Source organism: Lutra lutra, chromosome 3 (genome assembly GCF_902655055.1).
Source record: "Lutra lutra chromosome 3, mLutLut1.2, whole genome shotgun sequence".
NCBI lineage: Eukaryota > Metazoa > Chordata > Mammalia > Carnivora > Mustelidae > Lutra > Lutra lutra.
The window spans coordinates 48,641,749-48,713,837 of NC_062280.1; the positions used below are offsets into that span (position 1 = coordinate 48,641,749).

The 72,089-nt window shown below is 37.8% G+C and overlaps 1 protein-coding gene across 3 annotated transcripts; it reads right to left on the reverse strand.

Annotated features, from left to right (window-relative positions):
* Positions 1 to 18,584: 18,584 nt before the first annotated feature.
* Positions 18,585 to 60,335, reverse strand: MMADHC (metabolism of cobalamin associated D). 3 transcript variants are annotated; one of them, XM_047721684.1, is made up of 8 exons: positions 60,242 to 60,335; positions 59,653 to 59,712; positions 54,186 to 54,330; positions 27,655 to 27,872; positions 24,379 to 24,484; positions 23,693 to 23,823; positions 19,855 to 19,941; positions 18,585 to 19,099 (listed from the first exon to the last, which is right to left on the reverse strand). In XM_047721684.1, exons 2-8 carry the CDS (start codon positions 59,659 to 59,661, stop codon positions 18,905 to 18,907), a joined length of 891 nt encoding a protein of 296 aa, XP_047577640.1. In that variant the 5' UTR covers positions 59,662 to 59,712; positions 60,242 to 60,335; the 3' UTR covers positions 18,585 to 18,904. The 3 variants fall into 3 exon arrangements, with proteins under 3 accessions (XP_047577640.1, XP_047577641.1, XP_047577642.1); XM_047721685.1 differs by having other exon boundaries at positions 60,176 to 60,312; XM_047721686.1 differs by having other exon boundaries at positions 59,653 to 59,833; positions 60,176 to 60,312.
* Positions 60,336 to 72,089: the final 11,754 nt, after the last annotated feature.

A 72,089-nucleotide genomic window follows, 5' to 3' on the forward strand; every position in this document is an offset into this window, starting at 1 on the left:
TCCTACTTATATGCAGAATCAGAAATACTGAACTTACAGAAACAGAACAGACTGGTAGTTGCCAGTGAGAGGAATGGGTGAAGGTAATGAAAATGTATGAATTCCAGTTATAAGACATGAGAATGAATTGATATATTATACAGCATGATTATTATAGCCAACAATGTATTATTTATATGAAAGTTTCTCAGAGAGTAGAACTTAGAAGTTCTTGTCACAAGAAAAAATAACTGTGAGGTGACAGGTGTTAACTAAAGTTATTGTGATAATCATTTTGCAGTATATTCATATGTTAAATCATGGTGTATGCCTTAAATTTATATGACATGTCAATTATATTTTACTAAAACTGGAGAAAAGAAAAATCACTGTTTGATAGCAATGTTGTCCTTCACTTAGGGTAACCAGATTTTGCAAATAAAAATAGAGTACACTCAGATAAATTTGAATTTCAGATAAAAAGTAACTTTTCTTATTGTAAGTATGTACCATCTAATATTTGGGATTTAGGCAGTGTATTTCAGTAAATGTTCTAAATGTGTTGCAGTTGTAAAACATGTTAAACCAATCTGAAACTAACTGGGGCTCTTTCTACAGAAGGTTTTCAGATTAAAATGGACACAAAGACCAAGTTTCAGTTTGACCCCATCAAATCTGAATTACTTTTCTGAATCATCATTAAATTAGCATCAGTTTTACAACATCTGTTAGTGAACATTTATGTGACAGGCACTGTGCTGAAGCATTCTTCCAGCAAAAGAACTGGACCTCTGGCAGGCACTTGTTATGGAGTTTGTGACAAGAATGGCTTTTTACTCTTCAAAACTACTGAAAATTCAACTAGGAAAACAGTCTAGGCTATCAGTACAAACCAGTATTTCAAAAGTTTAAGGCCTATTTTTGTATCATTAAATTGCCACTCATCTTTAATAACAGGAATGTTGCTCTTTATACTAGAATATGTAAGAAGTTGTAATTTAAATACAATAGTACACAAAACAAAATTAAAGCAGTTAGAGCCTCTTTTTTTTTTTTTTATAGGATAGTAAGGTCAAAACAGACTATAACATTGCAATTTTATCTCTTTTGCCTGTTTTCCTTTTAAGGATGCGAATCTAATAACCATGGCATGACAAGTAAATACACTGATGTAAAATTGCAAGTGTAACCAAAATGAAACATTTTATGAAATAATTAGATATGATGAAACAACTGTTAAGTGGATTAATAATTAAAGAGTAAAAATCTATGAGGATGACTGAGTGTTAGAAACTCTAAAAGAGAATGATTTAAGTATCCAAGGATTAAAAAGTTCTTGGAAAACTCTTTAAGCTCTTGGCAAAATTGATCATGTTATAAAAAATGTAAAATATGTCTAATGGTAAGAAAAATGAATTGTTTTGCAAACTTGTTGATTTATTTAATCTAAGAATTGATGGATAGTTGAACTTACACCTAAATATTTAAAAAGAAAAAACAATTTTGGTTTCACCATTTTTTCAGAGTTAACTATAAATCTTAATTCCTTTTTAAAAAAATATATTGCTTAAGGGTCTTTTTATGGTACCAGTTATCTTTGGGTAGGCTCTCACACTATTTTAAGAGTAGATTAGGTTGTATATATATATATTTTTAAAGATTTTATTTATTTATTTGACAGACAGATCACAACTAGGCAGAGAGGCAGGCAGAGAGAAAGGAAGGGAAGCAGGCTCCCCGCTGAGCAGAGAGCCCGACGTGAGGCTCGATCCCAGGACCCTGGGATCACGACCCGAGCCGAAGGCAGCGGCTTTAACCCACTGAGCCACCCAGGCACCCCGAGGTTGTGTATTTTAAAACTTTCTATTGAAGTAGTAATATGCATACAAAAAAGTGTACATAAATGTGCCACTCGTTTGCACAGCTAAATTACCTATGCAGTCAATACCCAAATTCAGAAAAGAGTATTACCAACACTGGGGTGTCACTCCAGTCCTTCTTTCCAGTCACTACCATCCCCTCTCAAGGGTAAGCATCATCCTGACTTCAAGAAGCTGTTTTATTTTTGTACTTTATATGCATGTAAATATATAGCATGTACTCTTTAGTATCTGGCTTCTTTCACACAACATTGTTTGTTAGTGTCATCATTTTGATGTGAATAGTCATAAAGCATTCATTTTTATTACTATAAAGTATACTGTTGCATGACTATTCCCCAATTGATATATCCATTATCGTGTTGATGGGTATTTGAGCAATGTCCAAAATTGTGGTGGTATAGACTTTTATAGGAGTATTTGTCTTTTGTTGAACAGATGTGTGCATTTCTGTTGATCTATATCTTAGAGTGGAATTACTAGGTCTTAGGTGTATGGTAAGCTTTAGAACGGCCAAACTGTTTTCTGAAGTGTTTGTATCATGCTCGCTTCGGCACCACATACACTAAAATTGAAGTATTTGTTTCATTTTCCAACAATCTGTGCTTGCTGTACATCTGTCAACACTCGGTATCTTCATCTTAGCCATTCTGGGGATATGCACTGGTGTGGTACTGGGAGTTTAGTTTTCATTTTTTAAAAAAAGATTTATTTATTTATTTGACAGAGATCACAAGTTGGCAGAGAGGCAGGCAGAGAGGGAGGGGGGAAGCATGCTCTCTGCTGAGCAGAGAGCCCGATGCGGGGCTCAGTCCCAGGACCCTGAAATCACCTGAGCCAAAGGAAGAGGCTTTAACCCACTGAGCCACCCAGGTGCCCCTAGTTTGCATTTCTGATGATTAATATAGTAGAGCACCTTTTCATGCTTACTGGCCATTTGGATATCTTTCTTTGTAAGTGTTTATTTATTTTTTTCCTCACAGATTTTAGAACTTCTTTATGTATATTGGATATGAGTCCTTTGTTGGATAGGTATGTCTATATATAATCTATATGGCTGGATTTTTGTATATGCATATCTTCAACCATTGTTTGCCTTCATGGTGTCTTTTGATTAATTAAAATTCTTAATTTTAATATAACAAAATTAATCAACTTTTACCCTGTATAGTTTGTGTCTTGTTAAAAAAAAAAAAATTCCTGCCTACTTACAAGGTCACAAGGACCATTATTTTCCTCTCCTTTTTAAAAGCTTTAATTTTTCACATTAATGAATGTTTTTTTTAAGTTTGAGTATAGTTGACACATGATGTTTCATCAGTTTTAGGTATACAACAGTGATTGAACAACTCTATATGTTATGCTCACTGCAAGTGTAGCTATCATATATCCCCATGCACTGCTATTACAATACCATTGACTATATTCCCTGTGCTGTACATTTAGATTTACAACCCATTTGGCAGTGATTTTTTTGCATATGGTATGAGGTAAAAGCAAAAGTATATTCTCTTCCTATATGAATATCCAGCTGACTCAGACACATATTGAAAAGATCATCCTTTTCCACTGCACTGCAGTGTCCTGTTGATCATAAATTGAATGACTACTTATGTATAGGTCTGTTTCTTAGATTTTTCCTGTTCATCAGTCAGTTTGTCTATTCTTGGGTTGTTACTACTCTGTCTTAATTACTACATTTTATAGTAGCAACATAGTTTTAAGTGGTTTTAACTTCCAGTAACATGATTGGAAGTCATATGTTCAAAGCCTGAATTTTAATCTTCTGGATAATTAAGTTATGGCTTACATATATTGTATTGACACAAAGTGAGGAGGGTAAAGAAAACTTATGAAAACATTTAAAATACCCTGGCTAGTAACAAGAAGATGAGAATGAAGATTATTACTGCATGTTCAGTACTGTGTCTAAATTTAGTAGGGAGTTGTATCCCTACTTTCCAGGTATGAGAGGAACAATTTAAGACAACAAAAAATACCAAAAAAAAATTATGTACAATCATATAATCAAGCACAAGATGACATGGTGTAAACCAAGTGATATACAGATGAAGGAAAAGAAAGGACCAGTGAAGGATGGAGTAGTTAGGAAAGGCTTCATAGAGGAAGTGTGGCTTGAATAAATCCTTGAATTGATTTGGACCTGATTAGGTCACACTTTAATTAAGTTATTTTAATTCCAGTATAATTAACATACAGTGTTATATTAGTTTCAGGGTACAATATAGTGACTCAAATATACTATACATTACTCAGTGCTCATCATAATAAGTATATACTTTATCATCTATTTCACCCATCTCCCCCACCACCTCCCCTCTGGTAACCATCAGTTTGTTCGCTATAGTTAAGAGTCTGTTTCTTGCTTTGTCTCTCTTCCACCCCACCCCCCTACTTTTGCTCATTTGTTTCTTAAATTCCACATATGAGTGAGATCATATGGTATTTGTCTTTCTCTGAGTGGCTTATTTCACTTAGCATTATACTCTCCAACTGCATCCATGTTGTTGCAAATGGCAAGACTTCATTTTTTATAGATGAATAACATTACTGTGTGTGTATGTGTTCTTTGTTCATCTATTAGTAAACACCTAGGGCTGCTTCCACAATTTGGCTATTGTAAATAATGCTGCAATAAACATACCATTGCATGTATCCCTTTCAATTAGTGTTTTGTATTTTTTGAGTAAATATCCATAGTGTAATTACTGGATCACATAGTTCCATTTTTTACTTTTTGAGGTAATTCCATACTGTTTTCCACAGTGGCTGTACCAGTTTGCACTCCTGCCAATAGTGCATGAGGGTTCCTTTGTCTCCACATCCTCTCCAACACTTGTTTCTTGTGATTTTTATTCTAGCCAATCTGACCGGTATGAGTTGATATCTCATTGTAGTTTTCATTTGCATTTCCCTGATAAGTAATGAGCATCTTTTCTTTAGTCTGTTGGTTATCTGTATGTATTCTTTGGAGAAATGTCTGTTTATGTCTTCTACCCATTTTTTTAATTGGATTATTTGGTTTGGTGGTATTAAGTTTTATAATTTCTTTATATATTTTGGATACTAACTCTTTGGATATGTCATTTGCAAATATTTTCTCCTATTCTGTACGTTGCCTTCTAGTTTTCTTTTAAAGATTTTATTTGACAGAGAGAGAGAGAGATATCACAAGTAGGCAGAGAAGCAGGCAGAGAGAGAGGGGGAAGCAGGCTCCCTGCTGATCTGAGAGCCCAATGTGGGGCTTGATCCCAGGACCCTCAGATCATGACCTGAGCTGAAGGCAAAGTCTTAACCCAGTAAGCCACCCAGGCACCCTGGTTGCCTTCTAGTTCTGTTGATTTTTGTTTTTCATTGTGCAGAAGCTTTTTATTTTGATGTAGTCCCATAGTTTATTTTTGCTTGTTTCCCTGGCCTCAGGAGACCTATCTAGAAAAAAGGCTTATGTCTGATGTTAGAGAAATAACTGCCTGTGCTCTCTTCTAGGATATTTATAGTTTCAAGTCTTACATTTAGGCCCTTAGTCCATTTTGAATTTATCTTTGTGTATAGTGTAAGCCATTGGTCCAGGGCCAGTCTCATTCTTTGGATGTCACCATCTAGTTCTCCCAATACCATTTGTTGAAAAGGCTGTCTTTTTCTCTTATTGTGTATCCTTTCCCCCTTTGCCCAAGATTAATTGACTACATAATTGTGGGTTTTCTGGGCTTATTATATTTCATTGGTCTATGTGCCTGTGTTCATGCCAGTACCATGCTGTTTTGATTACTATGTCTGTGTAGTATAACTTGAAAGCTAGAATTGTGATTTCTTTTTCAAGATTGTTTTGGTTCTTTGGGGTCTTCTGTGTTTCCATACAAATTTTAGGATTTTTTTCCAGTTCTGTGAAAGTGTTGTTGGTATTTTGATAGGTCACCTTAAATCTGTAGACTGCTTTGGATATGTTTTTTTGTTTTTTCCTGAGAGAGAGAGAGAGAGAGAGAGAGAGAGAAGGCAAATGGTGGGGAGGGGCAAAGGGAGAGGGAGAGAATATTAAGTAGGTTCGATGCCCAGAACAGAGCCTGATGCAGGGCTTGATCTCATGACTCTGAGATTATGACCTGAGCTGAAATCAGTCAGATGCTTAACCGACTAAGCCAACTAGGTGCCCCTGGATAGTATGGCGATCTTTTTTTTTTTTTTTTTAATTTTTTTTTTCAGTGATCCAAAATTCATTGTTTATGCACCACACCCAGTGGACATCTTAACATTTGTTTTTCCAATCCATGAAAATGGAATATCTTTCCACATGTTTGTGTCCTCTTCAGTATCTTTCATCAATGTTTTATACTTTTCAGAATATAAGTCTTTCACCTCCCTCCCTGGTGAGGTTTATTCCTAAGTAGTAACTTTAGTACAATTATAAATGGGATTGCTTTAATTTCTCTTTGTTTCTTCATGACTAGCATATACAATCCCACAGATTTCTGTATGTTAATTTTTTATCCTGCAACCTTACTGAACTTATCAGTTCTAGTAGTTTTTTGGTGGAGTCTTTAGGGTTTTCTATATACAGCATCATGTTGTCTGCAAATAGTTTGTTTTATTTCTTCCTTACCAATATGGATATCCTTTATTCCTTCTTCTTGTCTGATTGCTGTGTCTACTAGGAATTCCAGTACTAATTAAATAATAGTGGTGGGAGTAGACACCTCTGTCTTGTTCCTGACCCTTGGGGAAACGCTGTTTTCCACCAATTAGTATGTTAGTTACAGGTTTTCACATATGGCCTTTATTATGTTGAGGTATGTTACCTCTAGTCCTATCTAATTGAGGGTTTTTATAATGAATAGATGTACTTTGTCAAATATTTTTTTTTTTAAAGATTTTATTTATTTGACACAGAAAGACACAGAGAAAGAGGGAACACAAGCAGGGGGAGTGGGAGAGGGAGAAACAGGCTTCCTGCTGAACAGGGAGCCCAATGTGGGCCTCGATCCCAGGACCCTGGGATCATGACCTGAGTCGAAGGCAGACGCTTAACGACTGAGCCACCCAGGTGCCCTGTCAAATATTTTTTTTTTGCATCTGTTGAAATGATACAACTTTATCTCTTTTGTTGATGTGATATATCATAATTGATTGACTTGTGACTATTGAATCACCCCTCTATCCCAGGGATAAATCCCACTTGATTGAGGTGAATTATTTTTCTTTAAATGTATCATTAGATTGAGATTGATAGTTTTGTTGAGGAATTTGTGTGTATGCTCATCAGAAATACTGGCCTGTATAGTTGGTATGTGTGTGTATGTGTGTGCACGTGTCTTTATCTGGTTTTGGTATCTGGGTAATGCTGGGTTCATAGAATGAATTAGGCTTTCCTTCCTCTTCTCCTTTTGGAATAGTTTGAAAATAGGTATTCTTCTTTAAAGATGTTTGGAAGAATTCCTCTATGAAGCCTTCTTGCCTTGGACTTCTGTTTCCTGGGAGTTTTTTGACTGATTCAATTTCATTGCAGGTAATTGGTTTAAATTTTCTATTTCTCCTTGGTTCAATTTTGGGGGTTTTATATTTCTAGGAATGTATTTATTTATTCTAGGTTGTCCAACTTGTTGGCATATAATTTTTCAGAATATTTTTACAGTCTTCTGTATTTCTGTCCTATCATTTGATATATCTCTTCCATTTCTGATTTTGAGTCTTTCCCTATCCCCAATACCCATTTATTTAAGAGTCTGGCTAAAAGTATATCAATTTTGTTGATCTTTCAAAGAACCAGCTCCTGGTTTCATTAATCTGCTCTATTGTTTTTATTAGTTTCAATTTTATCTCTGCTGTAATTTTTGTAATTTTCTTCCTTCTACTAGTTTTGGGTTTTGTTTCTTTTCTGGTTCCTTTAGAAGTAAAGGTAGGTTGTTTATTTGGGATTTTTCTAGTTTCTTTAGGTAGGCCCAAAGTGCTATAAACTTCCTTTTAGAATAGCTTTTGATGAATTCCACAGATTTTGGAACATTGTGTTTTCATTTGTCTCCATGTATTTTGTGATTTCCTCCTTGATTTCTTAGTTGACCCATTCCCATTCATTGTTTAGCAGCATGTTATCTAACCTCCATGTATTTGTGTTCCTTCCAGACTTTCTCTTGTGGTGGATTTGTAGTTTCATAGCATGTGGACTGAAAAGATACATGGTATGACCTCAATCTTTTTTTAATTTATTGAGACTTATTTTGTGGCCTAATGTTATATATTCTAGACAGTGTTCCATGTGCACTTGAAAAGAATGTGTATTCTGCTCTTTTAGAACAGAATGTTTTGAACATATCTGGTTCCATGTGTCCTTCATAGTCCGTTTCCTTATTGATTTTCTTTTTGGATGATCTATCTATTGATGTCAGTAGGGTGTTAAAAGTCCCCTACTATCATTGTATTACTATTGATCACTTCATGTTTGTTATTAGCTGCTGTATTTGGGAGCACCCATTTTGTGTGTATAGTTTTTAAAAAATATTTACAATTGTTTTATCTTGTTGGATTGTACTATTTATGATTATATAGAGTCCTTTGTCTCTTGTTACAGTTTTTAAGTTTGTTTTGTTTTATAGAAACATTGTTACTCCAGTTTTTTTCCTTTTCATTTGCAATGATAAATGTTTCCTCATCCCTTCACTTTCAATCTGCATGTTTCTTTAGGTCTGAAATGAGTTTCTTGTAGGCAGCATATAGACAGATGAATCTTGCCTTTTTATTGATTCCATCACCCTGCCTTTTAATTGGAGCATTTAGTCCATTTTCATTCAAAGTGATTATTGATGTGTGTATTTACTTTTATTTGTTTTATGGTTGTTTTGTAGTTTTTCTGTTCCTTTGTTCTCTTGCTCTTTTCTCTCATGATTAGCTGGCTTTAGTGAAATACTTGAATTCCTTCTTTTTAAAAAATATCTATTACTGTTTTTGATTTGTGGTTTCCATTCAGTTTATATATAAAATCTCCTGCATATAGCAGTCTATATTAAGCTGATACTTGCTTAATTTTGAACTCATTGTTTACTCCTCTCCCCTCTGTTTCAGATATTTGGTATTATATTTTGTATCTTTTTAAAAAAAGACTTTTATTTATTTCAAAGAGGAAGGATGTGCACACAAAGGTGGGGAAGGAGGAGCAGAGGAAGAAGGAGCAGACTCCCTAATAAGCAGGGACTGATGTGGGACTTGATCCCAGGACCCTGAGATCATGACCTGAGCTAAAGGCAGACGCTTAACCAACTAAGCCATCCAGGTGCCCCATTCATCCTTTTGATGAAGGAGCAGGAGGCTGGCTGAGGACAAAGCAAAAGCTGGCACCTTGCACCCCCTCTCCAACCGCTCCCCTCGGTAATGTGTGTGACATTCCTCAGGCACCCCTGACTGCCATAAACGAGAAACAGTTAACTTGCAGAGATCATAGTCCTGCAAGACAGAGTCTCCCTTGGTTTACAAATGTCCTAGAGAGCTACAAACAAAGAAGTTACCTTATCAATAGCACAATTTCCAGAGGCAAATAACTCAGTTCCTCAAGCCCTAAATAAAGTTAAATTTCTTCTAAACCCAAATCTCATTAACAAAGACGCTTGATAGCAGAAATGTGAATGGCTTGCTGATGTTACAACTGACAGAAGTCTAAAAAAGTTTTATACTTGAAGCCAGAGAACTGCTGTTTGAAGTGTAGTATCTATAATTGAATTTTTAAGATAGGCTTCGGTACAATTTCAATGAAATTCAAAACATGCAGAGTTCAATAGAATGAAAGTCGAAATTTCTTTAATCTATGAAATGTGGCAGGAATAGTAGTTAACCTGAAAGTTCTTTCAGTTTCAATTCTGCAACTCTTTTTGATATTTTTAATCACAAACTTTTTGACAATGATCACAAGGAGTCAAAGAGAAACATATGTGTGTGTATATATATACACACATATATGTACATGTATACATATATGTATATAGACATATATGTATTTTTATATATCTATGTATACATACATATATACATATGAAGATACAGATTTGATTCCACACACACTGGAATCAAACCAAATTCCAGTGCTGGGTCTTAACACTAGCTCTATAACCAAAGCATGCACCTCTGTTTCCCATTTTGTCTCCTATAAAATGAGGGATGTATGTCAAATGATCTGAATGGTCTCTTTCACAGTTAATGTCCATACAGTAATTCCTAAGCTCTTGTCAAAATACAAATTTCACAACAAAACCTATTTCTTAGTGATAGGTCAAAATTAATTTCAATGGCTCAACCTTATTTTAAAAAGGTAGAAAATTTATGTTTAAGATGGATAATTTTAGGGCGCCTGGGTGGCTCAGTGGGTTAAGCCACTGCCTTCGGCTGAGGTCATGATCTCAGGGTCCTGGGATCGAGTCCCACATCAGGCTCTCTGCTCAGCAGGGAGTCTGCTTCCCTCTCTCTCTCTGCTTGCCTCTCTGTCTACTTGTGATCTCTGTCAAATAAATAAATAAAATCTTTAAAAAAAAAGATGGATAATTTTATGTAGGATTTCTTTATCGAGTCCTGAGTAAGTATGAGAAAAGTGATACCTATATTTTCTTACTATTGTACATAATCAACTACTTTCCACTATTATCAGTAAGAGTCCCTTGGATCATATTTTCTGAACCTGAATCTTGCCGTAACACTTCATAGAAAATATTTTAATTGGCAATTACTGCTTCTCATGTTGCTTCTGATTCTGTTAATGAAAAAAGGGAGCCCTGCCACCATGTACCCTAGCTCCCATACAATAACACATAGCCATAGCCATTTTTGGGACTAAGTATCCTTTTCAACCAGTAGGTGGCACTTCAGAATTGTTAAAGCCAACATTGAAATTTCAAGGGAACAAGGCTCAAATGGTAGGGCAAGGTAGCAAATGCCTGAATAAGCAACAGGAATGGTAGAAACAATGAGAGTACTGCAAGACCATGGACCAAATAATTTTTTGGTGGGAGCTGTCCTTTGTATTGTAGGATGTTTAACAGCACCCCTGGCCTCTACCTTCTGGATGCCTAAAGCACCACCCTATTTTCCTCAGCCCCATGCTGTGCGGGAAGTATGGCCAGACATTGCTAAATTTGCTGTGGGGCAAAACTGTCCCAATTCAGAACGACTGAGAAGGGAAAAAAAATAGGCAAACAGATTTATAATTATACACAATAGGACTGATCTCTCTAACACTGCTGAGTGAAAAGTCAGACATAAAAATGAACATACTATATATGGTTTCATATAGCATAAAACATCAAAACAAACAAACCATATTCATCACAGCAGGAAATCAGGATAATGGCTACCCTCAGGAGGGACAGTGAGGGGCGAAGTACCAGTAATGTTGTCTTGAGATGGGTGCTGCTTACATAGAAGAGAATTTATTGAGCACTTATGATATGGGGCATATATGTGGAAAAGTGCACCTATTAACTTTGTAGTTTTCATAATGAATGAAAACTCTGTATCCATTACTCTCTGAATTATTAAGCAACACTTACTGTATGTTAACTAAGCAAAGTTTTATTTTTTTATTTTATTTTTTTTAAAGATTTTATTTATTTATTTGACAGAGAGAGATCACAAGTAGACGGAGAGGCAGGCAGAGAGAGAGAGAGAGAGAGAGGGAAGCAGGCTCCCTGCTGAGCAGAGAGCCCGATGCGGGACTCGAGCCCAGGACCCTGAGATCATGACCTGAGCCGAAGGCAGCCGCTTAACCCACTGAGCCACCCAGGCGCCCCCTAAGCAAAGTTTTAAATCAAGCTGTGAGCTAATCATCTCCATGTGTCCCTTTTAAAAAGTCATTTACCTGAAAAATAAAGGAAAAACCCACTTAATTATTAATTCATTTCTAAGTGGTTACTTGCTCTTCTGAGATTCCTACTGGCGAAAGCCTCACAAATCTAAGATGATTCTTTTTAAGCTTAAAATGCTATAAAAACAAGGTCTGTCACAAATGAGGCATTTCTGTCAAGTGCCATAGTTTTTGTCTCTTACTAAAATGGAGAAATATGACTTAGCAGCTGAGGCACTGTTTTGTCAAAATAATCTATATTTATATGCCTCAATCCAGGAGTTAAGGATCCTTTTCTGAGATCCCTATTCTTTTACATATATAGTATTAATCCTTATTTTCCTGCACAAACATTACTTCAAAGCAAAACATGCTCCAACACTTAGCAAGTAATAAAATTGAAAGCTACACTGAATCTAGAATTCAATTGCATTTTTTTTAAAAATTTTATAAACATATATTTTTATCCCCAGGGGTACAGGTCTGCGAATCGCCAAGTTTACACACGTCACAGCACTCACCATAGCACATACCCTCCCCAATATCCATAACCCCCCCTCCCAGCCCCCCTCCCCCCATCAACCCTCAGTTTGTGAGATTAAGAGTCACTTATGGTTTCTCTCCCTCCCAATCCCATCTTGTTTCATTTATTCTTCTCATACCCCCTCAACCCCCCATGTTGCATCTCCTCTCCCTCATATCAGGGAGATCATATGATAGTTGTCTTTCTCCGATTGACTTATTTCGCTAAGCATGATACCCTCTAGTTCCATCCACGTCGTCGCAAATGGCAAGATTTCATTTCTTTTGATGGCTGCATAGTATTCCATTGTGTATATATACCACATCTTCTTTATCCATTCGTCTGTTGATGGACATCTAGGTACTTTCCATAGTTTGGCTATTGTAGACATTGTTGCTATAAACATTCGGGTGCACGTGCCCCTTCGGATCACTACGTTTGTAGCTTTAGGGTAAATACCCAGCAGTGCAATTGCTGGGTCATAGGGTAGTTCTATTTTCAACATTTTGAGGAACCTCCATGCTGTTTTCCAGAGTGGTTGCACCAGCTTGCATTCCCACCAACAGTGTAGGAGGGTTCCCCTTTCTCCGCATCCTCGCCAGCATCTGTCATTTCCTGACTTGTTCATTTTTGCCATTCTGACTGGTGTGAGGTGATATCTCATGGTGGTTTTGATTTGTATTTCCCTGATGCCGAGTGATATGGAGCACTTTTTGATGTGTCTGTTGGCCATCTGGATGTCTTCTTTGCAGAAATGTCTGTTCATGTCCTCTGCCCATTTCTTGATTGGATTATTTGTTCTTTGGGTGTTGAGTTTGCTAACTTCTTTATAGATTTTGGACACTAGCCCTTTATCTGATATGTCATTTGCAAATATCTTCTCCCATTCTGTCAGTTGTCTTTTGGTTTTGTTCACTGTTTCCTTTGCTGTGCAAAAGCTTTTGATCTTGATAAAATCCCAATAGTTCATTTTTGCCCTTGCTTCCCTTGCCTTTGGTGATGTTCCTAGGAAGATGTTGCTGCGGCTGAGGTTGAAGAGGTTGCTGCCCGTGTTCTCCTCAAGGATTTTGATGGATTCCTTTCTCACACTGAGATCCTTCATCCATTTTGAGTCTATTTTCGTGTGTGGTGTAAGGAAATGATCCAATTTCATTTTTCTGCATGTGGCTGTCCAATTTTCCCAACACCATTTATTGAAGAGGCTGTCTTTTTTCCATTGGACCTTCTTTCCTGCTTTGTCAAAGATGAGTTGACCATAGAGTTGAGGGTCTATTTCTGGGCTCTCTATTCTGTTCCATTGATCTATGTGTCTGTTTTTGTGCCAGTACCATGCTGTCTTGATGATGACAGCTTTGCAATAGAGCTTGAAGTCCGGAATTGTGATGCCACCAACTTTGGCTTTCTTTTTCAATATTCCTTTGGCTATTCGAGGTCTTTTCTGGTTCCATATACATTTTAGGATTCTTTGTTCCATTTCTTTGAAAAAAATGGATGGTACTTTGATAGGAATTGCATTAAATGTGTAGATTGCTTTAGGTAGCATAGACATTTTCACAATATTTATTCTTCCAATCCAGGAGCATGGAACATTTTTCCATTTCTTTGTGTCTTCCTCAATTTCTTTCATGAGTACTTTATATTTTCTGTGTATAGATTCTTAGTCTCTTTGGTTAGGTTTATTCCTAGGTATCTTATAGTTTTGGGTGCAATTGTAAATGGGATGGACTCCTTAATTTCTCTTTCTTCTGTCTTGTTGTTGGTGTAGAGAAATGCAACTGATTTCTGCACATTGATTTTATATCCTGGCACTTTACTGAATTCCTGTACAAGTTCTAGCAGTTTTGGAGTGGAGTCTTTTGGGTTTTCCACATATAGTATCATATCATCTGCAAAGAGTGATAGTTTGACTTCTTCTTTGCCGATTTGGATTCCTTTAATTTCCTTTTGTTGTCTGATTGCTGAGGCTAGGACTTCTAGTACTATGTTGAATAGCAGTGGTGATAACGGACATCCTGTCGTGTTCCTGACCTTAGCGGAAAAGCTTTCAGTTTTTCTCCATTAAGAATGATATTTGCCGTGGGTTTTTCATAGATGGCTTTGATAATATTGAGGTATGTGCCGTCTATCCCTATACTTTGAAGAGTTTTGATCAGGAAGGGATGCTGTACTTTGTCAAATGCTATTTCACCATCTATGGAGAGTATCATATGGTTCTTGTTCTTTCTTTTATTAATGTGTTGTATCACATTGATTGATTTGCGGATGTTGAACCAACCTTGCAGCCCTGGAATAAATCCCACTTGGTCGTGGTGAATAATCCTTTTAATGTACTGTTGAATCCTACTGGCTAGTATTTTGGCGAGAATTTTTGCATCTGTGTTCATCAAGGATATTGGTCTGTACTTCTTTTGATGGGATCCTTGTCTGGTTTTGGGTTCAAGGTGATGCTGGCCTCATAAAATGAGTTCGGAAGTTTTCCTTCTATTTCTATTTTTTGGAACAGTTTCAGGAGAATAGGAATTAATTCTTCTTTAAATGTTTGGTAGAATTCCCTCGGGAAGCCGTCTGGCCCTGGGCGTTTCTTTGTTTGGAGATTTTTGATGACTGTTTCAATCTGCTTACTGGTTATCGGTCTGTTCAGGCTTTCTATTTCTTCCTGGTTCAGTTGTGGTAGTTTATATGTCTCTAAGAATGCATCCATTTCTTCCAGATTGTCAAATTTGTTGGCGTAGAGTTGCTCATAGTATGTTCTTATAATTGTCTGTATGTCTTTGGTGTTCGTTGTGATCTCTCCTCTTCCATTCATGATTTTATTTATTTGGGTCCTCTCTCTTTTCTTTTTGATAAGTCTGGCCAGGGGTTTATCAATCTTATTCTTTCAAAGAACCATCTCCTAGTTTCGTTGATTTGTTCTATTGTTTTTTTGGTTTCTATTTCATTGATTTCTGCTCTGATCTTTATGATTTCTCTTCACCTGCTGGGTTTAGGCTTTCTTTCTTGTTCTTTCTCCAGCTCCTTTAGGTGTAGGGTTAGGTTGTGTACCTGAGACCTTTCTTGTTTCTTGAGAAAGGCTTGTACCGCTATATATTTTCCTCTCAGGACTGCCTTTGTTGTGTCCCACAGATTCTGAACCGTTGTGTTTTCATTATCATTTGTTTCCATGAATTTTTTCAATTCTTCTTTAATTTCCTGGTTGACCCATTCATGCTTTAGAAGGATGCTGTTTAGTCTCCATGTATTTGGGTTCTTTCCAAATTTCCTCTTGTTATTGAGTTCTAGCTTCAGAGCATTGTAGTCTGAAAATATGCAGGGAATGATCCCAATCTTTTGATACCGGTTGAGACTTGATTTAGGACCAAGAATGTGATCTATTCTGGAGAATGTTCCATGTGCACTAGAGAAGAATGTGTATTCTTTTGCTTTGGGATGAAATGTTCTGAATATATCTGTGATGTCCATCTGGTCCAGTGTGTCATTTAAGGCCTTTATTTCCTTGTTGATCTTTTGCTTGGATGATCTGTCCATTTCAGTGAGGGGAGTGTTAAAATCCCCTACTATTATTGTATTATTGTCGATGTGTTTCTTTGATTTTGTTATTAATTGGTTTATATAGTTGGCTGCTTCCACGTTAGGGGCATAGATATTTAAAATTGTTAGATCTTCTTGTTGGACAGTTCCTTTGAGTATGATATAGTGTCCTTCCTCATCTATTATAGTCTTTGGCTTAAAATCTAATTCATCTAAGGATTGCCACTCCTGCTATCTTCTCATGTCCATTAGCATGGTAAATTCTTTTCCACCCCCTCACTTTAAACCTGGAGGTGTCTTCGGGTTTAAGATGAGTTTCTTGTAGGCAACATATAGATGGGTTTTGTTTTTTTATCCATTCTGATACCCGGTGTCTTTTGATTGGGGCATTTAGCCCATTAACATTCAGGGTAAGTATTGAGAGATATGAATTTAGTGCCACTGTATTGCCTGTAAGGTGACTGTCATTGTATATTGTCTCTGTTTCTTTCTGATCTACCACTTTTAGGGTCTCTCTTTGCTTAGAGGACCCCTTTCAATATTTCCTGTAGAGCTGGTTTGGTATTTGCAAATTCTTTCAGTTTTTGTTTGTCCTGGAAGCTTTTAATCTCTCCTTCTATTTTCAATGATAGCCTAGCTGGATATAGTATTCTTGGCTGCATGTTTTTCTCATTTAGTACTCTGAATATATCATGCCAGCTCTTTCTGGCCTGCCCAGGTCTCTGTGGATAAGTCTGCTGCCAATCTAATATTTTTACCATTGTACGTTACAGACTTCTTTTCCCGGGCTGCTTTCAGGATCTTTTCTTTGTCACTAAGACTTGTAAATTTTACTGTTAGGTGACGGGGTGTGGACCTATTCTTACTGATCTTGAGGGGGGTTCTCTGAACCTCCTGGATTTTGATGCTTGTTCCCTTTGCCATATTGGGGAAATTCTCTCCAATAATTCTCTCCAACATACCTTCTGCTCTCCTCTCTGTTTCCTCTTCTTCTGGAATCCCAATTATTCTAATGTTGTTTCATCTTATGGTGTCACTTATCTCTCGAATTCTCCCCTCGTGGTCCAGTAGCTGTTTGTCCCTCTTTTGCTCAGCTTCTTTATTCTCTGTCATTTGGTCTTCTATATCGCTAATTCTTTCTTCTGCTTCATTTATCCTAGCAGTGAGAGCCTCCTTTTTTGATTGCACCTCATTAATAGCTTTTTTATTTCAACTTGGTTAGATTTTAGTTCTTTTATTTCTCCAGAAAGGGCTTTTATATCTCCCGAGAGGGTTGCTTTAATATCTTCCATGCCTTTTTCAAGCCCGGCTAGAACCTTGAGAATCATCATTCTGAACTCTATATCTGACATATTACCAATGTCTGTATTGATTAGGTCCCTAGCCTTTGGTACTGCCTCTTGTTCTTTTTTTTGTGGTGAATTTTTCCGCCTTGTCATTTTGTCCAGATAAGAGTATATGAAGGAGCAAGTAAATACTAAAAGGGTGGCAACAACCCCCGGAAAATATGCTTTAGCCAAATCAGAAGAGATCCCAAATCGTGAGGGGGGAGAAAGGGGATAAAATGGGGTTCAGAAAGAAAAAAAAAACTATTAAAAAAAGAAAGCCGATAAAAAATATAAAAAGGAAAAAAAAATATATATGTGTGTGTGTGTATATATATATATAAATATATAAATATATATATATATATATATATTAGATAAACTATTTAAAAAACGTTAAAAAAGAAAACGGTAAAAGTTAAAAAAATTTTAGCAGAAGAGGAGAAAAGGAAAAAAAAAATTGAAAAAGAAAAAAAAAATTAAATTAACTGCAAGGCTAAAAAATCATGGGGAGAAAGCCATGAGTTCCGTACTTTGCTTTCTTCTCCTCTGGAATTCTGCCGCTCTCCTTGGTATTGAAACTGCACTCCTTTGTAGGTGAACTTGGTCCTGGCTGGGTTTCCCGTTGATGATCTGGGGGAGGGGCCTGTTGTAGTGGTTCTCAAGCGTCTTTGCCCCAGGTGGAGTTGCACCGCCCTTACCCGGGGCCGGGCTGTGTAATCCGCTCGGATTTGCTGGGTTTGCTTTCGGGAGCTTTTGTTTCCTGAGCGCTTTCCGTAGAGTTCCAGAAGATGGGAACGAAGATGGTGGCCTCCCGGTCTCCGGCCCGGAGGAGCCGAGAGCCTGGGGCCCCACTCCTCAGTGCGCCCTCAGAGAAGAGCGCCCAATGACTCCCGTCACCCTGGCCTCGGGCCGCGCTCCGAGCTGACCGAGCCTGCGACCGGTTCAAGGCAACGCCGAGCTGAGAATCACTCCTCGGCTCTGTCTCTGTAGCCGGCTTCCCCATTCTAATACCAGTAAGCTCTGCGACACTCAGACACCCCTGATCCTTCTGCGACCCTGCGGGACCTGAGGCCACGCTGACCCCGCCCGGGCTTCACCCCAGTTAAGCCTCTGGAGCGATGTCCCTCAGCAGAACAGACTTTTAAAGTCCTGATTTTGTGCTCCGTTGCTCCGCCGCTCGCCAGGAGCCGGCCCCTCCCCCCGCGGTCTATCTTCCCGTCGCTTTGGATTCACTTCTCCGCCAGTCCTACCTTTCAGATAGTGGTTGATTTTCTGTTTCTAGAATTGCTGTTCTTCTTCTCTTCAATCTCCCATTGGATTTGTAGGTGTTTGCAATTTTTAGATAAGCTATTTAGCTGATCTCCCGCTACCCGAAGTAGTCTCAGCCTGCTACTTCTCCGCCATCTTGACTCCTCTAGAATTCGATTGCATTTTTAAAAAATGCTAAAATAAGAAACTACATTAATCTTTTAAAAGAACTCTATTTTAAACATACTGCAATGAAAAAACACAGATCCAAATAGGTGATTTATTTTTAGAGAAAAATAAAACAGGTTTTTACAATAAAGGGAAGAATAACAATATGAGATCATGTCCTGATTACATGTCAATTACCACATTCCATACAATGTGGATGTGATCAACATGTATTCAGTGATAGTATGAATAAACAGTTGAGATTTAAAAATCACATAGCACTTGCCAATGCTGTAAATCAGTGTCTAAATAAATACCCAGAAATAAGTAAATTTTAAAAACTGAAGCTTTTGACAGTGTTTATAAATCAACCCAAATGGTACATACAAATAGTACAGATGATAAATTGACATTACTGTTAGTTTCCACCTAATTTCTTTATAATATGGCTGTCTGGTGTTGCATTAGTGAAGATACTTCCTACAACCACATGGGTACCCCAGAGCCTATGACGAATCACTTTGCAGCAGCCAAGATCATCCACAGAGAATCCTAAATGTCGATAGCGTTCATCTGTTTCAAAAAGAGTATTGTTTGTATATGGTCCAAAAAACTGGAGGAGATAAAAGTGATATTCATTAGCAAGAAAGACAATGATGTAACAGTTTTTATATAAACATGAATACACACCTATTTTGATACTTCAAATATTTAAAAAAATCAGGACCTAAAAAGGGCAGTTTTTAGGTACTGCATGTGATAAGCACTTCCTCTTCATCCAATACCTGTGGTTCTGGAAATGTGAAACTAATAATCTAGCAGATTACACGCTATCCTGAACCAAACACTACAATATTTCTAGATTTTAAGATATAAAAAATTTCTATTTTAAGATATTCCTATTATAAGATATAAAAAATTTCATTATTATTTATCACTGAAAGCTATGCCCAGAATTTAAAATGCAACCACAACAGTGGTTCTTATTTTCTTCAAAGTATAGTGTCAGAGACATACTTCCTGGAAGTTAACATTTATAAATATTTAACACCCATATTTTCTTAATTCTAAAAAAGTCTTCTTTCTTAAACTATGATTGCTAATTTGTAACTACCAAATTCATTAATGTAAAAGTATTTACTAGTGAGAATGAAAACTAATAAAGACAGAAAAACTTAATTGTCAGTGACTGGTCCCTCAAAGGTTGTGAATGGAACTGACTCAAACTGGTACTACTTTGGATAAAGTTGTGAAGTTTAAAAACGGTCTTAAATAATAACTTTGTTAGAAATAGATCATTTAACAATTTTATAATAAAAAAACATTCCTACTTCAAATTAATCTGGTTTTCAAAATGTAATTACTCACTGCCAAACCAGATGATGGGTCAATAAAGTCTGCCCAATAGCCTTCTGCTCGAAGAGCATAGCAAATTTCCTTAGCACCATTAATGAACTGCAGAGAAAAAGAAAAAAATGTTCTGAAGATAGCATCCTTACATACTGTTGAATATAAAACATTTTAAAATATCTTTTGCTTCAGAGAACTCAGTAAGATTAACAAGGAAATACAACTAATGATAAATTAGATATAAAAAATCGTAAGATTTATGCCAGTCCAAAATATAGTTCATTTAACACTTTCATTTCCTTCAGAAAGTCTAAATTGTGTATTTTTTCTACTAAATTATTTCTTATTTTAGGAACAATTTCTAATAAATTCTGTGCTATTAACTCCCAAATTTGCCACGAATTGGAAAATAGTTACTATTTTTATATTATAAAAATAAGGTAAGAAAACAAAATACAATGAAAAGATATGAACCATTCATTTGAATTTTGTTTAAAAATGTTATTTGTGGGGCGCCTGGGCAGCTCAGATGGTTAAACAACTGCCTTTGGCTCAGGTCATGATCCCGGGGTCCCGGAATCAAGTCCCGCATCAGTCTCCCAGCTCCACGGGGAGTCTGCTTCTCCCTCTGACCTTCTCCCCTCTCATGCTCTCTCTCTAATAAATAAATAAAATCTTTAAAAAAATGTTACTTGTGTTACAAAAACACATCTATTCGTGATACATCATTTTCACTATATACCCTATTTTTTGTACAGTAATTATTACAAACCATGCATCTGTATCACCTATTCAAAATCTTGATCTCACCATTCTACTTTGTAATTCCTATGATGTCTTAACTACCTTTCTCAGAAGTCTAAGCAGTGAAAAAGACAGTAACAAATATTAGGACCAGATTATTGTGTTTTAAAAAAAAAAAAAAGGCAACAACCCATAAATGTTTAAAAACAAGGGCACAGATCCACTTCTGGTCATATAGAATAACAGCTATCCAGCTTGTCATCTGCTGAAAGCTGTAAAGCTGACTAAAATATATGAGACAATGGTTTTAAATCCTGAACAATAGTGAGCCAAAACTGTAATCTTGGAGAGAAGGGCAACAAATTAGGTGATGCCCATATTTGTTCCCGCTGTCTGGAACACTGTCATAGGGCAAAGGAGAAGATTCCAAGCAAAGTGATGGTGTCACTAAGCTAAGGAGGTAGAAAGGGAAGAGTTCTACTAAAGCATCTGAAATTTGTAGGTTAGGGTACTAGAAGAGAGAGGCATAAATGGGATTCCCAAGTAGAATGCAAAGTAATTCACCTGGTACAGTAACCAAGGGTGGAGCTGTGCACTCCCCCAAGGCAAGATTCCTTGAGGAAATGCCCTCACAGAAGAGTGCTAACTGGCATCTGAGAGGTCAGCAGTGTCACCAGAGGTTGGTGACAGCTAGGTAACATGAATTTCTGGCTCACACAAAGCGCTAAGACCTCACTGAGCATGCTGGGCATTTAGCTGAGATCCCCCAAAGTTTATGCCTGAGGAAGATGGGCCATATCCTAAATTAAGAGTTTAGCAACTTGCAGCCTGAAGGTCAAATCCAGCTGGGTGCCAGTAAGTGCAATATGGTTTCAATGGAATATATCCATGTCTGTTCATTTATATATTGTCTATGGTTGCTTTAACAAAATGAGGGTTGAGTAGTTAAGACTTAAGACCCTATAACCTATAAAGCCTAAAAATTTATTATGTGGCTCTTTAGCAGGATCAGCAAACTTTTTCTGCATAGAGGAAACAATTTAAGCTAACTTACTTTCTCCCAACACTTCCTTGTAAAATAATGAAAAACATTAATATTGTATTCTTTAGGTTATCTTCATACTTAATATTTATACTTATTGTTGAATCTCATTAATCTTAATTCTTAAATAAGAAACCAACTAAATATGGTCTAGAAAAGTCATTAGAAAATACATGAATTTAATGAACAGAAACAAAACTACACTAAACTACAAGAACAAAACAATACAAATATTGGTAAAGGTATTTAAGATTTCTGCTCATCAACGGCAAACACTGATATGTGGTGGAAAAAACTACAATAGATTTAAACTACAGAACATAAAACATCTATTGGCAGTAAACTACAGGTGGTTCTAAAATAACCACTAACATACTAAAATAGATCTTCATCGCTTTAGTCATTATAAAATTAAAAACAATAGGACATTTCAAAACCCTGAAATTGGTTATAAAAAACTGACAATTATACTGGGGTCAGTATCAAATGAGGTTCAGAATGTTTAACTCATTGGAAATTAGGACCAATAATGCAATGCACATTTGGGAGTGCTCTAGTGACTAAATGATAGCAATGGTAAGTATATATGTATTAGTAAATACTGCTTAGTAGGTAAAGAGAAACTGTTTGAGTTACTGCCTGAATTTCAACTCTCTAAATTCAGATCTCTTTAAAATCAGACAGTTCTTAGGCCTCTCTGTAACTTCTTTATTAACTAGCATGCACCTTGCTCATGATCATGATTTAACATCCAATTATTGGCAAAGCTATATGTGGGATATTTGAATATGAAGTCAGAAGTCATTATCCTAAGAGATTCTGTTCAGTATATAAATTATAATTTACAAATGAAGAGAACCATATATCCAATCCTAAAGAAAATATTTAAAAATTGCTAATATTACTTTACATGGAAATTAGCTAACTATATTTGAAAAAAATTCCCTTAACTAAAGTACCCAAGTGAGCTAATCTTGACCTGTCACAAAGGCAAAGGAATATTTTCGTATCTTACAGAAACTCATAACCCAATATCAAACTCTTTTTTTTTTAAAGATTTTATTTATTTATTTGACAGAGAGAGATCACAAGTAGACGGAGAGGCAGGCAGAGAGAGAGAGAAGCAGGCTCCCTGCTGAGCAGAGAGCCCGATGCGGGACTCGATCCCAGGACCCTGAGATCATGACCTGAGCCGAAGGCAGCCGCTTAACCCACTGAGCCACCCAGGCGCCCCTAATATCAAACTCTTAAGACAATTTTGTGTTTTTGTATTTTTTTAAAATTGAAGAGTTTAATTTACCACTTCACATTACTCAGGTTGGTGAAACAGAAAAGAAATGCTAATAATATCCAGGGTAAGTAAGTTATGGTGACAACATATATACTAGGGCCATCTAGGCAGCATCCATCAAAACATAAAATGAATATACACCCTGCATTCACCAATTCCCTATTTAGGAATCTACAGATGTAAGTGTGCGCATAAAAATATATGCACACATATATTCACTGCCTGTAACAGCAAAAGTTTTTCAATTTACAAATTACTAAGGGAATTTTTAACATAAAAAATTTATGGTTTGCTCATGAAATATAATACTATACAGATTTTACATAGTATAAAATCTGTAATGCTATGGAAAGGTGTCAAAACATTTTTTAGTAAAAAGCAAAGGACAGGAAAAAAGTGGGTATATAATACATTGTTACTGTACTGTACACTGTTACGGTTTATTCCTTGAAGACTGGAGTAGTTTTCACTTTTTACTTGACTTGCTTTAAGGAGAGAGTGATGGGTATGAAAAATTAATTTTACTTTTGTCATTTTTACTGTATTTTCCAAAATTCAAAAAAAATCTGATGGAAGTACTAGAAAGAATCTAAGTTTTTCGAAGATACTAAAAACAAAAAATGATGGCATTTTTATTCTAAGATGTAAAAGTCCTTTAGTATGGACATACATTAGCAGAGAATTAATAAATGCTAAAAAGATACCCATCATTTAAAAATGCTGGTTCACTGGTATTTAAACATCACAAAATTTAAATTGCCAGCAATGGAAAGAATTACCTTTTCTAAAAGCATTTCTCTTTCATTTTCTACCTCTTCGCTCCACACAGTCATATCATTCTTAGTTTTCTGTGTTATAGTCAGAATCATTAGTTTGTTGGTAGCTCCTTCTGGAAACAGTGACTCAAAATCTATAAAAAAGAAAAAAATTCCAGGGAGAAAATAAGTTTTTTTTTTTTTTTTTCTTTTAAAGAAGCAGTACATAAAAGTACTTCTTAGAAAAGTGATGGGTAAGTTTCATTATTATGGTACATGTTAGTTTGATAAACGCATACTATTTTTGAAAAAAATTTGAAGAGAACTTTTGGTTAACTTCTGCTCTTGTTGAACTGAAATACTGCTGTCAACAATTCTGAAGAGCAAATAAGGTTACTTGTTATTGGTCTTGTAATCTTCAAAATAAGTATTAAAAATTTCTCAGTATTATGTATTAGTTCATGAAATTATAGCTATAGTAATCACCCAGAAGTAGAAGGATTTCAGGGAAAAAGTTACTGAGAAGTCTACAGCTATGAGGGGATATCTGAAAGACCTTACCTTGGTCATGTAATCTTTTCCGGCCAGACATATTACAATATTAAAGTTACAAAGTACTGCAATGCCTATGGAGTCCATTATTTAACATTTAAGAAAATTAGTGACATTATATAATACAGATTAGTGTAAATGTATGAAGCACACTGTACCTCTTCGCAGCAATTCTGGACACGTCTGGATTGCACACTCTACTTTGGCGTTTTCAAAGTAAGTTTCTGCACTGCTGATTTCTTGTTCAACAGGTGCATTACTACCCTAAGAGGAATAGAACATAAATAAAAGCTGGAGTTCAAATAAAATATCTGATCTGTTACAAGCCTGTATTCCCTGAAAAGTTTAAAAAAAAATTAACTGGAGGTGGGGTAATAAAGATTTAAAAACTTCAAAATGAACATATAAATATACTATATACATATGTATATAGATATATATAAACATACATATAAATATACTAATATTCTAAGACTTGATATGAGAAGTTGGCTAAGCAACTAAAATGCCTAAACTTATATATTATATATTAATATTATATATATTAAATATATACCTTTTCCTACAGGACAAGTTTAGAGGCTTCTAGTCAACTGAAACTTATACTATATATTAGATACTATGACAAGAGCAGCCCCTCAATGGTAAAAAAATCTGGCCTTTACCCTTAGGTTTAAAAGAGCGAGTAGAAGAAAACATGAAAAGCATGAACAAATAAATGTAATCCAACATGAAAAGTGCTTCAGAGTTACAAAGAAAGTCTTCTGGTAGTATAGATGGGGAAACATCGTATTTAAACTACATGTGAATTAATGTGTACGTTTGGTGTGTAATGAATAGGTAGAAAGGAGGTTAGAAACTCAGGAGGAAAAAACAGTCCAGCAAGAGACAGAAACAGTGCAAGCACATGCAATGGTCAAAGAATATGGTACAATTAAAATAAACAACAAAAAAAAAACCCGAACCAAAAGGTATACTGTAATTTGAGTGCAGAGGGAGCAGAGAGTAACAGAAGGTGAAGTGGTAAAAGTAAGGGATCAAAATTGTGGAAGGTCATTTATGCCACATTAAAGAATTTTGACTTTAGTCTATAAACAATGAATAGCAAGATCAGACATAAAAAAAATAATGCCATTATTATTGTGCAGGCAATAGACCAATTAACAGCCAATATTTACTGATCACAGTGTATTTAGGTGTTTTATGTATATTTTTACATTTAATACTCATAGCAACGTTGTGGGCTAGGTATTATTATCCCATTTTACATATAAAGAAACAGAGGCTCAGAGATATTAAGTAGCTTTCTCAAGGTCACAAAATTAAGTAAAAGGCAGAAGTAACCTTTGAAGCAAGATTTATCCTAGCCTCATAGTCCACCTCACTATAATGGCTCTAAGAATTGAGGAGAACTACAGAGGTCTTGAACTCTGGCTTTATTAGTGGGAAGTGAAAGGACACAAATAATTTAAAATTTACTTCAGAGGGGGAAGCAATGCAATTTTGTCACTCTGTATGGTGATATGATGGAGAGAGAAGCCAAGTTTGGCAGTATAATTTTTGTCTTGGGACAGTGGGAGAATGACTAAGTCACTTATGCTATTGATAACATGGGAGTAAGGACAGATTGTGAGGCATGGGAGGCTGGGGAACCTAAGTATGAGACCTATAAAATCAAGGGACTTTTAAGACATTCAGATAATGATGTCTGGTGAGCAGATAGAAATATAGAATCAGAAATGTCAGAAAAAGTTAGGAAGCCAAGGAATTAAGTGACCAATGAGTAATTAAATAAGATGGACAGAAACACATAGGAAATCACATAAATGGCAGACAGAGGAGCCAAGATGACAGAGAAGTAATTATCGGAGATAAAATGTCAGGGGAGGACAGCTGTCTCCAAATGTTAGGTTACTGGATATAAATCATTATAACTATGAGGAGCTGTTGCTATAAATATTATGGCTTTGATAAAAAAATCAGCCTGAAACTGCAGAAATTGAGAAAATGATACAAATTAGGGGTTTGATAGAAACTCTGAATTGCATGTAACTTTCCATTTTGGTGAGCAACACCAGTTTATTTTTACCCCCCCCATTTTTACTTATTAATTCTTTTATTCATTCATTTGAGAGAGAGAGTGTGCTAAGGAGAGGGAGAAGCAGACTCCTGCTGAGAAGGGAGCCAGCTGCAGGGCTCAATCCTAGGACCTGAGCCAAAGGCAGATGTTTAACCTACTGAGCCACCCAGGTACATTCCCCACCCCCCTCTTTAAAGTAAGCTCTATATAGCCCAATGTGGGACCTGAGCTCACAGACCCTGGATCAAGAGCAGCATGCTTTACTGACTGAGCCAGCAAGGCATCCCTACAATACCAGCTTAAGAACTCATTTAAAAAAACAAAACAAAAACAAAAACACTCACCTTTTTTTTTTTTTTAAGATTTTATTTATTTGACAGAGATCACAAGTAGGCAGAGAAGCAGGCAGAGAGAGAGGGGGAAGCAGGCTCCCCAACGAGCAGAGAGCCCAATGCGGGGCTCAATCCCAGGACCCTAAAATCATGACCTGAGGCAAAGGCAGAGGCTTTAACCCACTGAGCCACCCAGGCGCCCCAAGACACAGTTTTTCTAAAAAAAAAAATTCTTTTTTAATCTTTTTTAGTTTACTGTGTCTGAAGAATTTCAGAGATATCAAAATTTTCTTAAGTTGTAAATGCCTAGAGGAGTGTAAAACTATAAAAGCAAACGATCTAAATTTTTAGTAATACAGGTATTAAATTATATTTGAAATAAGCAGTTATTAAACAATGTATTTATGAAGAATTATTTACCTACAAGAGATTATAATCTAAAGTAAAAAAAAAAAAAAGGGGGGGGTGGGTAACCTGGGTGGTTCGGTTGGTTAAGTATCTGCCTTTGGCTCAGGTCATGATTTCAGGGTACTCAGATGGACCGAGTCAGGCTCTCCAGCTGGTGGGGAGTCTGCTTCTCCCTCTTCCTCTGTGTGCTTGCTCTCTTTCTAATAAATAAACTCTTTAAAAAAAAAAAAAAAAAAAAAGAGGCACCTGGGTGGCTCAGTTGGTTAAGCATCTGCCCTCTGCTCAGGTCATATTCCTGGGGTCCTGGATCAGGAAACCCACATCAGGGCTCCTTGCTCAAGGGGGAGCCTGTGTCTCCCTCTCCTTTTGCCACCCCCCCCACCCCAGCTCCTCTTCCTGGGTTCTCTAATAAATGAACAAAATCTTTTAAAAAAAATTATATAGCAAACATGTATAGAACAATGCCAAGTTTTTAAAAGTTCTACATGTTGTTTCTGAATATGCTGGAATTAAGTTTTTAAAAAACTTTTTCGATTCAAGTAATATGCCCACAATTATCAGAAATTAATACAGTATTAATGATCAGAAAAATAGAATAAATGATATTGATTTACCTGAAATTCATTCACATACTGTGCCATCACAAACTCGTGTCTTTCACTTGATAAAGGCTCTGCTAGAATATCAGGTAAAGTTTTATGAACCTGGCTTTTCTTCTGTGACATGGTCCCATTGAGATGACAATCAAAACCTATGTTCCCAGGAAGCTGGAATCTCTGATCCTGAGGTCCAAATGGTCCCATAGTTTCATCAGGCCAAACAGTTCGAGAGCCTGAAGAGGAACAACAAAATGAATCCATTTTCTCCAATAGTCAAGTGCATTGGTGGACTGAAAGAATATTTTTCTAATTAGGTATTTTTTATAAAACCAAGAGATCCTTGAAATTTCCTTTTTTTTGAATGTAAATTAGTTTTATGTCATTAAAAAAATCAAAGTAACCAGTTTTTAGCTCAAAGGCAAGTCTGTTATAAGGAGAAGGATATAATAAAGTATAGTAATCCAAACTACGTAATGCCTGATAGTCATTAAAAAGAATACAGTAAATTTTGGAACGAGTCTGGGAAGACAGCAGAGTAGGAGAATCCTAAGTTCACCTCGTTAACACAGAAACCCCTACGTAACCACAAAGGTGAACGAACACAGGAAATCTTTGGGTTAATCAAAGAGAAGAGGCCAATCAGAAAGGCTAGAAGGGGCAGATATAGTTTGAAACCAAAGTTCCCAGCAAGACTAACCACAAACAGGAGGGACAAGTACAGAGAAGGGAAAGGAAAAGATCCCATACCAGGTACCCCAGATATGAGGGAGCCCCACTGAGAAGACAAGTCCCCCTAATATCTGGCTTTGAAAATCAGTGGGGTTTAATTTCAAAGATTTTTACAGTTAGTGGGTTTAGGGCTCGGGGAGCCAGAGGGTAATAGGAAACTGAATTCCCCCCTTAAAGAGAGAGCGAAACGAATAATCCCACCCAGATATAGCTTAGAGGCAGAAGTCTGAAAAGTGCCTGGGGTAAAACATCAGGAAGGTTTTTTTCCTTTTTTTTGGTAACTTATTTCAGTCTGTACTGAGAAGAATCTGTGTTGGAGAAGCAAGGATCTGTAGGAAATTTCTCCAAGAACAAAAGGGCTGGCAGGTGCAATTTATCTCCCTCCCACCTCAGCCTAGGTACCCAGACGTTTGTGGAACCAATGTGAACGCTATCCACATAACTTGCTAACACTGTGTATGCACTCCCACATTCTCCTGTTGAATCACTCCATTCAAGTAGCCACACTGGGCAGGAGTCCCTGCAAAGCAGCTCCAGACAGGTCTCATCCTACAAGTGGCCCTGATAGTGAACACTATCATTCCAAAATAACTCTTGCCCTGGGGAGTGGGGAAGATAACCATGTACACCTGTCTGACTGCAGCACCAGCAGACGGACAGACATCTGATCTCTTGGCCCACTAATCAACAAAGCCTCTCAAATGAAAGACAGAGATAGTGCCCTGCACTTCTGTACAACTGCAGCCCCTGTTAATGGGCTGAAGGCAAGCATCTGGACTGATTACTGATACTGTCCAACTATAAGCCCTTCTCTGCCCCAAACAGGCCCTTAACAGCACAGGGACCAGCCCCTGCCCACAATAAGAAAATAGACATTTGGAGCTGACTAAAGGTAAATCTGGCTGAGCCACAACAGTATGGTGCACAAAACTCATATAAAAACCCACAGGCACCTGGTTCTGGAGAAGAGGGGACAGTGTGCTACAGGGCACCACAGGACCTCTTCTTCACCCATAAAGCCACGACTTTCAAGAGATACATATTACTTTCTAAATAGGAAAAAAACTGAAAAAATGAGAAAGAGCAATGTCCCAAATGAAAGAACAGGTTAATACTAACCAAAAGAGTTAAATGAAATACAGATAAGCAGTATGTGTGATGAAAAAAGAGTAGGGGATCTTTGTGAGAACCTCAACAAAGAGATAAAAATATTAAAAAACTAGTCAGAGATGTACTCCATGATTAAAATAAAAAATATACTACAGGGAATGAATGGTACATTTGTGGAGGTAGACTAATGGATCAGTGCCTGGGAAGACAGGGTAATGGAAAGCAACCAAACTGAATAGGAGACAAACAAAACTCAGCAACATCACAAGTGTAATAAGTCATAGGGATCCCAGAAGGAGAAAACAGGACAGAAAATTTATTTGAAGAAATAACAGCTGAAAAGTTTCCAAACCTGAGGCAGTAAATACATTATCTAGATCCAGGAGACAGAGAGCCACCAACAAATTCAACCCAAAGAGGTCCACACTAAGACATAATATTTAAAATGGAAAAAGGATAGAAAATTTTTAAAGCAGTAGGAGAAGAGAGAGCGGACACACAGAAGGGAAATCCCATAAGGTTATCACTTGATTTCTAAGCAGAATCACTGCAGGCCAGAAGTGGGTGGTATGATATATTCAAAGTGCTGAAAAGAAAAAACCTGCAACCAAGAATACTCTATCCAGCATGGCTTTCATTCAGAACAGAAGGAACCATAAAAATTTCCCAAACAAGTGAAGAGTTCATCATCATTAAACCAGCCTTACAAGTAACACTGACGGGAATCTTTGAATGGAAAGAAAAGGCCATAACAAAGAAATTAGGAAAAAATCTTATAAATACAAACAATAAAAATAATATATTAATCATTTACAAAATCAGTATGGAGTTTAATACACAAAAGCAGTAATATCAATTTTGTCTATAATAATCAATAGAATCAGAAAATAAAAGGATGTAAAGTGTGACATATACATAAAATGTGGGGACAGGTATAAATTTAGTGCTTTTAGAATGGAGTCAAACATAAGCAACCATCAATTTCATATACATTGCTATACACATAAAATATTATATATGAGTGGTTTTGGTGGACTCAGCAAGATGGCGGAGAAGTAGAAGACCCTCTTTCAACCAGTCCCCTGAATCGAGCTAAATATCTACCAGAATACTCTGAACACACATGAAATCAGCCTAAAATGTAATACACTTCTGGATCTCTATGAAGGCAGAAGACATCAATGGAGAGGTAAAGCAGAGTGGGAGCACTCGGGACTCATATCAGAGGATACACAGAAGGGGAAGAGAGCCACAAGAAACAACTCACTGGAAAAGTAATACCCCAGTACGAAAGTGCCCTATGTTTGGGGACCAGCATTAACTTGGAGTCTGGTTAAAAGCACACAAAAAGAACAAAGGGTCTTAAGGGACAATTGCTGGAATCAGGTGGCCACAGGCACAGACTAAACCCAAGGTCACAGGGTGGTTATAGCTGGCACCCACCGGTACCTGAGAGAGCCCGGAGGAGGGACCTGCTGGTGGTCCCTGGACCCGCAGCATTCTGCGACCTGAGCTGCAGCCGGGTCTGAGTGCATCCGGCGTGGGAGTGGACTCCAGACAGCAGTCCGGGCAACGGCAGCCACTGGGATCCAGCTCGCCTGGACCAGTATCGTTTGCGGTTTTAGTGGCACTGGGGTGCAGAGGCAAGCAGGTGCCTTGGGCGACCACTGAGACAGTGGCTGGGAGTGCGCACCACCTGTGGGAGGTTGTGGTGTTCAGTGGAGTTTGCAGAGGGGGAGTCTGTGTGTTCTGGACCACCCAGACGGGAGCGGACTAAGGCTTCTGAGGTGGAGGTCTGGGTATACTTGCATTAACCCTCCAAAAAGCCGCCAAAGAACAAAAGCCTCCAGAGAACAAAAGCCTGAAAAAATGGTTTCCACAGAACCCAGCCCCTTGTTAGGAGGCACGGCGACTCAGCCCAAGCAAGAATGACTGAAAAACAACGCCCCTCCCCCAGAAGACAAGCCAAAAGAACAAGAGGACAATAACCACAGGGTCCCCATAAAACTGTAACACCCAAACATCAGGGGAAAACAATATATTAAGCCCCATGTATTGCCCCCAAACCTGTATATTCCATAGATATAACTTTTTTGTTTGTTTTAAATTTGTTCTCATGATTCTTTTAACCTACTTACTACTACAACTAGATGTTTAATATGACACATTACATAATAACTTTTTAACCTGAACTCTTCTCATACGTACACCTGTGTTTTTCTTTCCTTTTTAAAAATTAATATATATAGATATAAGCTTCAAGGTAATCCCTTTTCCCTATTCAATACTATCCCTATATATAAAACCAGTTTTAATTTCCCTGTATCTCTGGAAAGTTGAGTCCTTTAACAAAGATAACAAGATTTACCCAGGAAGAACCAAACTAATCTTCCTCACTCACATCGAGGGTTTATAATCACCTATTCTTCTGTGAGTGTTTCTGTGTTACTTGTTTTTGTACTATATAAATCTTATTCTTGGGAGTTCATTTTGGCTGGGTTTTATTTCCCCCCCACCCCGGGTCTTTAACTTTTGACAGTCTTTTTGTTTGTTCTTTTTTGCTTATGTACCTTATAAATCTTACTTTTGGGGCTCATTTTGCCTGGCTTTTTTCTTTTTTTTCCTCTTTTTCTTTCTCTTTGGTGGTGACTTCCAATTGCTCCAAAACTTTGCAAGGTGCACCTTGACTGGACTGTGGTTGATATATTCAGCTATACATTCCCTCAACCACCCCTCACCAAAATGATTAGGAGGAGGAACACCCAACAGAGGCAAAGTTCAGAGAATGTGTCCTCTGCCACAGAAGTACTGGATATGGACATAAATGATATGTCAGAAATGGAATTCAAGGTAACAATTATCCAGGCAATGGCTAGGCTGGAGAAGACCATTAGTGGCAAAACAGAATTTCTAAGGGTGGAAGTGAGGGCTGATCTGGCAGTACTTAAAAATGCTATCAATGAGATCCAATCTAATCTAAATATTCTGACAGCTATGGTAACCAAGGCAGAAGATCCAATTAGTGATCTTGAAGACAAACTGATAGAAAAGAAGGATCAGGAGGAGGCCTGGAACAAACAGCTTAGAAGCCATGAAAACAGAATCAGGGAAATAAATGACACCATGAAACATTCCAATGTCAAAATTATTGGGATCCCTGAGGGGGTAGAAAAGAGAGAAGACTAGAAGATAAAGTTAAAGAGATATTGGATGAAAATTTCCCTAATCTGGAAAATGGAAAAGTATTCATATCCTAGAGGCAGAGAGGACACCTCCCAAGATCAACAAGTCTAGAAAGACCTCTGGACAAGTATTGTGAAATTCACCAATCATAAATTCAGAGAGGAGGTCTTAAGGGCAGCTGGGGGAAGAGATTCCTTACATACAGAGGAACGACCATCAGAATAATGTCAGTTTGTCCACAGAAACCTGGCAAGCCAGAAAGGGCTGTCAAGACATATTCAGGGCACTAAATGAGAAGAGCATGCAGCCAAGAATACTTTATCCAGAAGGCTTCCAAGACCAGCAAGGTTTAAAAGATTATGTGACCACCAAGCTGGCACTACAAGACATATTGAGGGGGGGTTCTCTAAAAGAAGAAAGAGCCCAAGAGTAACATAGAACAGAAATTTAAGGAGACAATCTATAGAAACAGGGACATCCCAGGCAACATGCTATCAATAAAAACTTCTTTCAATAATCACTCTTAACATAAACGGCCTAAACGCTCTCATAAAACGGCACAGGGATTGCAGACTGGCTAAAGCGACAGGACCCATTCATATGCTGTCTCAAGAGACACATTTTGAACCTAAAGATACATCTAGACTGAAAGTGAAGGGTGGAGAAACATTTTTCATGCCCATGGGCCTCAGAATAAAGCTGGGGTAGCAATTCTCCTATCAGATAAATTAGATTTTAAGCTAAAGACTGTAGTCAGAGTACAGAAGAACACTACACCATTTTTTTTTTAAAGATTTTATTTATTTATTTGAGAGAGAGAGAAAGTATGAGAAGGGGGAGGGTCAGAGGGAGAAGCAGACTCCCTGCCAAGCAGGGAGCCCGATGTGGGACTCGATCCCAGGACTCCAGGACCACGACCTGAGCCGAAGGCAGTCGCCCAACCAACTGAGCCACCCAGGCGCCCGAACACTACACCATTCTTAAAGGATCAATCAATGAAGAAGATCTAACAATTATAAATATAATGCCCCCAACATGGGAGCAGCCAACTACATAAGCCAACTGTTAAACAAAATAAAGAGTCATATTGATATGAAGACATTAATAGTAAGGGATCTTAACACGCCACTCTCAGCAACAGATTAAGCAGAAACTCAAAGAAACAAGAGCTTTACATGACATGCTGGACCAGATGGATCTCACAGATATATACAGAACATTCCAACCTAAAACGACAGAATACTCATTCTTCTCGAGCACACATGGAACTTTCTCCAGAACAGATCACATACTGAGTCCAAATCAGGGCTCAACCAATACCAAAGACTGAGATTATTCCCTACATATTCTCAGAATACAATGCTTTGAAACTGAAACTCAACCACAAAAAAAGTCTGGAGGGAATTGAAACACTTGGAAGCTAAAGACCAAGCTGCTTAAGAATGTTTGGATCAACCAGGAAATCAAAGAAGAACTTAAACAATTCATGGAAACCAATGAGAATGAAGACACATTAGTCCAAAACCTATAGGATACAGCAAAGGCAGTCCTAAGAGGGAAATACTTAGCCATCCAAGCCTCTCAAAAAAATTTAAAAATCCTGAAAATACCAGCTCTCTTTACACCTTAAAGAACTGGAAAATCAACAATAAATTAGGCTAACCCCAAGCACAAGAAGGGAAATAATCAAGATTAAAGCAGAGATCAATGAAATAGAAACTAGAAATACAGGAGAACACATCAACAAAACCAGAAGCTGATTCTTTGAAAGGATCAATAAGATCAATAAAACACTGGCCAAACTAATCCAAAGGAAAAGACAGAGGACCCAAATTAATAAAATTATGAATGAAAAGGGAGAGATCACGACTAACATCGAGGAAATAGAAACAATCATCAGAAATTATTATCAACAGTTACATGCCAATAAGTTAAGCAACCTAGAAGAAATGGATGCATTCCTGGAAACCTATAAACTTCCAAGACTGAAGCAGGAAGAAATTGACAACCTGAACAGACCAGTATCTAGTAACGAGATTGAAGCAGTCATCAGAAACCTCCCAAAACACAAGAGACAAGGACCTGATGGGGTTCCCTGGGGAATTCTATCAAACATTCAAAGAAGAAATAACACCTATTCTCCTGAAGTGGTTTCAAAAAATAGAAACAGAACAAAAACTAACAGACTCTTTCTAGGAAGCCAGCATTACCTTGATCCCCAAACCAGGCAAAGACCCCATCAAAAAGGAGAATTTCAGACCAATATCCCTGATGAGTATGGATGCCAAGATTCTCAACAAGATCCTAGTTAATAGGATCCAACAGTAGGTTAAAAAGATTATCCACCAGGACCGGTGGGATTTATCCCTGGAATGTAGCGGTGGTTCAACATTTACTAATCAACCAATGTGAGAGAACCAATCAATAAAAGAAGAGAGGAGAACCACATGGTCCTCTCAACTGATGCAGAAAAAGCATTTGACAAGATAAAGCATCCTTTCCTGATTAAAACTCTTCAAAGTATAGGGATAGAGGGAACATTCCTCAACTTCATAAATCTATCTATGAAGAACACACAGCAAATATAATTCTCCATGGCAAAAAGCTGACAGCCTTCCCATTGAGATCAGGAACATGACAAGGATGTCTACTCTCACCACTTTTGTTCAACACGGTACTGGAGGTCCTGGCAACAGTGATCAGACAACAAAAAGAAGTAAAAGTTATTCGAATTGGCAAAGAAGAATTCAAACTCTCTCTCGTTGCAGATGACATGATACTTTATATGAAAAACCCAAGACTCCACCCCCAAACAACTAGAACTCATACAGCAATTCAGTAATGTGGCAGGATACAAAATGAATGTACATAAATCGGTTGCTTTCTTATACACTAACAATGAAAATATAGGAAGGGAAATTAGAAAATCAATTCCATTTATTATAGCACCAAGAACCATAAGATACCTGGGAATAAACCTAAGCAAAGAGGTAAAGGATCTGTACTCAAGGAACTACAGAACACTCATGAAAGAAATGGAAAAAGACACAAAAACATGGAAAAGCATTCCATGTTCATGGATCAGAAGAACAAACATTGTCAAAATGTCTATACTGCCTAGAGCAATCAATACTTTCAATGCCATCGCAATCAAAATTCCACCAGCATTTTTCAAAGAGCTGGAACAAACAATCCTAAAATTTGTACAGAACCATAAGAGATCCCGAATTGCTAAGGGAATGTTGAAAAAGAGAAACAAAGCTGGGGGCATCACGTTGCCTGATTTCAAGTTATATTACAAAGTTCTGATCACTAAGACAGCATGGTACTGGCAGAAAAACAGACACACAGGTCAATGGAACAGAAAAGAGAGCCCAGGTATGAATCCTCAACTCTATGGTCAAATAATCTTCGACAAAGCAGAAAAAAATATCCAGTGGAAAAAAGAGAGTCTCTTCAATAAATGGTGCTGGGAAAATTGGACCACTATGAAATGAAGTCGGGAAATGAAGCCCGACCATTCTCTTACACCATACACAAAGATAAACTCGAAATGGATGAAAGACCTCAATGTGCGGCAGAAATCTATTAAAATCCTAGAGGAGAACATAGGCAGTAACTTCTTCGACATCGGCGACAGCAACTTCTTTCAAGACATGTCTCCTTGGGGCGCCTGGGTGGCTCAGTGGGTTAAGCCGCTGCCTTCGGCTCAGGTCATGATCTCAGGGTCCTGAGATCGAGCCCCGCGTCAGGCTCTCTGCTCAGCAGGGAGCCTGCTTCCCTTCCTCTCTCTCTGCCTGCCTCTCTGCCTTCTTGTGATCTCTCTCTGTCAAATAAATAAATAAAATCTTTAAAAAAAAAAAAAAAAAAGACATGTCTCCAAAGGCAGAGCAAACAAAAGCGAAAATGAACTTTTGGGACTTCATCAAGATCAAAAGCTTCTGCACAGCAAAGGAAACAGTCAACAAAACAAAGAGACAACCCATGGAATGGGAGAAGATATTCGTAAATGACACTATAGACAGAGGACTGATATCCAAAATCTATAAAAAACTCCTCAAACTCAACACCCAAGAAAACATAATCATGTCAGGAAATGGGCAGATGACATGAACACTTCTCCAAAGACATACAAATGGCTAACAGACCCATGAAAAAATGTTCATCATCATTACCCATCAGGGAAATTGAAATCAAAGACACACTGAGATACCACCTTACACCAGTTAGAATGGCCAAAATTAACAAGATAGGAAACAGCAAGAGTTGGAGAGGACATGGAGAAAGGGGTACCCTCTTATACTGTTGGTGGCAATGCAAGTTGGTGCAACCACTTTGGAAAACAGGGTGGAGATTCCTTAAGAAATTAAAAATAGAGCTACCCTGTGACCCTGCAATTGCACTACTGGGTATTTACCCCAAAGATACAGATGTAGTGAAAAGAAGGGCCATCTGTACCCCAATGTTCATAGCAGCAATGGCCACAGTCGCCAACGTGTGGAAAAAGGCAAGATGCCCTTCAAGAGATGAATAGATAAAGAAGATATGGTCCATATATACAATGGAGTATTATGCCTCCATCAGAAAGGATAAATACCCAACTTTTTTATCAACATGCATGGGACTGGAGGAGATTATGCTGAGTGAAATAAGAGAAGCAAAGAAAGTCGATTATCATATGGTTTCATTTACTTGTGGAGCATAAGGAATAACATAGAGGACATTAGGAGAAAGAAAAGAAAAGTGAATTGGGATAATTGGAGAGGGAGATGAACCATGAGAGACTGGACTCTGAGGAACAAACCGAGGGTTTTACAGGGGTAGGGGTAGAGTGATGGGTGAGCCTGGTGGTGGATATTAAGGAGGGCATGTATTGCATGGAGCACTGGGTGTGGTGCATAAACAATGAATTTTGGACACTGGAAAAAAAAAAGATATTATATATGAACCTAATGGTAACCAAAAATCAAACATGTATAATAGATTTGCTTGGATTTCTCTTTATTTTTTTGCACATCACTAAAGAAAGGCAAAAATGACAGGAGAGCAAGAGAAGGAACAGAGAAGAACCTACTCTCTTGGGGCACCTGGGTGGCTCCGTCGGTTAAGTGTCTGCCTTCGATCACAATTCCAGACTTCAAGCTCTATTACAAAGCTATAAACATCAAGATAATATGGTACTGGTATAAAAACTGACACACAGATCAATGGAACAGAACAGAGAGCCCAGAAATGGACCCTCAACTATATAGTCAACTTATCTTCGACAAAGCAGGAAATGGAAAAAAGACAGTGTCTTCAACAAATGTTGTTGGGAAAATTGGACAGCCACATGCAGGAGAATTAAACTGGAGCACTTTCTTACACTGCACAGACTCAAAATGGATTGAAAGACCTCAATATGAGACAGGAAACGATCAACATCCTTGAAGAAGAGAACACAGACAGCAACCTCTTTGACCTCAGTTGCAGCAACTTCTTCCTAGAAACATTGCCAAAGTCAAGGGGAGCAAAGGCAAAAATGAACTACTGAGACTTCATCAAGATCAAAAGCTTTTGCATAGCCAAGGAAACAGTCAACAAAACCAAAAGACAACTGACAGAATGGGAGAAGATATTTGCAAATGACATATCAGACAAAGGACTAGTATCCAAAATTTATAAAGAACTCATCAAGCTCAACATCCAAAGAATAATCCAATAAAGAAATGGGAAGAAGATATGAACAGACATTTCTGCAAAGAAGACATCCAAATGGACAACAGACACATGACAAAGTGTTTAACCTCACTCGGGATCAGAGAAATACAAATCAAAACCACAATGAGATACCACTTCACACCAGTCAGAATGGCTAAAATTAACAAGCCAGGAAATGACAGATGTTGGCAAGGATGTGGAGAAAGGGGAACCCTCCTACATTGTTGATGGGAATACAAGTTGATGTATCCACTCTGGAAGAGTATGGAGGTTCCTCAAAAAGTTGAAAATAGAGCTACCCTATGACCCAGCAGTTGCATTACTGGGTATTTACCCCAAAGATACAAATGTAGTGATCCAATGGGGTACGTGCACCTGAATGTTTATAGCAGCAATGTCCACAATAGCCCAACTATGTAAAGAGCCTAAGTGCACCAAGAGATGAATGGATAAAGAAGAGGCGGTATATATATATATAATGGAATACTATGCAGCCATCAAAACACCCGAAATCTTGCCATTTGCATCACCATGGATGGAAGTAGAAGGTATCATGCTCAGCAAAATAAGTCAATCAGAGAAAGACAACTATCATATGATCTCACTGATATGAGGAATTTGAGAAACAAGACAGAGGATCATAGGGGAAGGGAGGGAAAAATGAAACAAGATGAAACCAGAGAGGGGGACAAACTAGAAGAGACTCAATCTCAGAAAACAAACAGAGCTGCTGTAGGGGAGGGGGGTAAGAGGGAGGGGGTGGCTGGGTGATGGACATTGGGGAGGGTATGAGCTTTGGTGAGTGCTGTGAATTAAGACTGATAAATCAGACCTGTACCCCTGAAACAAATATTACATTATATGTTAATTTAAAAAAAAAAGTGTCTGCCTTGGGCTCAGGTCAAGATCTTGGGTCCCTGGGATCAAGCCCCACCCTAGGCTTCCTGCTCAGCAAGGAGTCTACTTCTCTCTCTCTCTCTCTGCCTCTCCTCCTCCACCCCACCGCTCATGTGTTCTCTAAAATAAAATCTTAAAAAAAAAAAAAAATTCTTTCTCTTCCTCTCCTACCCATGCTTACATGCTCTCTCTCTCTTGCAAATAAATCAATCTAAAAAAAAATTGTACACAATGATCAAGTGTGATTCATTCCAGGTACACAAGTGTGATTCAGTATATGCAAATCAAAGTGATACATCACATCAAGAGAAAGGACAAAAACCATATGATCATCTGAACAGACACAAAAAAGCATCTGAAAGAGTACAACATTCTTCATAATAAAAAGTCTCAATATACTAGGTTCAGAGGGAATGTATCTCAACATAACAAAGGCTATCTTCATTCTCAATGGTGAAAACAGAGCTTTCTCTCTCAAATCAAGAATAGGATGAGGATGTCCACTCTCAACAGTATTCTTCCATATTATACTGGAAGACATTGCCAGGGCAATCAGGTAAGAAAAAGAAATAAGAGGTAACCAAACTAGTAAAGAAGATATAAGATTTCCAGTATTTGCAGCTGACATAATACCATATTCAGAAAACCCTAAAGACTCTACCAAAAAAGTACTAACCTGATAATTCAGTAAAGTTGCATAACAGAAAATTAATATAGAGAAATCTGTTGCATTTTTTGTATACTAATAATGAAGTAGCAGAAAGAGAAATTAAGAAAACAATAGCATTTACAAGTGCACCAAAAAGAATAAAATACCTAGGAATAAGCTTAACCAAGGAGGTGGAAGATCTGTATTCTGAAAACTTTAAAACACTGATAAAGGAAACTGAGACTATCTCAAGTAAATGGAAAGATATATAATGTGCATGAATTGGCAGACCCAATATTGTAAAAATTTCCCTATTATCCAAAACAATCCACAAATTTAAAGCAATCCTCATGAAACTACTAACAGAATTTTTCACAGAACTTAAGAAAATAATCCTAAAATATTTATAGAACCAAAAAGAAACTGAATAGAAAAATCACTCTTCAGAAAGAAGTACAAAGCTTGATAGCACAATCTCAGAATTTGAGATATGCTACAAAGCTGAAGTAATCAAGACAGTATGGCAGTGGCCGAAAAAAAAAGATGCACAGATCAGTGTAACAGAGTAGAGAGCACAGAATTAAACGCATACTTACATGGTCAAATAACCTATGACAAAACAGGAAGAACATACAATGGGGAGGGGCGCCTGGGTGGCTCAGTCAATTATGCATCTGCCTTCCAATCAGGACCTAATCCCAGGGTCCTAGGATCCAGCCCCACCCTCAGGCTCCCTGATCAGCAGGGAGTCTGTACCTTCCTTGTACTCTGCCACCCACTTGTGCTCTCTCTCTCTCACTCTAACTCTCACTCAACAAATCTTTTTTAAAAAAAGAATATATAATGGGGAAAAGACAATATCTTCAACAAAGGGTGCTTTGTTGGACACCCTTTGTGGACACCTACATGCAAAAAAATGAAACTGGACCACTTTCTTATACCATACATAGAAACAAACTCTAAATGGATTAAAGACATAAATGTGAGACCTGAAACTATAAAACTCCCAGAAGAAAACATAGGCAGTAATGTCTTTAACACCCATTGTAGAAACATGTTTCTAGATACATATCCTAAGGCAAGGGAGACAAAAGCAAGTGAACTACTGCTACTACACCAAAATAAAAAGGTTTTGCACAGAGAAACGAACCATCAACAAAGCCAAAGGACAACCTACTGAATGGGAGAAGATATTTGCAAGTGATATATCCGATAAAAGGTTAACATCCAAAACATATAAAAAACTTATATAACTCAACGCCAAAAAAATTTCAAATGAATCCAATTAAAACTGGGCAGAGGACCTAAATAGATATTTTTCCACTGACACATACCGATGGGCAATAGACGCATGAAAAGATGCTCCACATCACTAGTCATCAGGGAAAGTAAAATGAAAATCACGGTGAGATATTACAATGTACCTGTCAGAATGGCTACAATCAGATATACAAGAAATAACAAGTGTTAGCAAGAATGTGGAGGAAAAGGAACTTTCGTGCACTGTTGGTGGGAAAGCAAACTGGTGTGGCCACTATGGAAAACACTATAGATGTTCCTCAAAAAATAAAAAAAGAATTACCAAAAGACCCAATAATTCTACTACTGGGGAGTTAACCCCTCCATGCCCCCCACCAAAAAACCACCCCAAAGCCCAATTCGAAAAGATACAGACACCCTTCTATTTACTGTAGCATTATTTATAATAGCCAAGATATAGAAGCAACCAAGTGTCCATCCACAGATGAATGGATAAAAGGAGGTGTGGTATATATATACAATGGAGTATTACTCAACCCTAAAACAGAATGAGATTTTCCCATCTGTAACAGCATGGTTGACCTAGAGGGTATAATCCTAAGTGAAGTCAGTCAGTCAGAGAAAGACAACTATCATATGACTTCGTCCAGTCATTGAACAACATGTCATGTTGAACAACAACAACAACAAAACCCCAAACCTGTGAGTACAAAGATCCCCTCTGGTTGCCAGAGGGGAGGCTGTTGGGCCATTAGGTGAAAGAGACAAAGGATTCAAGGGTACGCTTATCTGGAGGAGCACTGAGAAATACAGAGAACTGATGAATCATCATACTGTACACTGACACTACTGGAACACTGTATGCTAATTATACTTGAGTGAAAAAAAATAAAAAACAAAGCTATTTTAAATAATATGAATTCCATATCTAATGTCACACAATCTTAACATAATTGATCAGAGACTGAGGCTGTTCAGTTAAATCACTGGTATGGTCAAAAGGAAGACTCTGTTTTGGAAAAGAGGAAACAAGCTGGGAGAGAGGGAAATTGCTTTTTTTTTTTTTTAATTGCAATAACTAGGTTATAGTAATAAGATTTGTCCTGTATTAAGCCCCAGTGAGTTAAAAATACTTTTGCAAAGTCAAGTGGTCACTGATGGGAAATAAATTAACTCTCCTAGGACACTGGGGTATGAATTAGTGACCTGGAAGAGGAAATTAATCTCAAATGGGTGAGCCCGTGGCTTTCAGACTACGCTCTATTCATAGCCCCTTATGATCACACATAGGTCAACGTGCAGTGTATGTTGTTTTATGCACCTAAACCCAAAGCTCTACAGTGATTCAAGACAATAAAGTCTCCACGTGGCAAAAACTGTTTCAGCATATTGGAGAAAACCTGAACACTGTTCAAAAAGTCCACAATGGAGATACAACACGTATTAAAATTGAGACTATCAAAAGCTTTAGGGACTTTGTTACAGAAGTTTGCAGTAAAGGCGAACTCTTCCAAGCAAATTAGAGGTGTGGCAATAAAGTGAAAAAGATGTGCTAGACTACTTAGGGCTAACAATTCCTGGCCTGCTTCTCAAATTAATCCTGTTTTTCACTTAAAATTAAGTTTATTTTCACTGGCAAGTTAAAGACTCTGGAAATTGAGGACAGTCATTAGCTACTGGCCTTTCCACTATGCCTCTCCATCTCACAGTGCAAAATAAGCTAATCCTAATAATCACTGTTCTTTCACATGTATATAAAGAAATATACACTGTGTGTGTGGGGGGGGGCAAGCTTGTGAATACTTTGTAAACAAAAAACTTCCCAGGGAAGAGCAAAACAGGCATATATACACACATACACACACACACGGTATGTTTATCTTAATTTAAAATATCACATTTAAAGGTATCCACATGAACATCTCAAATGGAAAAGAATCCCTAATTTTGCACTTGGGATTTTGCCAACTTTATCCAACCCTCTGCTCCTAGATGTTTCAAATGATGGAACGCAGTGATACATTGCACCAACAGATGTCACCATCTAATTGCCTAGAAATTCCTCAAATTTGCATTTTGGGGTTTTGCAAAGAATTTGGGCCTTCTGATTCTGTAAAGAATGTCCTATCTTATCAAACCTGCCAGTTTCAAATTTGAACTATTCTGTTCAGGGAGAGAGGTTTTCATACATTGGTAGTGACTTGGTGGGTTGGTCCCTAATGCTATTACCCAGATGCTATTATTTGGTCTATGGAACTAATTATAGTATCCTATAATAGAAAATCAATCTCCAGTGTAGTAAGTCAAACTGTTCAATACAGGTCTTTTTTCCATTTTTAAAATTGTGATTTTCTATGAAAGTTCAGTTTGTCTAATGCAGGCTGATCATGGCTGGAATTACGTTAGGAAGAAGGACTCCTAGTTGTTAATAATTAAAGAAAGGGGCAGCAATGATGTGTAGGTGGTCAAATTCATCCTCACCAGCAAGACAACCAAAGAGTCCTGGAGTAATCAGGGAATGTTTGATTTAGCCAAAAGATCTGATGTGTGTATGGTCTCAGGTTTCCAGTTTCCAGTTGTTAAGCACTTACTTGCTGCCTCCTGTCTCCATGAAAAGAGGTTTTATCTCTGAAACATTATGAAAGTAAAAAGTCAATGAAAGTTACTGCTGGGTTTTGGAACTGTAGTAATATAGTTTTAGGGTCATTAAAAATAGACAATACTATGGATTATGGGAAAAAATGAACTGATGGGATTTTTTTTATATTATTTTGCTGTATTTGGGACAAGGCACTGATGATCCAAAGTGTCTATGAATCATAAAAGAAAAGTTTAAGTTGTAATTATTTTAAGAATTTATATTCTAATTCTTTGAAGAGTAAGGTATGTGGGAATAGACACATTCATTAAACTTTAAGGTCATAGTAAGTAACAGAACCTTACATTATAAAATAATTTATGGCCTTGCAGGTAAGAAAGGAAATCGGTATAGAGATATTGATGCATCTTGGGTCTTTGAAATCATCTAGTCCTACCTTTTATTTTTTTAGATGAGAAAATGCAAGATTTTAGAGTCTTAAGTGATTTGACCAAGGTCTGACTAGAATTCCCATTTGCTGGGTCTTTGCTGAACTACTTCTCTAATGGGCAATTTCTAATAACTCAGCCAGGTGGTTCTGAAATTAACATTTTTTTTCTGTAAAAAAGAATTTTCAAGCATGGAATGAGCTTTTATTAGTTTTCCTTACATCATCATCTATTTTTAATGCAATCTTAATCTTCCACTTCTCAGAGAGGAGACATTAAGTTGTTCACAATACCCTTACTTTATTTGAGCAGCTCTGCTTCATTTTTCATATCAGTGATGACAGAAATGGTTAAGTTCTGACTAATGGTGGTGCTAGAAGTAATAGAGAAAGAAAGGCCAATATTGCTGATGTTAATAAAACACTGGATTTGCTCAATAACGTTTAGGCTTTATAATTATTCAAGTAGGCTATGAGAAAGCACCTTTATTGTTGAAATTCCTTATTCAATAATGTTATAATCTGAGGACTCCTGATTTTTCCATTGATATTTCTTTTACAGCATGCAAGATCTCTTACAAATGCAATTATCACATTATATCAAAAGGGACAACTGAGATCCTGAGTGCTATTAATTTGATCTTGAGCAGTAATTTCAAGAATTGTGTTATATATGGTGAGATATATTTATTAAGTTATAGCATGCCCTCTGCTAGTTACAATCACTGCCCGCTGTCACTATATAATTATAAAAATCATTCCATAGTTTTGTAAAATTTGTAATCCCCATGCTGTTTAAATAATCAGCCCCAATATATGTGCACTCTGACTGAATAAAGTTCAAATTTTTATACTGATGCCCTTTATGTCTGCTCCAATTCACTGAGCTTACTACATGACTAGTCTTTGGAGGAGACAAAATTTGTGCTGGCCCATGAGGCAGGTTGGATTTGAATAGTGAGAAAAGAATACTCCAGGCCCTAGGAATGTTCTGTGAAGAACATATGGCTATGAGTGCACTACTTTGCCTAGAGCATCCTCGACATGCAAGGGAGGAAGAGGAGGCTAGCAAAATAAGCTGGGGCTGGACTGAAAGGATTTTCTGTCCTAGAGTAATAACTTTGCATTCCCTGTGATAGCATTAGACTTTGAAAGTTGTTGGGTAGGAGAATACTTTCATAAACTCAAGTTTGAAAAGATAAATCTGCTGGCATAGGGCATAATTATAGGAGAGAAGAATGAGCAGACCGCTACTGTAATGGAGAAGATCAAAGGTAAGAGAGGCCTGAATTAGGGCAGTAGCTGTTAAAAATGAGAGGAGTCTTCCAAAAGTAGAATTAAAAGAGGTTGGTGGCTGACTGCTCCCTTGCTTTGCTTCCACATCCTCCCAACATCTAGCAATCCAAACAGATGACATCAGTTTTTAGCCTGGATGATCCATGATATAATATTAACAATAATAGCAACCACATTTCCATGGTGCTTACTGGATGCCCAGCACTTGTCTAAGGGCTTTATGTGTAATAATTCCTTTAGCCTTCATAATAACCCCATGACATCGGTAGTAGTATTTCCATTGCACAGGTAGAAAACCTGAAGCTAATAGAGGTTAGAGGATGCGTTCAGTCACAGAATCATGAGGGACAGACAGGACTGGAATACCAGTGATCTGGCCCCAGAATCTAATGCCTCTCCTGATGGTCCCATTAGCAAGTACTCCCTTGTGGGTTTTAGCCTTTTTAACTTTTTATGTGTTGAAAGGGAAATGGTGGTGAATATTCAAATGGGAACATCTAGCTGGGAGGGGAGATGGGAATCTAGAACTCAGAGGTCAGTACTGAGGAAACAGAATTGAATGCTAGGTGTAGTTCACTCAACTAACCTGAATCCCTGAAAGTCACCATTACTGAATTTGACATTAGAATTTAACCCACTGTTTGGCTATTGTGGACACTGCTGCTATGAACAGTGAGATGCATATGGTCCTTCTTTTCACTACATGTGTATCTTCAACAGACAAACGGATAAAGAAGATACAGTCCATTTATACAATGGAGTATTATGCCACCACCAGAAAGGATGAATACCCAATTTTTGCATCAACATGGATGAGACTGGAGGAGATTATGCTGAGTGAAATAAGTCAAGCACAGAAAGTCAATTACATATTGTTTCACTATTTGTGGAATATAAGCAACAGCATGGAGGACATTAGGAAAAGGAAGGGTAAGTGAAGGGGGAGATACCAGAAGGGGAGACAAACCATGAGAGACTGTGGACTCCAAGAAACAAACTGAGGGTTTTAGAGGGTAGGGAGTGGGGGGAAGGGTTGGCCCTGTGATGGGTATTAAGGACAGCACATATTGCATGGAGCACTGGGTGTTACACATAAACAATGAATCTTGGATCACTACATCAAAAACTAATGATGTACTATATGGTGACTAACATAATAAAAAATAAGAAATAAAGAATGAATGAATGTAATCCACTGGTTTTCTGTACTCCAGGGGAGGGGACCTGATGGAGCTGGTAGTGAGACAATAAAGATATTCAGCCCCATTGGGAATAGTGCCCACAGACTTCCTCTTCAGAGCTCGCAGGAGTAAGGGTCTGCTTATCTTTTGTTCTCTCACACTGCAGTTCTAGTAATCTGCTGTTGGATCAAGTATTATATTCATTCCCATTTGGTTCTTGGAAATCAGGTGGCTCATGGTATTTTCATGCTCATTTTTAAAGTTCCAACCTGCTTTAGGCTTCTGAAAATCTCAAACATCATGCCACGAAATATTGAGTTCAGGTATCTAGACATCATTGGGAAATCAAAGAACTTTAAAAAAAAAAAAAAAAAAAAAAAGCTTTGCACAACCCCTGAGTTTGGATCTTAGTTCTGCCGCTTGTAAGTTTTCCATTCTTGGACAAGTTACTTTCTGTCTGTAATAACACTCATCTAATGGGAGCACTGTTAGGTTTAGAGGAAATGACATACACAAGTCATTTGTTAAATTTCCTATGAAGAAGGTCTGTAAATTTGAGGTGCTATCATTATCTGATCTCTAAAGATGTCCACTTCTGTGGACAGAGAAGCAATAAAAACTATCCCCCAAATGGATTTCCCTAAAAATGTAATACAATCACTTCAAGGGATGCAGTCTAATTGCAACTTTGGAGAGGGAAATATACCATCACACACAATTCAGGACATCCAAAAAAAAAACAAGCGAAATACTCCCACCAGACATTAATACACTGATAGCGTGTTAACAGAGGTAATCATGGAATTCACTGCTTTAGATTTATTCAGCCATTACATGTCCAGAGACATTCGTCAGAAATTGTTGACTGCCCTTTTAAATAGTTTTCCTTTAGTTAGGTGGGCAGTACTTCTAAACCCAACACACAAACACTGGATCCAACAGAATTCTACGTCAAATATTTAAAAAGATCTACACATACACTGGCTTTAAGAAAAACAGAGATTTGAAAAGTATATTTATAGGGACAGATGCTGTGTGTTTGTGTAGCCAATTCTTAAAAAGTCCTACCTGAGGCAAAATAGTTCCCTTTGGGGAGATTTGGCTAGGTCATTGTGAAGGTTGGACCCTTTGTTCAGGCCTATTGTGAGGACTCTATAAGTCAGTAAAGGATAGAATTAACAGTTTTCTGCACAGACGTTTTCTGTTGAAATTTACATAACTATCTCATTTAATATTCACAAAAACTGCATGGGGTAAGTGATCCTATCTCCAATTCATGAGGAGGAAATCAAACTCAGGAAAAAGAATAAAAATTAAGGACACAAAGTTTTTAAGTAATGGGTTAGGATCCCAAATCCAGGTTTGTTTGTTTTTTTAATATGAAAGTTCCCTTCTTTCATATTGCATTGCCTTATGAAAATTACTGGCCAAGTGTTTCACTTTTGGAAATAGCTTTTGTATTAAAATATACAGGAAGGAAGGGCTGCTGATGATGGGAAGTGATTTAAATGTCCCTTAAAGTGCTTTCAGGGGTGATTATGTTTAGATACTTTTTTAGGTCATAAATGGGAAGACATGACGGTACAAGAACATACGGCAGGCTGTTCAGAGTATGTTCTGTTGCCTTTGGAAACTGCAATTTCCAGATGCCTTTGAGTTCTGGTTTTAGAAGATTTTCAGACCCACTAATAAAATGTAGATGAAAGTAAAATTCTTAATATTGCAACCCCCAGAATGATTCCTAAATAGTGGAAGATCTTTATCATATATAACTCATATCCTGCTCGACATAGGCAAATACTTTCATGGTTTAGTGAAGATCCAGAATATTATAACTACCTTAACCAGAATTTTGCGATTTACAAACTGATCATATGAATGAATCAGAAAGAAATGTATTGATGGTAGTCTTGATAGGTCTGGACGGTTCTGGTTGCTCTAAAAAAAAAATACTGACATTTATGTGCATGTGTCCAAAGACATATGCACAAAGTTTGATTTCTTACTGATATTATTTTATTATTTAAAAATATTTGGATGGTTAGAGTTACCACGAGATTCTTTTAATCTGTTGTAATTCTATGTGTCTTTATCATATTTTAGCTGGTATTCAAACTAGACTTTTAAAGTTTGGAAGCAGAAACCCTGTTGTTAGAAGTTAGATAATCATCTCTACACTGAAAAAATATATTTCAAGGTTTTTTGTTTTTTTTTCATGCCATGGGCCTCCTTTCAGAAAAAATGTTTTTAAATGCATAAAGTACATATATTAAAAATTGATTAATCATTTTTAATACATATATCAAAACATTTTTGGAAGTTGTGATAGAATATATGTGCTTGTTGTGAAGGTTTAGTATTACAAGATCTGTAATTCTGAAATACTGACAGTATAAACGGTATTGATATATTGGCAACACTTAAAGTGTCCCCAACTTATGATGATTCACCTTAGGATTTTGGACTTTACTATGGTTCAAGAGCGACACGCATTCAGTAGAGACCACACTTCAGCGAATTCTGAATTTGGAGCTTTCCCTGCGCTAGGGATAGGCAGTACAATCCTCTCTCATGATGCTGGGCAGTAGCAGTGAGCCCCAGCTCCCATATGGCCACTTGATCATGAGGATAAACAACCGATCCACTTACAGCTACTCTGTACCCATACAGCCATTCTGTTTCACTTTCAGCACAGCATTCAAGCCATCACATGACGTACGCAACACTTCGTTATACAACAGGCTTTGTGGGAGGAGGGTTTTGCCCAGCTGTGGGAAAATGTAAGTGTTCAGAGACAGTTAAGGTAGGTGAGGCTAAGCTGTGAAGTTCAGCAGGTAAGGTGTATTAAGTGCACTCTCAGTTTATGCTATGTTCAACTCGTTCAACTATGTTCAACGGATTCATCTGGACATAATGCCATCGTAAGTCAAGGAACATCTTTAATGTGATAGGAAAAGACCTGTTCTCTGTCGGCGACAAGGCCCAGCAACTGCTAATCACACTGGACGGGTTGCATATATCCACAATGAAAAGACATGCTAAACTTCAGCGGAATGTTAGTGAAAAGGTAAATGTAATGTTTTCCACCCAAATTCATCCTACGCATGGACCCCACATCCCGAAAGCCTGTTAAGGAATAGGTTTTCTAAAAGTCTGTATCAACAATGATTATTTGCTGTTACTGTATGCTAAGGGGCCTCTACTATAGTATCTTCAGAACATTTAAAGCAGACTAAACATTTTTAAAGAACGAGCAGACACCTGTTTAGGTGTCTAATGTGGTGGAAGGCTTATTTCTCAGGCACAGAACACTAAGGCAGGTGGCCCTCCTCTGTAATGTAATTCAAGGGCCCAGATTTCTTCCACCTGTGTCTGCTTCCGCATCTAGGGCCTTGCTGTTGTCTAACTTCTGCAGATAGAAGGGGAAGAGGATGTGAAACCAGCACTCCGGCTTCTTAAAAAGCTTTGGCCCAGAGTTGGCACAACACCCCCCCCGCCAACATTTCCCTTGGCAAGAATGAGTCACATGGTCCCATCTGGGCATCACTTCCACTAGCAACTCTAGACAGTGGAGTGGACAGCACAAAATTTGGGTGGACGGTTAGCTGTAGCTACCAAAGTTTTCTCTTAGAGCCTTTGCACGGTAGAGCTGGGGGAAGTTTTCCTAATACTGTACCATCCTTCACATTCCAAGATGAACCCTACTTGGTTTTGGTGGGTGGTGGTTTTTCTAAATTGCCAAGCTGAAGGAGAGGAAAAACAAACAAAAGCAACTGGCAGGTCTTGCTCTGCAAATGGAAGCACCTTAGCTACAAACCTGAGTCATCTCTGAGCTGTCCTTCTCTTTCCTCCGCAAAGGTCATCTATCAGCTGCTGCTCCCTATTTCTAGCTCCTGAGTACTACTTAAATCCGACTGCCCCTGCCACAGCCTCACTTCAGAGCCTCATCAGTTCTTTCCTGGATGACGTCTACAATAGCCTTCTGACTGAACATTCGGTCTACAGCTTTGTCCTTCTTCCAGGGCCATCTTCTCTACCAAGGTTCTCAAATTCTGAAAACTTCATACCTTTCTCAGTAAACAAACTGAACACACATCTCAACACATGCACTTTGACTTCTTTGTAAGTCATGCTTACTCTTTCACCATTACGTTAGTCCTAAAATGCTATGATTTTAAAATGGAGAGATTAAAATATACATAGAAATAGGAGTTTTAACATGATCTTCTCCACCCAGTGGATTACTTGATACACACCTGTATCAGTCTGGGTTCTGTCCTGTCTCTTAAGACGCTACAATATTACAGGACTGAGGGGTTAACAGAAGAATTACAGCTCACCTGGATGAGGCAGAAGCTGGGAAGTGAAGGTCTGTCTGCAAAGGGGTGGTCAGAGCGAGGGAGAAACAGTCACTGTCTCAACTGGAAGCATAAAACCTGGGGTTTACAGGAGTCTGAGGAGCAATGGGTCTGACCACGACGAGCCCTGTGAAATGGGCGCTCCCACACAGGGCTCCCGTAAACACTTATACAGAACTGTCCCCATGATTCCCACAACCTTCTGAGTATAATGGCCTGCGTTTCACCTGGGCCTGCTAAATCTCCACAAGCTCCTCTCATCACAGAGCTAACGCGTAACTACTCGGAAGGCAATGAAAGGGAAATCTTCCCAGCCTTAGGAGAGATGACACGTGGTCGTACCAGTTGACAACAATCATTCCTATACAATACACTTGGAACACGGCCACCTCGGTATGGGGACGGATACTCTAATCTGGACTGAGTGCGATTTTTCTGAATCACACCAGATTTTGTCTTACCCAAAATCCTTGCATAGCTTTCTTTTGCCTCTAGTTTTTTCTTTTTCGTTCTAGTAGTTTTTTAATCATTTTAGCCTTGCAAACTTTTATTTGCGTACTTACATGAGTGCATAAACAAATAAAATATAATTCTTATTGGTTGAACAGTGGGAGGACGTTGGAAGCCTCTTCTATACCCTTATTGTCCTTCACAGTTTCCCCTTCTAGGGAAATTTCCATAGCCTCATAGAATTTCTTTAGAAGTCACCACCCTAAATGGAGACATCCAAAGTCATCAGCTTGGTGCATAAGGCCCTCTGTCGTCATCAGCCTCCTGCCTACCTTTCAGTTCATCTTCTAACAGCCTTCAGGCCACCCTGCATGGCAGCAGTCCCAATATAATTAGTCTTATCTTAAAGCTTTCCCTTGGCATTTCTGCTGTCCTTTACGTGGAATGCTTCTCTACCTTGTCTGTCAGGTATATTTGTATTCACAAATCATCATTACCTCCAGATCATTTTTCCTGACCCACTCTTCTCCCTCTGAGTACAACATGTAACAGAAAGGAGGGCTCCAGAGTGCTTTATGTCATGAGTCGAGCTACCTCCGAAAATTCTCCCTAAAATGTATAATAATATCTCCTATCTCACTCTTCATTTCTCAATTGGTGAGTAATTAGAATCACACATATATAGTTTACAACTTCATTTTTGGTGTTATTTTAATGCTATTTAGTTTTACCTCTGCTTTTGTGTGTGTGTGTGTGATTCTGTCAAAACGAAGAACTTTTTAGAAGTTTCTCATTGTGAGATATCTTACTTTTGGAGAAAATTGAAAATCATTACAAAAATCACAAAACAAGCATTCTGTAAGTCTGATATTAATAAATTCATACTACAGCATTCGCACAGCAGTTAGCATTTTCTAGAATTAGAATTAAAAACAGTAAAGCATTGGAGAGGATATCGAGAGAAGAGAACCCTTGCACTCTGTTGGTTGGGAATGTTAACTGGTGGAACCACCAGGGAAAACCGTTTGGGGATTCTTCAAAAAATTAAAAAGAAATACCAGACAATCCAGAAATTCCACTGTTAGGTATTTACCCTACAAAAATAGTCATGGTAATTGAAAAGATATATGTAGCTCTATGTTTACTGCACCATTATTTACAACGGCCAAGATATGGAAGCAACCTGTTTACTGACAGATGATGAATAAAGAACATGTGTGTGCACTGTATAGACACACACAATGGAATATTACTCAGCCATAAAGAAAGAATGAAATCTTGCTCTTTGCAGCAACATAGATGGACCTGGAAGATATTATGGTCAGAGAAATCTGTCAGAGAAGAACAAACACTAAGTGATTTCACTTACATGTGGAATATAACAAACGACCAAAGAAATAAGCAAAAGCCTGAAGATATTAATAGAAACAGATCAAACTGGTAGTTGCCAGAGGGAAGGGGCATTGGGAGACAGCCAAATAGTGATGTTGGTTAAATGGTACAAACTTTCAGTTATAAAATAATTATGTAATGGGGATTAAAAATACAGCACTGGGAATATAGTCAGTGACACTGCAGTAAAGTTGTATAGTGACACATGTAACTACACTTATGGTGAGCACTGTGTAATGTCTAAAATTAACGAATTACTATGTTGTACACTTGAAACTAATATAACACAGTCAACTATATATGATTCAGTAACACAGCCAGTAATTTCCTGGACACAGGCTACGGAAACATTTTTCCAGATAATATTTGTTCTCTGCAAGAGAAAGAAAAGCAAAATTAAACTACTGAGACTATACTGAAATAAAATGTCTTTGGACAATCAAGGAAACAATCAACAACAACAAAAAGGCAACCTACTGAATGAATGGGAAAATATATTTGCAAATGTTGTATCTGATAAGGGGTTAATATCCAAAATAGATAAAGAACTTAAACAACTCAACACCAAACCAAACCAGAAACCTATTGAAAAGATGGGCAGAGGGCATCAGCAAACATATCTCTAAGGAAGACATACAGTTGGTGGGCACATGAAAAAATGCTTCATATCACTAATCATCAAGGAAAGGCAAATCAAAACCACAATGAAATATCACCTTATACCTGTCAGAATAGCTAAAACAAATACAAGAAATAACAAGTATTGGCAAAGACATGGAGAAAAAGAAACTCTTGTGTACTGTTTGTGGGAATGCACACTGTGCAAACACTGTGCAAAACAGTAAGTGATTTCTTAAAAAATTAAAAGATAAAGTTAGCAAATGATCCAATAATTGCAATACTGGGTATTTACCTAAAGAAAATGAAAACACACACAAAAAGATATACACACCCCTGTATTTAACACAGCATAATTTAGAATAGTCTAGATATGGAAGTAATCCAAATATCCATCCACTGATGAATGGATAAAGATGTGGTATATATGCATAATGGAATATTACTCAGCCATAAAAAATATTGAAATCTTGCTATGTGTAGTAACATGGATGAATGTACAGGGTATAATAGTAAGTGAAATGATTTAGTCAGAGAAAGACAAATACCATTGATTACATTCATATAGAGTTTAGGAAAAAAAGAAAAAAAGGACAAACAAAAACAATCTTTAATACAGAGAATAAACTGGTAGCCGCCAAAAGAGAGGTGGGTGTTTTGCAACAAGTATAAGTAAATCATATTAATGTTTACTTACATATATCTGGAGGTGCAGGGGCCACATGAGACTCATCAGAACCTGAAGATCCTGCAGTTGAAAAGGCTTTGGGACTGACAACCCTTTTAACTAAAGAGCAAAATCCTGGGAGATAGGAGACCAGTCTGGCTCTATTACAGAGCACCTAAGAATAACACAAAAATTAACATTATTTGTTCTGGATATAAGTGTTATACTTACATAGACAATCTCTGGCAAATCCTCACTCTGCAATGTATCTTTCAAAACAAATCTTACTCTATTATTAAGCAACTACCATACAACAAGCATTATGTATATAATTTTAAAAACAAAACAAAACAAATAATAATTTACTTTGTGTAAAAGTATATGGCCTTTCCAATAAAGGCTAAAATCAAGAGTGCCACAGAAGAGAGAACAGGAACCTCTAAAAGTTGCCCTATTTAGAATAACACTAAAAAGGTAGTATAAATAAATTTTTCCATTATTTTTTTATTTTTTATTTTTTTTTTTAAGATTTTATTTATTTATTTGACAGAGAGAGATCACAAGTAAGCAGAGAGGCAGGCAAAGACAGAGAGAGAGAGAGGAAGCAGGCTCCCCATTGAGCAGAAAACCGGATGTGGGGCTCGATCCCAGGACCCTGAGATCATGACCTGAGCCGAAGGCAGAGGCTTTAACCCACTGAGCCACCCAGGTGCCCCCAATTTTTCTATTATTAAGGAAACTTCAACACCTTTAGTACCCAGATTTGTGCTAAATTTTTTGCTCCTTTGTTCATCTCCTGGACTCTGAGGTCAGTTACAACAGGTGACTGTGTAAATGTCCTTCACGCATAAACATCTAGCAAAATACTTGGGTCAGATAGAATTCATTCTTTTATTATTTTTTAAAGATATTTTTATTTATTTGAGAGAGAACATGGGCACATACAAACACACACACACACACACAGGAACACACAGGGGGAGGTGCGGAGGGAAAGAATGAATCTCCAGCAGACTCCCCACACATAGCTGGATGCAGGGCTTGATCTCAAGACCCTGAGATCATGACCTGAGTGGTAACCAAGAGTCTGATGCTTAACTGACTGCCCCGCATCAGAATGCAGGGGTTGGCAAAGTATAGCTGAATACACCCTGCTATTTTAGTAAATAAAGTTTTATTCTAACATTGCCATACCTATTTATTTATGTACTGTGGCTGCTTTCATGCCATAGTTAAGTAAGGCAGAGTTAAGTAATTGTACAGAGACTATATGATACAGAAAGCCTAAAATATTAACTTATCTGCTCCTTTACATTAAAAAACAAAAATGCCAACTCTTAATTCAGTAGAAAATATGTAAGAACAAATACCGTATTATCTGTGAAATGCTACTAAAGGATTTAAACAATTAAGAGATCCTTGAGAGAGGAACAAAAAGTTTCATAGAGACTATACTAGGTTTTTGTTTTTTTTTTTTTTAAAGATTTTATTTATTTATTTGACAGAGAGAAATCAGAAGTAGGCAGAGAGGCAGGCAGAGAGAGAGGAGGAAGCAGGCTCCCTGCTGAGCAGAGAGCCCGATTCGGGGCTTGATCCCAGGACCCTGGGATCATGACCTGAGCCGAAGGCAGAGGCTTAAACCACTGAGCCACCCAGGCGCCCCAAGGTTTTGAAGAAATAGCAGAAATTTGCAGAGGAATGGGGCATTTCAGTGACTGACTTTCTGGAACAAATGTATAGTCATAAAAGGTATATTTAAAAGGTGATAAATTCAGTGAGGTTAGAGGAGTGCAGTAAAAAACAGGCTTAAAAGTTAAATTGTGGGCAATTATAAAAGGCTTTACATCTGACACAGTAAAAGGCTTGTTACAAGACAACAAATCAGAATTTTAATTTGGAGGAAGGGAAAAATAGAGGGGGACAATGTTTTTAGGAATGTACCACTTAGGGCAGGATGGACTGGAGTGGGATTAGAGAATGGGGATTGGTGTGGTATGAAAATTAGGTCCCAGGATGTTGAAATAGTCTAGCCATTTGATACTTTAGCATCATTCTTTTTCCCTTTCACAAAGCAGTCTGAATTCCAACCCATGTGCTCTGACTTTTATCATAAGAGAAAACATTCTAACTTGTTTTTCTATCTCTCTGGCATTTCTTACTAACTTTACCACCTTTTCCTTTTCAATTTTTTAGTCACATAAAAATACCTGCAACATTTCCCACATTTCTCTGCCTTCTTTTATACTGCCATAAGATTTCTTCCACTAAAATGTCCTTTTCCCTCTCCTTCTAGGTCTAGCAAATTTCAACTCTATCTTCAAGACCTGGATAAACAGAACCCTCTTTACGTATCTCTGAAGTACAAGGTCTGTTTCCAGAAAATGGCCACCCGAAAATTTAAGCATCCTTCCTTGGGTCAGGACCCAACATGCGTAACATGTAACAATGTGATAATTATTACATTTTAACCTACTAGACAAACTTTAGGACTTTTGGGTGTTTCTATAATTTAAATTTACGTTTACAAATGAAGACATTTACATTTAACAGAATATGGCTCAGGATCTAAAGGCAATATAAAATTTTAAACTCCAAAAGTATTTTGGGCAAGGCCTCAAAATAGTAACAGGCTCAATAGGAGATTATCTGAAAGGGGCAATATTAAATAACAAATACTCAACAGATGTTAGTTACTGTGGGTTAGATTCTGTGCTAAGTGCTTTACATGCTCTGTTTTACTAATTTTCACAAAATACTTTCATATACCATTAAAATTAAAGTATGATTATCAAAATATTTTGATAATAAATTGCTTCACAAGCAAAAAGGAAAAGAAGTATTATCCAAATTATTTTAACAACTTCCCAATATTATTAAGAATTATTTTAGTCTGTGAATGCCAAGGCCACTAGATTCTACTTTAGATTTTTCCCTTGATGGTTTAACAAAAGTTATAATAAAATGTGAGTTTTGTTGCCAATCTAAGAAAACCTAATCTCCGAGTTTCAAGTTACTTTATTTATATTTCATTTTAATGGCAAAATAAGCCAGTATCTAATTTGTCCACTGAAAGGAATAGCTGATGACAGTGTTAATGTGTTCCAAGTTTCCCTTTTAACCTACAGGATCCTCAAATTTGTTACTTGGCAGATTTTATGACATTGGGTCAGCTGGTAAATATAACTAAATATAGCAGCCAATAAATAATTCAAAAATTAGTATAGCCAGTTTATTTTAGTATGAGGGTAAGTATGATTTTATTTATGACTACTTCAAACCTAGGATTCTAGACTTGGGAAGATGACAGGTTATCAAATATAATTTTAAAATCTTTATTAGTGTAAATAGAGAAACTGTCTTTTAGACACTATTTTAGGATTAAGTCCTGCTTTTGGTCATGTGAGTAGAATACAGGGTCTATACCAAAGACTTAGAACTAGTTATCTAGGAAATTCATCTATATCCATCAAGGAAATTCATTCATATCCAGCTACAGACATTTTTGTGTAGTCCACACTATTATTAAAAAAAATCTGAATTGGGTCTAAACATTGAGAAATTACAGATTTCACACAAAAAGTCCAGATTTTTGGCTGCTCTTGAAATCTCAGAAGAGCTGGCAGCACTAGATTCATATTCCCAAATGGCATTCGTTAGCAATAAATCACTGTAGCTAAGGAAAGGCTGCTCCTGTTATATCAGAAATGAGAATTTCAGTTTGTCAAAGTTCCCACTGAGGCATCTTGATTTACCTGTCCAGCTTCTGAAGCATGGACATTCATGACTCTTGCTATGTATGCTAATTAAATAGGTGAAGACACACATATTTGCATATTTCCTAACTGACATTCAGTATTTACAATGCATAAAAACACAAATTTTTAAAGTATATTTGAATATTAAGATTTATTTTATATGAACTTCTAACAATAAAAGATTTACGAAAGCATCTTTCAAAATACTCACCCTGCTGATCTAATTCATTTAAATAAAAATAAAGCCAGGTTGAACATTAGTATTCTATTCTAGTTACTTTGAGAGTACCCATGCTTCTATTACAACATTCCCTTTCTGGGGTTCTAAGTAAAAATTCATGTTAAAATGGGGTCCAAAACTAGTGGTCTACTTTTATGACTTGACCCTACAGTCACGTCATTAGACTCTTAACATATCATGTTCAATTACACGAATATTATCCTGACTAATTGTTGCCATATTAATCCTAACACAGCTTTGATTAAAAGATCACAATTTAAAGAATCAAATCTAAATACTGAGTGTGACATTCAAGCTATTACTCAATTCCAACTCCACAATACAACCTTATTTCCCTCTAATCTCTTTCATATATCTGACATTGCAGAATGCAGAAATGACTTCTTGATTTTTGAAAGATGTCTCTGAATACGTCAGATTCTTCCATTCAAGTCTTCCATTATCTAAATCCTACCATCTTTCAAGACTCAGATTAAATGTTCTCTGATTAAGTGATCCCAAACCCCTTGTTTCTCCTCTTCACAAAGCTTTGAATCTGGATGTACTTTTGTGTAGCTTTTAAGAAATAATTACTTGGGGCACCTGGGTGGCTCAGTGGGTTAAAGCCTCTGCCTTCGGCTCAGGTCATGATCCCAGGGTCCTGGGATCCAGCCCCACATCGGGGCTCTCTGCTCAGCAGGGAGCCTGCTTCCCTTCCTCTCTCTCTCTGCCTGCCTCTCTACCTACTTGTGATCTCTGTCAAATAAATAAATAAAATCTTTAAAAATAATAATAATAATTACTTTGCACTTTTATTGTCGCTATTTCATGTACTTCTACTGTCCCCTACTATATGAAGTCCTTACAGTAGGATGAGTCTAAACTACAGACTTAAAATCAATATTTCTGGTCTATGTGAATCATATCTCTTGCTCTCATTTTGTACGATTTGGAAGGTTACTCGCTTGACTGAAGCTGTTACAAAACCTTCAGTTTAGCTAACAAAAGAAAAAATAGTTTAAAAATAGATTCTAGGAGCGCCTGGGTGGCTCAGTGGGTTAAAGCCTCTGCCTTCCGCTCAGGTCATGATCCCAGGGTCCTAGGATTGAGCCCCACATCAGGCTCTTGGCTCAGTGGGGAGCCTGCTTCCCCCTCTCTCTCTACCTGCCTCTCGGCCTACTTGTGATCTCTCTGTCAAATAAATAAATAAAATCTTAAAAAAAATAGATTCTAAATATTTACTCAAAAGGTCTTTTAAAAATATGGAAAGGATGTTGGCACTGAATTTATTTCCAAAATGAATTTGTAGAAACAAGTACACGAGTGTTGTAGCAAACCTTTGTGTTCAAAACTACCTTCGAAGCAAACCAACATAATTTCACACCCCTTGCTTCCCTTGACATTTTTCCTACAACTACGTCTAAGTTCAAGGAACATGCCTCCAATGTTATCATAATTAAACCCGTCCCTCCATTTTCTAACAAGTTCCCAAACCACTATAACTGCTTAAGAGACTACTCACAGTGGCCATTTCCAGCGGGGACGGCAGACGCAAATTATCTTCCCTTTCGTAAAGTTACTCCTGAGAACGTACAAAACAAAACAGGCCAGTGTGCGATTAAGCTGCAATAACACACAACTCGGGTAACGTCCACTATCTTCTACCATGTGTTGCTCCACCACGACCAAAGTCCAAGCTCCCCCTAAAATCCAAGAAGGCCAGAATTGGCCTCCAGTCCCTACAGGGCACAGATCCCTGCCCCGAGGAGGCCGTGCAGTACCCAGCCCTCCCGGTTTGTGCCCCCACCCCTCAGCCCCCGCTCCCGCAAGCAACTCGGACCAGATGAGGGCGGGGACCGAGGAGCCGAGGCCTAGACAGAGTTCCGAGGGTCGAAGCGGGCATTTTAACACAGATCAGGGGGGTCTGACCACAGCTCCAAAAAAGGGTTCGAACGGAGCTGACGGTGAGGAAGCGAAAACAGACTGCAGACGGAGTGACAGGACTAGGGAGACCGATAGGGACCCTGTCGGAATAGGGGCAATACCGAATGCGGTGGCACCAAGAAGACGGCGAATCTGGAGGGGCTAAAGCGGGCGGAAACCATCCGTACCAGTCCCGCCGCCGCCTCCAGCAGTCCCAGATCCCCCCTCTTTGCGCCGTCAAAATGGCGGCGGCGACGGCAGCAAGGGGTTGCGTAGACGCCGGCAGTGACCAGGCTGAAGAAGTTGCTCCCGAAAGCATCGATGGGAAGGATCGTCGAATTTATGTGCGCACGCGCACAATAGGACCATAGAGCCTACCTTCTATTGGATAGCCGCGGGCAAACATGTAGGAGGAGAAAAGGTGAGGTGGGGTGACGTGGAAGTAGGATGGCTCCTGATCTGGGTTGAGGGCTCGTTCTGTTTCCTTCATTAACTCATTGGTCCATTGCTAGATTCCTCCACCCCAAGGCTTTCTTACTGCCGCCAAGAGATACAGTCTTAACTTCATTATATCATAGTTACTAGTTTTTCACGAATCACTGTTTTCGAGCATAGGACACTTAGGTTTTTCTGTTTATGTCCCAGGCCTTTAATAGGCTCAATAATTACTTATCAAACGATTTATTTATAAACATATATCATTTTCATTTATCAGTTGTTTTTTAATTAACTGAAGTCCATACTTTATTCATACCAATATTTCTGGGTAGGTAATGTTAGGCAAGTTGGCCTCTGTTTCTGTTTCCTCCCCTGTAAAAGGGGAGTAATAATAGTGTTTGCTCCACACACTGTACAGATCAAACGAATTTATATATAGCTAACACTTAAAGCATACACATGCACACACAGCTCGGAGCTTGGGAGTCACAGAAAGGCTTCTAAGAAAGGACCACTGAGCTGAGTGTTGAAGTTACATACAACTCATTTTTTCATGCCTTGGAAATTTCTCTTTGGTTTACTTGTCCCGGTTATATAAGAGGATTTCTGGTTGAATGATGATTGTAAGCTTTTTGAGATCAGGTAGCATATGCTATTCATCTTTGCCACAATAGAAATCATTTGTCAGGTGCAGGTGGGAGATAAAAGGAGTCAGTGATCTACAGTACGGCAGGAAGCTGTCAGGAGTGACTTTATAGCACATATGCTTGTATGTGTTTTGAAAGATGAAAGGGTGTTTGCTAGAATGCCAAGAAAAGATGTGGAGGGGTGAGGACACTTCAAGCAAAGGGAGCAGTGTGAACAGAATTGTGGAATGTGAAACACTGTGCACATTTGGGGAGATCTACAAGTAGTCAAGGGAATGAGTTTGGCATGGACAGGGGCCATGATCATAGTCAGTCTTTAGTGCAGTACTAAGATAGATGTAATCTTGGAAGCAATGAGAAGCAACTGGGAAGACTGTAGCAGAGTCATGGCGTTACCAGATTTGTATCTTGGGAAGGTCCTCTGGCTGCCATTTAGAGGATGGGTTGGAAGGGTGTGTGAAGATGCCTTCTAAATTTTTGACTTAGGATATTTGGTGAATAGAGTTGCTTTTGTTTTATTGGGAATTCAGTAATATTAGTATCTGTGGAATGTATACTATGTGGTGGCACTTGGATAAGGATTTTCACATTATTTGTTTTAATTCTCATAATGATATAGAAAATAGAGCTATTATCCTCATGTTAAATATGAAGAAGAAATGAAAGAAGAAAGGGGCTAAGTATATTTCTGAAGCTTCCAGGGCTGGACTTAAATCAAGGTCTGTTAGGTTCAAAATAGTGCTCTCTCTCCCACACATATTGTCCTCCAGAAGAGTGGATGTTTGGAGAATGATGAAGAGTTTGGTTTGGGATAACTTCAGTTGTAAGATGCTTAAGGGACATTCATGTGAAGTTGCCAGTAAGTCATTTGAAAGTAGGCCTATTGCTCAGGAAAGTGGTTTATGTAGGAGACAGAGATTTGAGGGTCCTTGGCATATGGGTAATTATTCAAGTCATGGAAACCCCTTATCCTGAAGTTCAACAAAAGGCTTTATGGGGGGGCGCCTGGGTAGCTCAGTGGGTTAAGCCGCTGCCTTCGGCTCAGGTCATGATCTCAGGGTCCTGGGTTGGAGTCCCGCATCAGGCTTTCTGCTCAGCAGGGAGCCTGCTTCCCTCTCTCTCTCTCTGCCTGCCTCTCCGTCTACTTGTGATCTCTCTCTGTCAAATAAATAAATAAAATCTTAAAAAAAAAAAAAGGCTTTATGGGAAGGGAGTGTCTTTGACACTTCTGAAATGTATACATATTTTTGTATATTTGTAAATAGATTCATTTTTTTTTCCATAGGGAGAGGGTATATAGCTTCTTTAGATTCATGACTCTGAAAGTTCAAGAACTTCTAGCGTAGAGTACAAAAGAAAAAGGGCAAAGTCAGAATACTAGGCGATATTAATTAAAGGGGTAACAGAAGAAAACCTGGCAATGGAAACTGGCAAGTTTCAGTCAGAAAGTAGAAGGAAATCAGGAGACAGGATTCTAGACATCAAGAATTACTGTTATTATTGCTCAATATTATTAGATGTTACAAAAAGTTCTTATTGAGGTTCATCTTATTTGATAAATCCAGCAACAGTGACTTTTCCAGAGGAATTTCAGTGGAGTGGGGTGTGGGGAGGTGGAATTTTGATAACTGGGTATTCAGAGGATGAAACGGAAACTTCTTGAGGACAGAGACTTTATCTGTTTGTTCACTGTATTCTGGGACTTTACTGTATTCCTGCCACAGAGAGGTGATCAATAAATGTTTGCTGAATATGTGAAGTTGAATAGATGAAGAAGTGTGGGTCACTAATAACAAGCTACCATTAACAACAGCTGCTTTTTGTTTTTCTGTTTCCAGACTCCATACCTTCATGACATCTATCTATCTGACAACTGGGCTGGGAGAGTAGTGGTGTCTATACTGCATAAGTGAAGAAAATGAGACTTAGGCTAGGTACACTGCTCGATGATATACAATTACATGTCGTGATGAATGTGAGATTAAACCTTGGATTTGTCTGGCTTCTACATCTCCATGCCTTCCACAACAGTAAAACTCAGAAGACAGAGAGGTAAGTAGCTGTCTCTCAGTTTATTGCAATTTACTCTTATCTATTTTCCTTCTCCCTTCCCCTCTCTCTTGGGTTGTTCTTATTCTACAGAGATAAAGGAGGACCTTTGAAGAACTGTAAAAATTGATCCATTCAATTATGAGATTATTAAGAGGCCAATATGTAGTTCTTGGGGGTTTTCTTTCTCGTCTGACTTTTATAGCTGCCTGCCTTGATGTTTTTTGGTAAACATATGGCTTCCCTTTTATTCTAGAAACACTAATTCTCAATAACAAAAGACGTATACTTACGCAAACTAAGAAATATATAGTAATCACTAAGTTCTCAACTTGGCAAGACTGTTCTGTTGCAGCTGGTTCTTTCTGTAAAAACAATAGGATTATAAAACCAAAAGACAAAATGCACTATTTTCTGCTCAGCCAAGCATATCTAAAGCACATAAGAAGTTCAAAGACAATATTTCGTGTTTTTTTAAAAAAATGCTACATGGAGCTATTACCTGGTTGCAAGAAAACAACGTGTAAAATGATAATAATAGAAATTTTAAAAGAGTGTGGATAAACGTAAAAATCTGTGAACACTTGGTTTTTATTATTTAACTCAATCACATTACTATTAAGAATACATCTTTTTAAGTTGCCCACATCAGTGATGGACTATCTCTTTAGTATTTGATATGTTAAGATAGACATATATTTTAGTCATTTCTAGAAAACTCAAGCTTTTCCTGGAAGCACCTTGTATGTTCTAGCCACCTATTGCTAGGTGGCAACACATGAATATTACAGAGAGTGAATGACCTGTATCTCTAGGACATAATGGAAGAGAAGCATTCTATTTAATATTTTGGTTTTTAGTTTGAATGTGATACATACAATCATTGGACTTTAATTGTGATATTAGATATAACAGTTATGTATCTGCTCATCTTTCTGCCTCCTTGTCATTAAAATGGAGACCATAATATTATCTACTTTTTTAAAAGGACTTTATTTGTTTACTTGAGGGGAAGAGAGAGAGAGAGAGAGAGAGAGAGCACATGAACTGGGGAAGGAGCGGAGGGATAGGAACAAGTAGACACTGTACTGAGCCTGGAGACATGGGGCTCAGTCTCAGGACCCAGAGATCATGACCTGAGCTGAAATCAGGAGTCAGACACTTAACTGACTAAGCCACCCAGGTACCCTTAATATTATCTACTTTATAGATACATTTAGAAGATTATATGAGATAATCCATGTAAAGGATTTAGCACAGTGCACAGCACTTAGTGTGCAATAAATGTTAGCTGAGATCATCTTTATCGTCAATATCAGCATTATCATCATCAGTGAACTCCTCTGAACTTTATACTTAAACAGCTTTGGTTTCCATATATGTGCACAGTGCTTGTGGGGGTGATACAATAATGTTCTCTTACATGAGATTGACCAGGAGGAGGAAAGGAATGGTGGCATTGGGGCTTGCATAACGTACATTATCCCAGATGTGTATAATCAGAATCTATGAGGGTTTAGGAAGCTGAATTTTAAGAAATTCTCCAGGGAATTTTTATGAGAACTAGAATTTGAGGACCCTAAGTAAAAGATTAAAAAAAAACAAAAAAAACCAAAACTGTGCTAGGAAGTAGTGTAATACACACTATGAACACCAGCTGTCACTACTCTACAATTTTAAAACAAACTTGATCCTTAACAGCCAATGGGACTATTACAAGAACATTCTCTAAATTTCAAATGTAAAGATCCAGGGAAAGTGAATTGTGAGTTAAACAAATTTGGATTTTATTAAGGGTCTCTAGGACATATAAATGGCTCGCAAAGTGTAGTGGTTGTGTATGTGTGAATAAACCTACATCAGGAGAATGATACCTTATCGTACTTGGGGAAATAAAGTGAATGTTCTGTGCTTTAAAAAATCAAATGGGACTCTAGTCTGAAAGTATGTAAGACTGCTCAGTAACTGAGAATATCTTCATTTTCCTGGCCTTATGTCACAATGGAAAGTCTTGTGTAGTGTCCATACAAACATTTTCTTTATTTGTAGACATTGTACCATATTGGGAGATTTGGATTCAAGTTCTGGCTTTTTTGTACAGTTTCCTTTGGATCACCATGACAATTCCTTAATATCTATAAGCCTTGAGACAGGCGTAATAATAACCACATAAAGATTGTCATTAGGAGAATCCAGATAATATAATAAATGTGAAATGTTTCATAAATTTTTAAGCATTAATCTAATACAGAGTATTATTTGAAGGCTTACAGTTTTGGGCCTTTGCTTTGACACTGGTCTCTGGAACCCCGCCAAAGCAGCCATTTTCATAAAAATGACTCCGGTTCTGCCAGGAGCCTAGTTATTTTCTCCACCAAGGTCTTTTGTTTCATTCCAAGGAGAGTTGCCTGATTAAATACAGGACACTCCGTTGAATTTGAGTTTCAGATAAACAAAGAGTAATTTTCTAGTGTAAGTGTGCCCTAAATTTTAAATCTAGCACATCTAACTCCAAGGCGAACTAAGAAAGCTGTCCTGTATTCATGTGTCTACACCCACCTAATTGCTCACATCTTCTATTTTTCCTAGTACAGAAAAAATCTGATTCAGACGGTAATGTAGGTCTAAAATGCTTTGAGAGCATTTATTGCCATCTAATAGCTTGTATCTTTAAAAATGTGTCATACTTCCTGTCTAGAAATGGCTTTCTTGGGCTTATACTCTAAAGATTGGTTGGAAAGAAGTGGGGTCTCTGAAATAAAATAATCTTTGTAATTATTTTAATTTTGTTATATTCTGTTATCATGTTTGATTTTGATTATTCATTAACATCTCTTTCTCTTTCCCACTGTGTGGTTTTTGGAGTAGAGGGAGGGAAAGGGTGAATCTACAAAATGAAACAATTCTAAAGCCACTGAAATGTTGGTATTATGAACAATGGGATGCATTTCTGATACAACCTTCTCTTTCCAGTTATATCTCATGCAGCAGATAATGCTATCAAAATGTATGTACTCTAGAGACATCCATTATAGAGTCTACAGCCCAATAATAGAGAACAGTAAGAAGGAATTGTGGGGAGTCAGATGTATGCAAAGTGTCAAGGAAGAGTCATCCTGGGGCGCCTGGGTGGCTTAGTGGGTTGAGCTTCTGACTCTTGATTTTGGCTCAGGTCATGGTCTCAGGGTTGTGAGATCAAGCCCTGGCTGGGGCTCTGTGCTGGGCGTGGGGCCTGCTTGGGATCCTTCTCCCCCTGCCCACCCCTGTCTCTTAAAAAAGAGGAGTAGAGTGGGGAGAGAAAGTTGTCTGGAACTGGGAACTTTGCAGTTTCAAAGTATTTGGGGACAATCCACAAAATAGGAGTTTAACTACAATAAAATAAATTCTTTATTACACTTTCATTGGTATGCCCTGAAGTAGAATGAGGGATCACACTAGGAATCCTGGTGTGGTGAACAGACAAGTCTAGCAGGAAGCCCTTGGAAGGTGCCTGTGGAAAAATGCCACCTTTGGGCTCCGCTGGTGTTAACATACACCTGCCTGTGGACACTAGGTGGCGATATATGACAACATGACTTGAGAATTTGTGGCGGATATTCTGAATTAGTGGGGGATGAGTTGTGAAATAAATGGGTTTTTGTTTCCTGCTGTTAATATAGAGCATTTCAATTTATGGTAGAATGTTCTCTCAGCTGTGATCTTATGAAACTTACACAGGGACAGGAACCATGTCAGATCCACTTCTGGGGATTTCCTTTCTTTTTTCTTTTTTTCTAGACTAATTACTTCACACTTCTGCAAATTATTTAGTTAGTCTCATCAGGCATTCAAACTTGATACCTATACCCAAATTTAGATCCTGAGATGGTGAAGCTGTTTAACTGGTATTTGGGGCCATTAGAGGGAGCCGGAAGAACAACACTGCATGGAGGTGCTTTGAGCCATGAATGTGGATAAAACTGTATTCCTGGGCTGTGTGTTCCTGTCACTAAGAACATTTGCCAGTCTGCTGACAAATTGGAATGGGAATATCCCTTGGACACACTGAAGACCCAGTGCCCTGTCATTTGAGCGGAGCAGACACTTTACCAGCCCACAGGAATATCAATGACTATATTACTCTAGCTTCCTATTTTCTTTTATATGGTTTTGATGATTTGGTCGCATTAGTGATGCTTGTTAATTAATTGCTTAAAGAAGCTTTTGTCTTTTAAAAATCAATAAATCTTGGATTAGGTAATTTTTTTCCTATTTTAATTTTTATTCATATTTCTGAGTTCCTAGGAAATTGTGTTCATAGCAAATGATCACTGAAACATTTTTCTCTATTGTTTTGGGAATTCTCTGCACTCCCTCTTGTATTTATGCCCTTTCTCATTGCCTGACTAAAATAGAATGATTTTGTTAGAATTTGGGGGAGAAACCTATCAAGCCTATATTTTCAATGCCCCATTTTATAACGCTCCTGCCCGCTTTTCACATTTACCTTTATCTTCAGCTATCTCCTGGCATTACCTACCTTTAGCTAAGCAGACTGCTTATTCCGATTTGTATTTTCCTCATCTTATCAACAGCTGGTATTGCCCCTCTCTTTTCCCTCCCTCTCTCTATATATGTGACTAGTTTTTCTGTATTCAGCTACAAAGCATCTCCTTCATGAAATGTCTGAATAACACACTAATCTTCTATTTTCCTAACTCATATATAATGTTGCTCAGGTTAGCTCATAATTACCTAGTCTCAGTTGCTTTTTAATTTGTTTGCACACATGCACACACACATACACGCACGACTAACTAGATTATGAGCTTTTTGAGAGTGAAGACTATACCTCAGTGACATCTACCAGTATGCTGCGTATTGTGTATACATATTCAATAGATCTTCATCTTTTGTTGTGTCTATGATCCCAGAGCCCAAAGCATAGTAGGTATTCAAAAAATGTTCGTTGAAATGGCTGAAACATTGATTTAAACTACTCTGTTGAAGTACTAGATCTCTGCTAACACAAGATTGTGACACCTAATGTTAAAAACTTGGTAGACATCACGATAGACCTTCTAGAGCTGGTTTCAGCTTTATCTCTTCCCTGACAAATTTGCAAGGTCAGTGCAATCCTCTTTTCTCCTCCTTGTCCTGATTTCTCTTTCTGAGTCTCAATTATTAAATTATCTTTTATCTATTGTTGTCATATGTACATTGGGTGAGTGCCTAAGATACCCATCTGTAGAATGTAATTAATAATGGTATCTACTTATTATGGTTGTGACACTTTAACAGTTTGATATATATAAGTACTTAGAACTTCTAGCATATAATAGGTGATGGATTATTGTTGTTGTTATTGTTGTTATTATTACTACTATCATTATTGAGATGAGTATGATTGTTCATTGTTTTCTGTGCATAGAGCCTGTCCTACCAACTAGATTATAAACTCTTCAGGGGCAGTCATCTTCATTTAATATTTTAGGATCTGTAATGTTTATTTTTCATTCCAAATATTGGTAATTTGTGTCTCCTTTTTTTCAGTCTGTCTAGAGATTTATTGATTTCATTGATTTTCTCCTAGTAATAGTTTTTGGTTGCATTGTTTTTTATTGTTTTTGTGTTTTTAATGCCATTGATTTTTTTCTTTTTCTTTTTTTGTTTTCTTTTCAGCATAACAGTATTCATTGTTTTTGCACCACACCCAGTGCTCCATGCAATACCTGCCCTCCCCAATACCCACCACCTGACTCCCCCAACCTCCCACCCCCCGCCCCTTCAAAACCCTTAGGTTGTTGTGCAGAGTCCATATTCTCTCATGGTTCATCTCCCCTTCCAATTTCCCTCAACTCCCTTCTCCTATCCATCTCCCCATGTCCTCCATGTTATGTGTTATGCTCCACAAATAAGTGAAACCATATGATAATTGACTCTCTCTGCTTGGCTTATTTCACTCAGCATAATCTCTTCCAGTCCCGTCCATGTTGATAAAAAAGTTGGTATTCATCCTTTCTGATGGAGGCATAATACTCCATAGTGTATATGGACCACATCTTCCTTATCCGTTCGTCCGTTGAAGGGCATCTTGGTTCTTTCCACAGTTTGGCGACCATGGCCATTGCTGCTATGAACATTGGGATATGTTTTCACTACATCTGTATCTTTGGGGTAAATACCCAGTAGTGCAATTGCGGGGTCATAGGGAAGCTCTATTTTAATTTTTTTTTTAATTTTTATTAATTTTATTTTTTATAAACATATATTTTTATCCCCAGGGGTACAGGTCTGTGAATCACCAGGTTTACACACTTCACAACACTCACCATAGCACATACCCTCCCCAGTGTCCATAATCCCACCCCCCTCCCAACCCCCCTCCCCCCAGCAACCCTCAGTTTGTTTTGTGAGATTAAGAGTCACTTATGGATTGTCTCCCTCCCAATTCCATCTTGTTTCATTTACTCTTCTCCTACCCGCTTAACCCCCCATGTTGCATCTCCTCTCCCTCATATCAGGGAGATCATATGATAGTTGTCTTTCTCCGATTGACTTATTTCGCTAAGCATGATACCCTCTAGTTCCATCCACGTCATCGCAAATGGCAAGATTTCATTTCTTTTGATGGCTGCATAGTATTCCATTGTGTATATATACCACATCTTCTTTATCCATTCGTCTGTTGATGGACATCAAGGTACTTTCCATAGTTTGGCTATTGTAGACATTGCTGCTATAAACATTCGGGTGCACGTGCCCCTTTGGATCACTACGTTTGTATCTTTAGGGTAAATACCCAGCAGTGCAATTGCTGGGTCATAGGGTAGTTCTATTTTCAACGTTCTGAGGAACCTCCATGCTGTTTTCCAGAGTGGTTGCACCAGCTTGCATTCCCACCAACAGTGTAGGAGGGTTCCCCTTTCTCCGCATCCTCGCCAGCATCTGTCATTTCCTGACTTGTTCATTTTAGCCATTCTGACTGGTGTGAGGTGATATCTCATTGTGGTTTTGATTTGTATTTCCCTGATGCCGAGTGATGTGGAGCACTTTTTCATGTGTCTGTTGGCCATCTGGATGTCTTCTTTGCAGAAATGTCTGTTCATGTCCTCTGCCCATTTCTTGATTGGATTATTTGTTCTTTGGGTGTTGAGTTTGTTAAGTCTTTATAGATTTTGGACACTAGCCCTTTATCTGATATGTCATTTGCAAATATCTTCTCCCATTCTGTCAGTTGTCTTTTGGTTTTGTTAACTGTTTCCTTTGCTGTGCAAAAGCTTTTGATCTTGATAAAATCCCAATAGTTCATTTTTTGCCCTTGCTTCCCTTGCTTTTGGCGATGTTCCTAGGAAGATGTTGCTGCGGCTGAGGTCGAAGAGGTTGTTGCCTGTGTTCTCCTCAAGGATTTGGATGGATTCCTTTCTCACATTGAGATCCTTCATCCATTTTGAGTCTATTTTCGTGTGTGGTGTAAGGAAATGATCCAATTTCATTTTTCTGCATGTGGCTGTCCAATTTTCCCAACACCATTTATTGAAGAGGCTGTCTTTTTTCAATTGGACATTCTTTCCTGCTTTGTCGAAGATGAGTTGACCATAGAGTTGAGGGTCTATTTCTGGGCTCTCTATTCTGTTCCATTGATCTATGTGTCTGTTTTTGTGCCAGTACCATGCTGTCTTGATGATGACAGCTTTGTAATAGAACTTGAAGTCCGGAATTGTGATGCCACCAACTTTGGCTTTCTTTTTCAATATTCCTTTGGCTATTCGAGGTCTTTTCTGGTTCCATATAAATTTTAGGATTATTTGTTCCATTTCTTTGAAAAAAATGGATGGTACTTTGATAGGAATTGCATTAAATGTGTAGATTGCTTTAGGTAGCATAGACTTTTTCACAATATTTATTCTTCCAATCCAGGAGCATGGAACATTTTTCCATTTCTTTGTGTCTTCCTCAATTTCTTTCATGAGTACTTTATAGTTTTCTGTGTATAGATTCTTAGTCTCTTTGGTTAGGTTTATTCCTAGGTATCTTATAGTTTTGGGTGCAATTGTAAATGGGATGGATTCCTTAATTTCTCTTTCTTCTGTCTTGTTGCTGGTGTAGAGAAATGCAACTGATTTCTATGCATTGATTTTATATCCTGACACTTTACTGAATTCCTGTACAAGTTCTAGCAGTTTTGGAGTGGAGTCTTTTGGGTTTTCCACATAGAGTATCATATCATCTGCGAAGAGTGATAGTTTGACTTCTTCTTTGCCGATTTGGATGCCTTTAATTTCCTTTTGTTGTCTGATTGCTGAGGCTAGGACTTCTAGTACTATGTTGAATAGCAGGGGTGATAACGGACATCCCTGTCGTGTTCCTGACCTTAGCGGAAAAGTTTCAGTTTTTCTCCATTGAGAATGATATTTGCGGTGGGTTTTTCATATATGGCTTTGATAATATTGAGGTATGTGCCCTCTATCCCTACATTTTGAAGAGTTTTGATCAGGAAGGGATGCTGTACTTTGTCAAATGCTTTTTCAGCATCTATGGAGAGTATCATATGGTTCTTGTTCTTCCTTTATTAATGTGTTGTATCACATTGATTGATTTGCGGATGTTGAACCAACCTTGCAGCCCTGGAATAAATCCCACTTGGTCGTGGTGAATAATCCTTTTAATGTACTGTTGAATCCTATTGGCTAGTATTTTGGTGAGAATTTTTTGCATCTGTGTTCATCAAGGATATTGGTCTGTAGTTCTCTTTTTTGATGGGATCCTGGTCTGGTTTTGGGATCAAGGTGATGCTGGCCTCATAAAATGAGTTTGGAAGTTTTCCTTCCATTTCTATTTTTTGGAACAGTTTCAGGAGAATAGGAGTTAGTTCTTCTTTAAATGTTTGGTAGAATTCCCTCGGGAAGCCGTCTGGCCCTGG

Bases quoted from the DNA above. Each gene is read 5' to 3' on its own strand.
- MMADHC (XM_047721684.1), bottom strand. The intron at 27,873-54,185 runs GTAAGTAAACAT...GTTCCTCTTCAG, and splicing joins CCCTGCACCTCCAGATATAT to GCTCTCGAACTGTTTGGCCT. The intron at 23,824-24,378 runs GTACAGTGTGCT...TCTTTTTTATAG, and splicing joins TCCAGAATTGCTGCGAAGAG to ATTTTGAGTCACTGTTTCCA.